The sequence below is a fragment of the Podarcis filfolensis genome, assembly GCF_964270895.1.
Source record: "Podarcis filfolensis genome assembly, chromosome: 8".
Classification (NCBI taxonomy): Eukaryota; Metazoa; Chordata; class Lepidosauria; order Squamata; family Lacertidae; genus Podarcis; species Podarcis filfolensis.
Window position 1 is genome coordinate 24,573,934 of NC_139611.1, and position 70,544 is coordinate 24,644,477.

The window sequence follows — 70,544 nt, forward strand, 5'->3', positions numbered from 1 at the left end:
AAATGATGCTCAAGCTGCAGAAGTATCACTTAGAGGTGACTTGCACAGCAGGGGGGGAAATTGCTCACTGCAGGGGGGCCACTAGGTGGCGCATCGGAAGATGGCTGACAATAACATCTCTCCGACCCACACGAGGTAATTTGGAGGCTATGATGGGGGTAATTAGCCTCCTTAACCCCCCCAGGATTGTGGGGGGGACGGCCCTTGCCTGCTGTGCCCTATACCACCCCCAAATTTGTGGGGGTGGGGGCACTGGGCACAAAGCCCTCCTGTGGGATTTCGGCACTCCTGGACGCCGTCCCTGATTCGCGCCGCTAGTTGCAAGCATCTTCAAAAGAAACAATTTGGACGAGATAAATTGCACATGCTTCAAGGAAAAAGGGGAGTAAAGACTGCTGATAACAAGACAATAATAAAATGTGAGAAGATACGTCAAGATACGGTACGACAAATGACTGAGGGGGGAAAAAACCTGCTTTCCTTTTTCTTATGTGATTTAACAAGAATCCCTTCCCCTAATGAGTCAGAAATTAAGGACTTAAGCTGTGGATTTAAGGCTGTGTGGAGATAAACTTTCGAACCAAAGCAATGTTTCAAGATGAAGCTGGAAAGCGAAGAGTTTTGGAATGACGCAGTTAAAAATGCCGTCGCCATTTTGGGAGGCATTGTTGGAGCTCTTGGGTCTGGGAGGAGAAAGAGAGAACATTAACATTAACGCAGTAATAAGAAGATGATCTGAATCCCCCTTTGGATCTTGAAGTATGGGTTCCCCCAACAAAATTTAAAAATTTGGCTTTGTAATTTGGAATTTATGTGATGTGATTTAATTTGATGTGATTGGCCAGTTAATAAAAATTATTTAAAAAAAAAAAAAGAAAATTGCTCACTGCAGGCGTACTTCCAAGAGAAGAAGAAGAGTTTGGATTTGATATCCCGCTTTATCACTACCCGAAGGAGTTTCAAAGCGGCTAACATTCTCCTTTCCCTTCCTCCCCCACAGCAAACACTCTGTGAGGTGAGTGAGGCTGAGAGAATTCAGAGAAGAGTGACTAGCCCAAGGTCACCCAGCAGCTGTATGTGTAGGAGCAGGGAAGCGAACCCGGTTCACCACATTATGTGTCCACTGCTCTTAACCACTACACCACACTGGCTGAGGTACGGTCACCCAGCCTACCATACGGCAGTGATGAAATTCAGAGAAGAGTGACTAGCCCAAGGTCACCCAGCAGCTGCATGTGGAGGAGCGGAGACGCAAACCCGGTTCCCCAGATTACGAGACTACCACTCTTAACCACTACACCGCACTGGCTGTGCCTTCCACTGAACTAGTAGAAAACAAGAGGCAGGAATGGGAGCTCATGTAGATATGTTTATTGCTTCCCTTCCTGTGGCAAATGAAAAATTATAACAACTCAATGAGGAAACCGATAAAGACCCATCACTGTAGATCCGGAAACGTGTGTGATTTGAGATTCCTCAAATTGCGGCCATGAACTTACAGTGATAGATGACATTGTCTTCAATCGAAACTAAGTGGTGATAACTAGTAGCCTCTGTAAAGAAATGTTACAACTAATCCGTGAGAGTCATTGTGGCATTAGGAGGTGCACGAGAGGTGATGTATTAGACTAGGATTAAGAAGGAAATAGCAGCCATCGTAGGAGGTTGTTCCACCTGCTTAAAGTGCAACTCACAGCAACAAGCAGAGATAGATGATGAATTGGGGCCTACTAGAAAATAGGAACTGACTTATTCTCATGGTATTCCAAGGACTACCTGATAGTCACAGATCTCTCCAGAAATATGCACACTGCAAAGTACCAGCACTTAATCAGTGATTGCCAGCCAACCAGATGCATGCCCTCCGACATTTCTCCAAAGAAAATAGGAATGTCCTATTCCATAATAATTCCACTCTGGGTGACTTCCAACATATATAAAAACATAATAAAACATTAAACTTTTTTTTAAAAAAACTTCCCTATACAGGGCTGCTTTCAGATGGCTTCTAAATGTTGTATAGTTATTTATCTCCATGACTCGGGGGTCACATAACTTCATACCCTCCAGTGAAAATAGGGACGTCCTACCATACCCGCCACCATTTCTCTGATGAAAATAAGGATGTCCTAAGGCAAAGAGGAACATTCCCGTATCAAATAAGAAGCCAGGACAGCTTTTGTAAATCCAAGAGTGACCCTGGAAAATAAGGACACTTGGAGGGTCTGCAGTTGCCTTCTTGACAGCATGAAAGCAAGACATCAGCTCTATGCGCAATATAAGCTCTGTGCTTCTGTAGTGGGGAAGGAGAACAGGAAAAAACGCACATCTGGCAACCAATGCGCCCCTTTGGTTTCCAATAGTACATGGGTACCAATGTTTACGTGATTCTGACCAAACTAAACCCCCTAGAGCACAATATATAGCAGGAGGCTTAGTCTGGTCAGAACTGAGTACAGTGGTTCCTTGGTTGTCAAACGGTTTGGCTCCCGAACAAACTGGCTCCTGAACGTCGCAAACCCGGAAGTGAGTGTTCCAGTTTGCGATCGTTTTTTGGAAGCCAAACATCCGACGCAGCTTCCATGGCTTCCGACTGAGTGTAGGAAGCTCCTGCAGCCAATCAGAAGCTGCACCTTGGTTTTTGAACAGTTCCGGGAGTCAAACGGATTAAGTTTGACAACCAAAGTTCCACTGTATACTTTTAGAGTTAACACTAAATACATTACTTCTAGTAAATGAACCTCCATTGCTGCTAGAGGGCTGTGAACATTTGTGCCCTGGGCTTCTTAGACTCGTCTATCCATGTACCATTTGAAACCAAAGGGGCACATTGATTGCCAGATGTGAAATATGCAGTATACTGCCTCTGATAGTAAAAGTAGTACCCTTGTCCAGTAGGTGGCAGTCATTGTCGCTACTAGCCACTCATCCTATCACTTATTTCCCCTTTATCTTTCCTTTTCTCCCCATCAGCCCATTGCTTTAATTTTTGTATGACTGTATTTTTTTCATTGACGGAATAGGCTTGTTTTGTTTTGGTTTGTTTTCAAAGAAAATCTGTGGATCCTTATTATTAACAGGCTGTTGAAGGATGATTGCTCAAACTATACAGATATAGAAGGAAAGGTTTGATAAGAGAATATACGGATACTGAAGACTGGAGGAGGATCCCAGAGGATCAACTGTAGGGGGAGCTCTTTGTGCTGCACCAAGGTCCAACTTGGACCCTGAAGTCCAAGGCTCAGATGGTGTGGGCCTCCCAGATGCATCAGGTAGGACACTGTGGGAAGCAGGGTGACTATGTAGTTTGGTCTTTGATGTTATTAAGCAGGGTAGCTCTTGGACTCATAAATCATCTGCACTAAGCCTTTGAGAAAATGCCCTTAGGTGGCTCCTTGAACAGTTGCATAATTGGAAGCTAAACCTGCTGGGGCTCATTTGGAGGTGAGTGATGGCGGATGTGCATTGTATTCTTCCAGTCACTCCCAACATCCCTGCAATGTCACTGAAATGCAAGTATATTCCCGCATCACAAAGATTATAAACACTAATATTAATTATTACAATTTTATGAATGCAGGAATCATGTTTCAGATAAGTCCCGAGGCAACCTGCAAGCATGCAATAAAAACAACTTAAATAAGTTTAAGAATAGTATGAACAAAATCTAAGATTGGCTTTAAAAAACAACACAAAGAAACACTCAAGGCAGAGACCTAATCTCTCTCTCTCTCTCTCTCTCTCTCTCTCTCTCTCTCTCTCTCTCACACACACACACACACACACACACACACACACACACCCCACACTGATGAAAAAGGTAAATGATCTCCATTTGTTTCCAGAAAGATCAGATAGTGGATCTCGAGAAGGATGCTGTTCCATTAGGGTTGTCAGGTCATGATCATCCTGAGAATTCAAGGCCTAAACCTGAAACCTGGGAGTTGCTGTGGGCAACAGAGGCAGCAGAACCTAACTCCTGCTGCCGCTCTTCACATATTCTGCTCACTTCTGCCACCCTGCACTAGATGCACAGTCAGACTCATAACCCCATCCTCCCTTTGAGCCTAGCTCAGTTCTTTTCCTTTCTCTGCACTCCCTCTGAGCCCTAGAGTCAGAGGTTAATTGGGAAAAGGGAGGAGGGCAGACTCCCTGGAGTATCTATGCAATAATTTGCAGAGGCAGAAGTTAATTGGGAAAGAGAGTCTATGCAGTAATCTGCAGTTGACGCCTGCCAGGCTGAAGCTACATGCACAGTCTACTTATTTTTTAAAAAATGGCATTATCATCCACTTGGAGAGTCAAGCCCTCCACCTGTGACCTGGAAAGGGACAGGCTAATTTTGAGACTTCAGCTCAGTCCTGGAGGTCTGGCAACCCTATGTTCCATGAAACAGAGGAATGGGAGTGGTTGTGGCGTGGACATTTTCTATTTAAGGGACTGTGTTACAAGCATATGCTTTTGGGGACCACAGTCCACTTTCTCAGATGCATGGGATGCCATCCTAAATTGGCAATTATATGAATGTGGCCCTCTTGGCTTCTCTGTGTGGCCCTTCGAACTCTCTCCAGACCACACATCTCACCAGCTCTGTTCCAGGTCCTCCATGAGTGACTAAACTATGTCTCTGTACTGTGGAAATTCCTCTTCCATTTGTTTGTTTGTTTGTTTTCTGTCCTTTGCCCTAACATCAGAGGGCGGTTTACAGCATAAAATGTAATATTATCTTCTCAAACAAGGTTGCAAGTCCTTGCCTTTCCCCATAATCTAAATTACCCCTGGAGCTGGTTCTAGCTCGGTTCATGCCAAAAAGGCAGGCATAAACTGCTGTTAGCTCCAAGAGGGTGGAGATTGCAGCAGGGCAGCTCAAACTCTAATTTGGACCCAAAACATGAAAACAAAGAGGGGCATGCTCTGCTGGGTGCTATAAAACTTGAGGGATCTAAAGGAGCCTTCCTCAGAGGCAACCTTAGACACAGATCCCCTACCCACATAAATCCAGGTGGTGGTTGTCTTGCTAGTTACAGAAATTAGGAGAGGGTTCTGCCCCTTTGCACCACTAGCCCCACCCCTCCGCATCCATTTTCGCAATCACCCTTGGCATTGCGATGCCTTTGAAGTGAGTAACCTGGGGACATGCTTGTGTTTAGCAAGGTGTTCCTGAACCACTTCCATTGACAGAGAGGCACTGGAATGTGCTCTTTCCCAAAAGAAAGCAACAGCACATGGATCACAGGACACGTGAGCCGGGATCAAAACAGTCATGTTTTCCTAACCTTCCTCAGTTCCCCATTTCTTCGACAGGGCTTGCACAACCTTAAAAGAACTCTAGCGGCTCGTTGGCCAACTTCTATTTTCAGACGCTCTTGGGCTTCCTGTGTGTTTGCTGCAACTGGAGCCTAAAAAAATCCCAGCCACCCTCAGATACTACTACAGTGTTCCAAACAGTATGCAGCTTATAACATTGGGAAACTGCAGACACCAGAGATAACAAGCATCTGGAACCAGGAGATAACAAACAACTGGAAGTTCCCGACCAACATTGGAGAACATGCTGCTAATCTTCAACTTTTTCGTGATTCTCCTGCAAATACTGATCATTTCCTTTGCCCTGCTGATCACTTGGGCCATTTACTGTGATCTCTCCAAGTCTGAGATTCCTCCTGGCATTGACCAGCCTATGAAGCTTCGCATTCTTAACTGGCTCTTGATCCTTGCATCATTCCTGGTAAGTTTTTCGTGTGTTTTTTAACGATGGAACCTTTTTGTTTTTAAATTGCCTCTGTGATTAGGAATATAGCAAGCTGCCTTAGAATCACAGAATTGTAGAGCTGGAAGGGACCCCAAGGGCCATCTAGTCCACCCCCTGTAATGCAGGAATAGTGAGTCAGACCATTGGACTATTTTGCTCGGTATGCTCCACATTGACTGAAAGGGTCTCTTCCAGGTTTCAGGCAGGAATCTTTCTCCGCCCTACCTGGAAGCGCCAGGGATTGAACTTGGGACTTCCTGCACACAAGGGTGATGCTTTAACACTAAGCTATAGTCTGACTCAAGCTCGCATCCATTAGGATATCAGGGTTGCATGTTATATGGAACAGGAATGGCCCTTTAAAGCCCTAAAAGGCCTCGGTCCAGTATATCTGAAGAAGCGTCTCCACCCCATCGTTCTACCCGGACACTGAGGTCCAGCACTGAGGGCCTTCTGGTGGTTCCCTCACTGCGAGAAGCCAAGTTACAGGGAACCAGGCAGAGGGCCTTCTCGGTACTGGCACCCACCCTGTGGAACGCCCTCCCACCAGATGTCAACTACCAGACTTTTAGAAGACATCTGAAGGCAGCCCTGTTCAGGGAAGCTTTTAATGTTTGATGTATTACAGTATTTTAATATATATTTTTGGAAGCTGACCAGAGTGGCTGGGGAAGCCCAGCCAGATGGGCGGGGTATAAATAATAAATTATTTATTATTATTATTATTATTATTATTATTATTATTATTATTATTATTATGCTGGACTCCAGCTCCCACGAGAGCCAGCGGAGAACATGGGCACTGAAGCCCAACAACAGGTGGAGGTCTCAAGCCCCCCATCCCTAATACACGACAACTCTTTTAACTTCTTGCAAGTCAGTTTGGAAAGAGAGATGGTTTGGTATGAAGCTGTTTCCTATGTCTATAGAATACCCATAGCCCAGTAGCTCAACAACTGCTTTGCATGCAGAAGGTCCCAAGTTCAATCCCAACCATCCCCAGGTTGGACTGGGCTTGGGAATGTCCCCTGCCTGGAGAGCCACCACCAATCAGTGTAGATACTGATGAGCCAGATAGACCAGTGGTCCAACTTAGTATAACAGAGCTTCCTGTTTTCAGATGGAATTAAATATGATAGGAAGGGGAAGTATGTAGGCTGAATGAAATAAATATGTAAATACAGTTGTGCATGCGATCTTCCCTGGCATAATCTTGAAACTCATTGTAGAGTATTTGTGCTGCACAAAGAAGGTCCCAGATTCATACCCCAGCTTCTCCCACGGCCAAAACAGGTGCAGGCAATAGTGAACTAGGTCACAAAAGCAGCATCCCATGTGTCAATAGGAGGTCATAAAAATTGCATGGCGCAGAGAAAGCGGATAGGGGAAAGATTTATCCCCTTCTCTCATAACACTAGAACTCATGGACCTCCAAGAAAGCTGAATGTTAGGAGATTCTGGACAGATAAAGGAAAGCACTTCTTCACGCAGTGTATAGTTAAGCTATGATACTGTCTCCCACAGGAGGCAGTGATGGCTACCAACTTGGATGGCTTTAGAATAAGATTAGACAGATTCATGGAGGATAAGACTGTCACTGGCTACTAGCCACAGTGTCTATGTTCTGCCTCCATGGCCAGAGGCAGTAATGCTTCTGAGTACCAGTTTCTGGAAACCACAGGAGGGGAGGATGCTCTTGAATGCTCCTGTGTGTTCAAGTTTCCTTCAGGTCCACCATGGTGAGGCCAAGGTGCCGGACTAGATGGGCTCTTCTTATGTATGCCTGTTGACGATGTGGCTTTCTGGGCTCCATCAAGGGGGGAAAAGGGTGACATATGAGTTCAAAGAATCCATCCTTCCTGATTATACCCCAGCACAAAAGACCATGGCAGGGACTGTGGAGCAGATGGAAGGTTTGGTTTAGAAAGAAGCTACAGAGGAAACGGCAGCCCTAGCAAGGACTGCAGTGGGCAGTCTTGCTTTCCTAGGTTGATGGTTCCCTTGAACCAGAGGGAAAACTACTGATGAAAGAGGTAGTGGTGGCAGAAAGAGAGCATGGCTGGAGAGCTGGAAGGTTGGAGAGGCTACGGCCGAAGGGGTGCTACAAAGGCCAGCCTTGTTCCATATATAGTGGTACCTCGGGTTACAGACGCTTCAGGTTACAGACTACGCTAACCCGGAAGTAGTACCTCAGGTTAAGAACTTTGCTTCAGGATGAGAACAGAAATCGCGCAGCGGCAGCGGGAGGCCCCATTAGCTAAAGTGGTACCTCAGGTTAAGAAGAGTTTCAGGTTAAGAACGGACCTTCAGAATGAATTAAGTTCTTAACCAGAGGTACCACTGTAGAGAAGCCAACTAGACTCAACGGCCTTGGTCCTGTATACCTGAAGGAGCGTCTCCTCCCCGATCGTTCAACCCGGACACTGATATCCAGCGCCGAGGGCCTTCTGGTGGTTCCCTCATTGCGAGAAGTGAGGTTACAGGGAACCAGACAGAGGGCCTTCTCAGTAGTGGCGCCCGCCCTGTGGAATGCCCTCCCTTCAGATGTGAAGGAAATAAGCAGCTATCTTATCTTTAAAAGATATCTGAAGGCAGCCCTGTTTAGGGAAGTTTTTAATATTTAATGCTGTATTGTTTTTAACACTCAATTGGAAGCCGCCCAGAGTGGCTTGGGAAACTCAGCCAGATGGGCTTGGTATAAATAATAAATAATAATAATAATAATAATAATAATAATAATAATAATAATTATATAACAGGGACAACGTGACAGTGTCCTCCATGGGACTTGGGGGCCACCCCCAAACACAGCACTTTTTGGAGCAATAGTAGATTATGGTTCACATTGTGTTTTTGCGTCTTCCCTGCTTCTTCAGTTGTGTTCTTGTGGGTGCTTTCAGGAACTACAGCCCCAGGAGATATAAGGCTTTCACCAAAGTACTGACCAGCACAAACAGAGCTTCCAGTGCAGCACAGTCTAAACAAACCAAGTTTACACATAGGGAGGCAGTGTGTGTCCACACACCAGAAGTAAGGGAAAGGTCAATATCACAGGGTGCCATGCAAGGTATAACACAGCAGAGCAGAGTGACTAGACTCGGAAACGAGACAGAGACCCGTGTTGCTTCCAGAACCAGGAAGGCATTATATACCCTGGCCTCCTGACAGGATAACAAAAGAAGAGCCTGATGGAACAGGCCAATGGTCTAGCATCCTGTACACCCAGATGCCTGTGGGAAACCAGCAAGTGGCATTCGAGCACAAGAGCCTCTGCCCTTCTTTCGCTTCCCAGCAATTGGTATTCAGAAGCTTTGCTGCCTCCAACTGTGGTGGCCGAGCATAGCCATTGACAGATTTATCCTCCATGAATTTGTCTAATCCTCTTTGAGAGCCACCCATGGCTGCTTGCAGTGCAGAAGTATCAGGTAGGCCTGGGGCCTGGGCGATGTACTGATATATGAAGGGCAGACCATGAAGGCTGCTTCACCCGGTGGTATATTGCAGGCGAAACCGCCTCCGCTCCTGAGTCCCTCTGCTACCAGTGTCACTTTCAACACCGGGCCGCTGGTAGCAGAGGGACTCAGGAGCAGCGGCTGCTTCACCTGAAAGTTATGGCCGGGTGAAGCCACCATCGTTCTGCCCCTCACACCGCAGAGGGAGGAGCAAGCTGTATCGCCAGGCTGATACAGCTTGTTCCTCCCTCCGCTGTTTTAAACTGCTCTCACCTGCCAGCTAAGCAAGCCCTGTGTGGTGTAGTGGTTAAGAGCAGTAGACTCATGGTCTGGTGAACTGGGTTCGCGACTCCGCTCCTTCACATGCAGCTGCTGGGTGACCTTGGGCCAGTCACACTTCTCTGAAGTCTCTCAGCCTCACTCACCTCACAGAGTGTTTGCTGTGGGGGAGGAAGGGAAAGGAGAATGTTAGCCACTTTGAGACTCCTTCAGGTAGTGATAATGTTGGCTATCAAAGCCAAACTCTTCTTCTTCTGATGCCTCGCATGCAAGCTGGAGAGGCATGGGGCATGCTCAGTTGGGGGGCGAAACCAGTTTCATGTTCAGCTGGGGGGCAGGAGCCTTCCCTCCCCCTAGCTGAGCCTCAGAAAGAAGTCCCGAGGTCCCTGCGGGGGACTCGCTTAGCTGGGAGGAGGGAGCCCTCCCACTCCCCAGCTGAACCTCGCAAACAAGTTGCATTGTCCCGGCCCACAAGGCACTGTGGTGAAAAGTGCCTCAGCTCCCATAGTGAGAGCTGTGGCAGTTTCATCTAGCACCTCTTGGGCTGGGGCCAATGCAGCTTGTAGTTTCAGCCTCGCAGTGTATCGCCAGATCACAATGCTTGGCTGATGATACATCATGATGTTGAAAACCTGACATCTCCCAGCCCTAGTGTCTGGGATTGCTTACTTACGAAGAGACACCTCACTCACAAGTAGACTCAGTGTTGGCCTCAGGGGGCCCTGCCTGCTCCTCAGTATCCTCAGACTGTGAGGTGTCTTGTTCATGACACCAAACTGGGAGGGGTGGCTAACACCCCAGAGGACAGGATCACACTTCAAAACGACCTTGACAGATTAGAGAACTGGGCCAAAACAAACAAGATGAATTTTAACAGGGAGAAATGTAAAGTATTGCACTTGGGCAAAAAAAATGAGAGGCACAAATACAAGATGGGTGACACCTGGCTTGAGAGCAGTACATGTGAAAAGGATCTAGGAGTCTTGGTTGACCACAAACTTGACATGAGCCAACAGTGTGACGCGGCAGCTAAAAAAGCCAATGCAATTCTGGGTTGCATCAATAGGAGTATAGCACCTAGATCAAGGGAAGTAATAGTGCCACTGTATTCTGCTCTGGTCAGACCTCACCTGGAGTACTGTGTCCAGTTCTGGGCACCACAGTTCAAGAAGGACACTGACAAACTGGAACATGTCCAGAGGAGGGCAACCAAAATGGTCAAAGGCCTGAAACAATGCCTTATGAGGAACGGCTAAGGGAGCTGGGCATGTTTAGCCTGGAGAAGAGGAGGTTAAGGGGTGATATGATAGCCATGTTCAAATATATAAAAGGATGTCACATAGAGGAGGGAGAAAGGTTGTTTTCTGCTGCTCCAGAGAAGCGGACACGGAGCAATGGATCCAAACTACAAGAAAGAAGATTCCACCTAAACATTAGGAAGAACTTCCTGACAGTAAGAGCTGTTCGACAGTGGAATTTGCTGCCAAGGAGTGTGGTGGAGTCTCCTTCTTTGGAGGTCTTTAAGCAGAGGCTTGACAACCATATGTCAGGAGTGCTCTGATGGTGTTTCCTGCTTGGCAGGGGGTTGGACTCGATGGCCCTTGTGGTCTCTTCCAACTCTATGATTCTATGATTCATCCGCTAAGAACTCAGAATCTGGCACTCTGCTAGGGCTATACATGACAATGACAGAAATAGGGAATATAATCATCATCATAATAAATTTTATTTGTATCCCGCCCTCCCTGGCCAAAGCCAGGCTCAGAGCAGCTAGCATCATATAAAGAAGAAGAAGAAGAGTTTGGATTTCATATCCCGCCTTTCACTCCCTTTAAGGAGTCTCAAAGCGGCTAACCATCTCCTTTTCCCTTCCTCCCCCACAACAAACACTCTGTGAGGTGAGTGGGGCTGAGAGACTTCAAAGAAGTGTGACTGGCCCAAGGTCACCCAGCAGCTGCATGTGGAGGAGCGGAGACGCGAACAAGACAAGACAATATGCATAGTACCATATGCAATATGCAAATAAAACAACATTTATTAAAATAATATAGAATAACATTAAATATTAGCATTTCAAGATTTAACAGAAATCCACTCCTAACAGTTACAATAATGGGAGAATGATAGCAGTTGCTGGAAACCACAGGAGGGGAGAGGGTTCTTGGGCTCAGTTACCTCTTGAGGGCTTCCCAGAAGAGACATCTGGTTGGCCACTATGAGAACAGGATGCTGTGCTAGATGGTGCCGTTGGACTCTTCTTAGGAGAATGGAAACATCCAGCACAGGAGAGAACACGCTCTTTGGAATTCATATCACCTCCTCTCCTCTCACTGTATTTTTCTTCCAAACAGGGGAAGATTCTGGAGAATCTCCACCTGTGCACTGAGATTCACTTCTACCGCTACATCCAAGAAGTAAAGAGAATGGGGGAGGACCCCAAGCTTGACATGAGGGACCTGGTGTTTGAGGACATCCCAGTAAGGGTTTACCAGCCACGGGGCCCAAGAGAAAGAAGAGGAGTCATCTACTTCCATGGAGGATCTTGGATGTTTGGCAGCATCAGTAAGGCATCCTGAAAAGTCAGCCACTTCCACTTGAGGAAGGCATGGAGCAGAGGTGTTGATGGGTGTGGCCTGGGGAAGAGGGTATCTCACCTGAGATGGCCAAGGGTCAAATAGAAAGGACTTGAGGGCTTCATTTTGTCCATGGACCTGAGGATCCAATAACTCCATCTCCCTGAAATGCAACATTATAATAGTTCTCATCCTTATTAGACAGTCTTCATTTATTTCTATTTAGGATGATAGATGATGATGGTAATAATAACTAATTATTTATTTTTATTCATAATTATATTGTAACATGGGGACAATTTTCAAGGCTAGGGAGGAAATGGTTAAACTTCTTTCCCCACATGCTGTGGGATGGAATTTTTTGTATTACTTAAAAAGAAGCTAGTCATGGTTACTAATAATGAAATAAATGTAATACCTAGATCGTCACCAAGATAAATACTGTCTGTAGCATTGAGAAACAACTGAATTTGTCTTGGATCAAATCTGCTTTTCCTATTTGATTTGTTATTCAGGTCAAAATCAGATCTCTGAAATCTGATGCTCTGCCCCCGGCCCCATCAGTAATCTAAAAAAAAAGCTTTTTTTTTTCCTGCAGAAGTGAATGAAAGTTGTAGGCAAATTTGCCCTTATAGACTGAAACTGGATAAACTGCAAGCAAATCCATGCAGATTTTTTATTTTTTATTTTTTTAGCAGTTTTTCCACAAGGAAAGATTTGACCATTTTGGTGTGGGCAGTCAGTCAAAAAAAACGGAGACATGAAGCCAAAGAACAAGGGAGATGGTCCTCCAATGGATGAGAAAAGGAGCAGGTGGAAATAATTTTCAAAAGGGGAAATGGCTCAACAGGAAAGAAGTTACTCCACTGTGTTGGTTGTTGACGTCAAAAAGTAACCTTAGCCAGGGAATCAGTAGTACATACAGTTGGTTCCACATGTCAACAACATCATTGTTTATCAGTACCAGTTTGAACTGCTTGTTTTTTAGCAAATAAGATAGAACCACCTACACAACTGCCCACCTAACAGTTCAAAAGCACGGCAAAGTTCAAGTAGATAAATAGGTACCGCTCCAGCGGGAAGGTAAACGGCATTTCCGTGCACAGCTCTGGTTTGCCAGTAGCGACTTAGTCATGCTGGCCACGTGACCCAGAAGCTGTATGCCGGCTCCCTCGGCCAGTAAAGCGAGATGAGCGCCGCAACCCCAGAGTCGTCTGCGACTGGACCTAACAGTCAGGGGTCCCTTTACCTTTACCTACACAGAACTTTAAAAAACAACAACAACACAACCTCACATTTGACCTTAAGCTTTGAGCTGCAACCTTTTTTTTTTTTTTGATAGTTTCCTTTTTTTATATAAGATATTTTATTAGGATTTTCCATTTTTTACAATCAATAAAAAGAAAAAGTTAAAAATAAAAAAAATAAAAAACACATAATGTTCAAAACTTATTTTTAAGTAACATCTTTCACTGACCTCCTCATACCTCCCCTTCTTGTATTCCAGTTCGAATTGTTTATCCAGCAAATCCTTATCTCCCAACATTACAATTAAACCCCTTATTTTCTAACCATCCTCTTATAATATTATATATTAAGCTCTTAGTTATTTACCAGGAAAAAAGGGACCATTTTTTCATAATCTTATTACTATTACAGCTAGAAACCAATTAATTTCAATCCTGCATCATTCAACATTCATTGATATTGCAATATTTTTGTAGATAGTCCTTGAATTTCTTCCATTCTTCTTCTGCCGACTCTTCTCCCTGGTCACAGATTCTGCCAGTCATTTCTGCCAGTCCCATAAAGTCAATCAACTTCGTTTGCCATTCTTCCAGAGTGGGTAAATCTTGCGTCTTCCAATACTTTGCGATGAGTATTCTTGCTGCTGTTGTGGCATACATAAAGAAAGTTCTGTCCTTTTTCGACACCAATTGGCCGACCATGCCCAGGAGAAAGGCCTCTGGTTTCTTCAGGAAGGTATATTTAAATACCTTTTTCAATTCATTATAAATCATTTCCCAGAAAGCCTTAATCCTAGGGCACGCCCACCAAAGGTGAAAAAATGTACCTTCATTTTCTTTACATTTCCAACATTTATTATCGGGCAAATGATATATTTTTGCAAGCTTGACTGGGGTCATGTACCACCTGTATATCATTTTCATAATATTTTCTCTTAAGGCATTACATGCCGTAAATTTCATACCTGTGGTCCACAACTGTTCCCAGTCAGCAAACATAATGTTATGTCCTACGTCTTGTGCCCATTTAATCATAGCAGATTTCACCGTTTCATCTTGAATATTCCATTTCAACAGCAAGTTATACATCTTTGACATAATCTTAGTTTTGGGTTCTAACAGTTCTGTTTCTAATTTTGATTTTTCCATCTGGAAGCCAATTTTCTTGTCCAAATTAAACGCCTCCATTATCTGAAAGTAATGTAACCAGTCTCGCACTTTATTTTTTAACTTCTCAAAACTCTGAAGTTTCCATCTATCTCCTTCTTGTTCCAAAATCTCCCAATATTTCGGCCATTTGGCCTCCATATTGAGCTTTTTCTGAGCTTTCGCTTCCATTGGTGACAACCACCTTGGGGTTTTATTTTCCAATAGATCTTTGTATCTTACCCAAACATTGAACAATGCTCTCCTGACAATATGGTTTTTAAATGCTTTATGTGCTTTAACCTTGTCATACCACAGATATGCATGCCACCCAAAAACATTGTTAAAACCTTCTAAATCCAAAGTGTCTGTGTTCTCAAGAAGTAGCCAATCTTTCAGCCAGCAAAATGCTGCTGCTTCATAGTAAAGTTTTATGTCTGGCAGGGCAAATCCACCCCTTTCTTTTGCATCAGTTAATATCTTAAATTTTATTCTTGGTTTCTTGCCCTGCCAGACAAATTTAGAAATGTCTCTCTGCCACTTCTTGAAACAGTCCATCTTGTCCACAATTTGCAATGTTTGAAACAAAAATAACATTCTAGGCTTTGAGCTGCAACCTTAAGGGACAAAAATCAAGTCTGGGGCTCTACCTCTGGGACCAACCTCTGATTTGTCTGTGGCAATTTCCTCTGCAGCACTTGAGGGAGGATAGAGCAGTTGGGCTGGATGAAATGAGAAAGATTTTTGTAGTAATTGAGGGATGAATGCTGTTCTGGTTGTGGATTTCTGTCCATCTAACTCAGTGTTGGTACCTGTGATGGTTGGTGCCTATTGGGACTGGTACAGTGGAAAGCAGGGAGGCCAACAGTAGCCAAAGCCAATGACAGGCAGACTCAACTAATTCTAGTTTTGTCTCCATCCTCCTCCTCCTCTTCCTCCTTGCAAGGGAAACAATGAGACCAAGAAGGAGAAAGGTGATAGTCAGCGCCACTGGCTGAGATCAGACTGAGGATGAGTTTCTCATGCTACACACACACACACACACACAGAGAGAGAGAGAGAGAGAGAGAGAGAGAGAGAGAGAGAGAGCTGTCCTTATGGATGATTAGAGGGGGAAAAGTCTTCATGCCTTCAGATCCCAGAAGAGCTACAAGTGTTGTTTGTCTGTTTGTCTGTTTCCCCTTCTTCTTCTTAACTTTATTTTTCAGTTTCTACAAATACATATAACAGATCATCTCCATATACCCCTATGCAACAAGTAACATTCCAGGTGTATATGATGTAAATAATGCAACCAAACATTCAGCTTGCAAATAGTTTAGAACAGATTACATCAGTTGGGTATCTTCCTACTCTCCATCTTAACAGATTGTCCCAGAGTGAGCCGGGAATAGCTGGTGGTGAGGAGCTCACCTTGTCCTTTCAAGTGTACTGAAAAATGCATAACATACAGTTAGGGATGGGGGTGGGGAGCATGGAATGGTCCTTGTGTCTCTGAGCATTCTAAGATGCTTTGTTGGTTTCCTCATAAAGGGCTATAAATGAATAATCTTGAAGTGCTCAGGTGCACAAAGACCAAAGGTGAATCATATTTAGCTCATTTGGCAGATCATTAAATTCTTAACCTTAGAGTTGTGAGCAGGGCCATCTTAAGTATATCTATGGGAAAGATGCCCCTGGTTGAACAAAATGTTGAAGAAAAGATTCCTGCATTGCAGGGCTTGGACTAGACGAGCCTCATGGTGCTTTCTAACTCTACCATTCTATGATTCTACTATTTTGAAACTGTATGGAACATGTTTGTTGCTTTGGTTGTTCTAATTGGAATCATTTGCCTTCATAACACCTGTATTAATCCCAACTTTCTGCTAGGATGAGACGGCCTCCAGAACTCTTCTAACATGGCCCACACATCTTGTCTTTCCAGATTCCTATGACCACCTTTGCCGCTACATTGCCAAAGAAAGTGATTCGGTGGTGCTTTCTGTTGGGTAAGTAAACAGACCCTGGGAACTGACTAATACGTTATACTGCTGAATTTGCTAAACGCTGCAGGGATTCCACCACTGGCACCTGCCTGGTCACACATTCAGTGGACAGAATGTGGAGTTCCCAACTGGCATCACTTAATGGTGGACCCCAGCAGAAGACTATCTCTTCCCAACTGAAACACACCCAGCCCAATGCAAAGTAAATTCAGATTGCAGTGCCTGATGGGAAAATGGCTATGAGTTTGGGGTTGGATCCTATTCAGAGTAGGCCCATTAATGTTAATGACCATGAGTAACTTAGGCTTATTAATTGTAATAGGTCTACTCAGAGCGGAACCTAGCTGGCTGCAACCTTTCATTATGAGCAGGCATAGGTAAACTCAACCCTCCAGGTGTTTTGGGACTACAATTCCCATCATACCTGACCACTGGTCCTGATAGCTAGGGATCATGGGAGTTGTAGTCCCAAAACATCTGGAGGGCCGAGTTTGCCTATGCCTGATTATGAGCCACATATGGTTGAAATCATGTGAGTTAAATGTGTATAAGAAGTGATCCTATCGTGCTGTTATTCTGGTTTGGTTATTCTGGCCAGATTTGTCTTATATACAAATAAATCATATCCCAGGTATCATTTGGCCCCTGAGGAGAAATATCCATCCCAGTATAAGGACTGCCTGACTGCCAGCATACATTTTATGAAAACCGCCAAAGATTATGGAGTCGACCCGGCCTGCATCGTCATCAGCGGAGACAGCGCCGGAGGGAATATTGCCGCCTCTGTCTGCCAGGCATTAGTGACCAGATCTGGTATCCCGAGGCCACTTGCTCAGATTCTGATCTATCCTGGCCTCCAAGCAATAGATTTCAACCTGCCTTCGTACCAGCAAAACCGAGCCGTCCCCATCTTGTACCGGGAAAACGTCATTGGTGCAGCCTTACAGTATCTCAATAAGGACTTGTCAGTGTTAGAAAGTGTTATGCAGGGCTGCCATGTTCCCAGAGACATAAGAATGAGATTTGGGAAGTGGATCAGCTCGGAAAACATCCCCAGTGAGTTTAAGGTCAGAGGCTACAAGCCACCTACGGCCGCTTCCTATGAGGACAACCTCTATGAAGTGGTGAAACAAGCTCTAGAGCCAACTTTCTCTCCGCTCATGGTAGATGACGTTGTGGTCAGCCAACTTCCAAAAACATGCATCGTAACTTGTGAGTATGATGTTCTACGGGACGATGGCATCCTCTACAAGAAAAGACTGGAGGACAATAGGGTACCAGTCACCTGGTACCACATTGAAAATGGATTTCATGGGGTGATAAGTCTATTTGATGGATTTCTATCATTTCCTTCTGGGAAAAAGGGGGTAGACAACATTATAACATTTCTAAAAGACTTATGAGCATTAAAAAAAATCATGATTTGTATCTCTGACTGCTTATGATCAACAGCAACTATCTTATTTATCTTTGAATAGAGATGAAAGGATCTGCTCATTTTGGCTTCTCCCATATTTTTAACTGCACTTCACACCATTTCTGCTTCAGGTGGTGGTTTTAAACAATGGCAGAAGTTATGAGGAACGCAGAGATGCAGGGATACTTTTCTTATTGTAAAACGTGCTCTACAGATATTTAAAAATAAGACAGCTCCTGCTTGCAGGCTTGCAACCTTAAAAATGTGATATAAAAGGATAAAGGAATGAGGAGGGAAGAGGAAAGCAAGCATTGGGAGCAGCTGTCCCTTCACTGCCCAGTGGATGCAAGAAGGGTTGGTTTCTACTTTGCCCTGATGTTTTTCTGGGAAGAAGAGGCTCAGCTGTTCACCTCCAGCCAGAAGAACCTTTTGGACAGCCTTGCTGCCATGGGCATTATGTGAACTTGCCTTTTAATGAACCAAATGAAAGATTTTGAATCATGGGGATGGGGAGGGTGTGTGTATGAATTTGGCAGCACTTGGTTGTTATTTTGTTAATGCGGTTGGCGTTGTTTCATAGATGATGAATGCCACAGTACTTTGTGAATCCTATAATTTGACTTTTTACAATTGCGCTGTTTAGCTTATTTTTGTTGTTGTTTCGTCGATGGTGTTCTATGGGAGGCAATTGCTTTACTCATGCCGTTAATTGTGCTGTATTTGTGTTGTTATTGTTATTTATTGTTTGTAAGCTGCTTTGTGATTCATTGGAATGAGAAGCATATAACAAACAAATAAAGAAAAGAAATCAGTGCCCCTGGGTCACCAGGCTGTTGGTACCAGGGCCCAGAATATGTCTCCCTGAATTTCAGCAGCCCTGGGGAACTCTTATGCTATGATAAGACTTTTTGAGAGAACTTATGGAGCGGTTTACTAAACACACATATAGGGGGCAGGACTGTGCCCACTAGTCTCCCCCTCCTTCAACACACATTTGTGCCAGTGGCGGACTTTGTTCTTTAACATTTCAGCAGCACCTTGTGCAAAGCTAAAATTCAGCACCCCGATGCCTCTCGTCTTCTGTTCTGCTCCATTCACTGCATTATAGTTGTGAAGCCCTGCAGCGCCCTCTAGTGTTGGCTCCCAGTACAGCAGAGCCAGCCGCACCAAAACCTGCTTCTGTTTGTGCATACGGTACCTTCTTAAAAAACCCCTACACACATTCTGAAAGTACTGAGGGCTTGACCAGTGACTGTGATCCTGTCTTCCTACACACACACACACACACACACAGAGAGAGGGAGAGAGAGAGAGAGAGAGAGAGAGAGAGAGTGTTTAGTTTCAGAAAATGATTGTGTAGCATCTACATGGTTCTTGGTTCAAAACCCACCCACAACTCCAAATTTGTTGCATGTGTTTTTGTACATTTCAAGCATTCCAAAAAGTTGATGAGATGAACTTTGGAGAAGCTGTACCAGTTCTTCTACTACAACAAGGCATCCTTTATGACAGGGGTGGGCAACCTGGACTCCAACTCCCATCAGCCCCAGCAAGAGGGCTTTATTTAGCAGGGGTCAAAGACCCAGTTTGGCACCCGACCCCATGCACATTTACGCGCACGCGCGCACACAAACACAGGTTGGGAGCGTCAATGGCGCCCCTCTGGAGCCTTCATCCGGGACAAAAAATCTGGGTAACCCTTCCCCCCCCCTCGCCCCGGCCCACCCCGCAGGTACGGCTCCGCCAGCAAGTATGGCCAACCGTCAGGGATGGTGGGAGTTGTGGTCCAATTGCACTTGGAGAGCCACAGGTTTTCCACCTCCGCTGGAGCTGTGTGGAGACTCCTAGATTTAATCACTCTCTCCACCCAATGAGGTGCAACAGAGACGAAATACTTGGCCCGGCCAGCTCCTGAGCCTAAGTTAGTTTCACTTCGCCGTGCCTTCTGCAGTGCTTCCTGTTCGGGTGTCTCAATAGTCTGTTAACCTGTTCAGCAACCTTGAGGACGCGAAAACCTTTCGCTGGTTCTTTCTTGCTCGGCTTGCATGGGAAAGGGGAGGGGGCGTTTGAATTTCTAGGGGTGGCAATCGAATCCTGCGAGGCTTCGGTCAGTCTCTGCTGCTCTGAAGGAACCCGGGCTCGCCTTTCGTTCCCTCCCGCGCGTGGGAGGGGATTAGGGACGCTCCTTCCAGCTGCCTGCAACCTGAGTATCGCAGCCACGGGAGAAAGCAGGAAATAAGCTACAGCCCAAGCCAAGTTCGGTGAGAAGGAAAATCCAAGGGCGAAAGCAGGCGCTCTTCCCAGCCGCAGCGACATGGGCTTCCTGCACGCGTTTCTGGTGCTCCTGGTGGCTGCCCTCTTGGCAGCGTTCCTCCTGCTGGTTCTGGGAAGCATTTATTTCGATTACGCCAACTCGGAGATCCCTCCTGGAGTCGAGCACCCGGCCAAGTTGCGAATCATTCACGCCACGCTGATTGGGGCGTCTGTCCTGGTGAGTGGATCGCAGCGCCCCATCCAAAGGCGAGGTTGTGACTTGCGGGAAACCCACGAACTTAAACGCCTCCCCATTTGCCACGCGCCATTGCGCTCTCCTCCTGATTTTAACCTGTTTCTATCCGACATCGCGAATGGTAAAGTGGGCGCCCCCATGTCGGAGAGGGAGAGATCTAACGAGAGACGAATTACTGGGCAGGAGGAGGGAAAAGGAAAGGAACAAGCTTGGCAGTGTTTAAAAACGCAACCCAGAAAAGTTTTGGTCTGGTGCTGAATGACTGGGCAGGATTAATCCTCCAGGTTCAGCGTAGCTGCTTGGCGCTAGCATTTCACTGAACTTTCTGTAGTGACTTGAGTGAGACTCTGGTCACATCCACGCTGCACGTGACTTTCCCCCAAAGTATCCTGAGAAGAAGGGATGGGGTGGCGCTGTGGGTTAAACCACAGAGCCTAGGACCTGCTGATCAGAAGGTCCGCGGTTCGAATCCCCGCGACGGGGTGAGGTCCCGTTGCTCGTTCCCTGCTCCTGCCAACCTAGCAGTTCGAAAGCACCTCAAAGTGCAAGTAGATAAATAGGTACCACTCTGGTGGGAAGGTAAACGGCATTTCTGTGCGCTGCTCTGGTTCGCCAGAAGCGGCTTAGTCATGCTGGCCACATGACCCAGAAGCTGTATGCCTGCTCCCTCGGCCAATAAAGCGAGATGAGCATCGCAACCCTAGAGTCGGCCACGACTGGACCTAATGATCAGGGGTCCCTTTACCTTTATCCTGAGAAGTGCAGTTTGCTGGGACTTGTAGCTCTGTAAGGAGCAAACTACACTTCCCAGGATTCCTTGGGGGAACCCGTGTGCTTTAAACAGTCTGGATGTGACAGCTATCTCTCTCTCTCTCTCTCTCTCTCTGTGTGTGTGTGTGTGTGTGAGAGAGAGAGAGAGAGAGAGAGAGAGAGAGAGAGAGAGAGAAAGTTTTAAAAATTATTAATGGTGTTTGACAGAACCTCTGGAACATTTTCATCCAAAGGCCAATTACTGCCTTCTGTGGGAGCAGTAATGTTTGTAGCAGGCTCACAGGCAGACTTTGAATGAATAAATGAAAGAATGAGAAAGAAGAAACTTTGTGAGAAAGAAAGTCAACACAGATTTTTTTAAGAAAAAAAATTACGCAATTACACAAGACCTTTATATCATGCCTGTCTTTCATTTTGGAGCCCAGGGAACCTAAACATTAACAGATGAAACAACTGTGCTAAAGTAAAACGGAAGTTAAACTCTCAAAGTCGGCATGGCTAGAACTGCTGCAATAATATCAATAAAATTGCACTCCAAGGAAATGGTCTATCTCATAGGAGTCCAAAACTCTGGCCTGATAAAATGGTTTAATGTTGCCTCTTAAAACATATCTGAGGTGAGCACAGACTGAAGGGAGCTCCATTGGCAAGGTGCCACCACAGAGAATGGTATGCGGTGAGGTGAAGGAGGCATGTTCAATCTTTTCCCGCTCCCTCTCTTTCCTGCTGAAGCACACCCACTCACACCTGGGCTGCTGTTTGCCCTTGAAAGTGTTGTTTACTACATACTGCCCTTTCAGGAGCAGATGACAGTTAATAGGCAGGCAGATTTCCTCCAGGCAATTAGTGTAGGCCGTGTGCCAGATTTGGAGAGGGATTCTGCACCTCTGTGGTAGCTGCTACCCAGTGTTAAGGTAGAAATCAGAAAGGTGGCACCAGAGCTACTGAGAGGGGGGGAGGGTGTTTAAGAAGGATATTGACAAACTGGAATGTGTGCAGAGGAGGGCAAGCAAGATGATCGAGGGTCTGGAAACCAAGCCCCTGATGAGGAACAGTTGAGGGAGTTGGGGATGTTTAGCCTGGTAAAGAGGAGACTGAGAGGTGATAGGAGAGCTGTCCTCAAAACATCTGAAGAGCTGTGGCATGGAAGATGGAGCAAGCTGGCCTCCTAGTGGCGCAGCAATAAAACTGCTAGCACATTTGCAAAGTTAAGCAGGGTCCGGTATGGTTTCAAATTGGATGGGGGATCGAGGGTTGAGATGCCGGTATTGCAGAGGTGTCTGTGTGTCTGTGTGTTGGACTAGATGACCACCAAGATCCCAGCAGGTTGGTAGGACCCAAACCGGTGGATTCAAATTATAATGAAAGAGTTTCCTACGAACCATTCTGATGATAAGAGCTGTTTGATAGTGGAACTGACTCCCTCGGAGAATGGTGGACTCTCTCTTTCATTGGAGGTCGGATGGCTACCTAGAGGGGGTTTTGTTGAATTTATTTGCATTGCAGGGTGGGACTGGATGACCCTGGGGGGGGGAGGTCCCTTCCAGCTCCACAGTTCTACAATTGTACAGTTCTATGGAGCCAATGAATTCAACTTTTGCTGAGTTCAACAAGGACAACACTGAGATTAGGGTGGTGGTGGCGGAGGAAGTTGATAAGCGGGCAGAACAGGCAGGCAGGCAGGGACTCGCTGAGGTTGGTGGAGCAGGGCCTCATTCCCGCCAGTGGATAAGCCTCCATTGCCACAGTTGCTTTTTCTTCAAAGCAATCAGTTGAAGCATGCCTTCCATAAAGCTAGTTTGTTCATCTAGCCCAGCGGTTCCCCAAAGGGGCAGTGGGATTACCTGGGCGGGGGCCGGGGGGGTTGCTAAGAAGCAAGAGGGATGTAGTGTAGGTGCCAATGACTTTCAAATTCTCGACTGAGTTCATCAATGTTGCTGAATTAATTAAATAGTTTTAATTTGATATTGGATAAATGTGCAATTAGCTGTTACTGTTTTGAATTTTGTTGCGTTGTCACCTTCCTTAGGAGGTTGCACAAACTGCTGTTATGAATAAAGCTTGTTATAGGGTAGGGTTGGGAACCAGTGGTCAAGTTCATTAGGTCTATATGCCATACACATCATAACTAAAACTCCCAATATCAGCCCTAGCACAAATGGCCAGTGGCCAGGGTTGATGGGACGTTTGGCACCAGCTTGGCTGCAGGAGTTGCCGGAAGGAGGCGTACAAGTCACCATCCTAGGGACTGCATTCTGGATTTGTGTAGGGTTTACTGCATGGGTAGGTAAACTAAGGCCCAGGGCCGGATCCGGCCCAATCGCCTTCTAAATCCAGCCTGAGGACGGACCAGGAATCAGTGTGTTTTTACCTAAGTAGAATGTGTCCTTTTATTTAAACTGCATCTCTGGGTTATTTGTGGAGCATAGGAATTCATTCCCCCCCAAAAATATAGTCCAGCCCCCCACAAGATCTGAGGGACAGTGGACTAGCCCCCTGCTGAAAAAGTTTGCTGGCCCCTGGTTTACCCAAATATATCCCAAGCAGCAGAGGTTTAGGATCAGAGATTTGCTTCTCCTAGATGGGCTAGCTTTTTCTTCTTCTTAATATTCTTTATTGAAAAATAGGGGGGAATTATATATATATGTGATGAAAAGAATAACAATTGTTAATACACACCCATGTAAATAAATAAATAAGACAAAAGAAAAGAAAAAAGCATTTACAAGGTTGTTATTGTACTTATCCTAAACGTAACCTAATGTCAGGATAAATTATTTGAATATCTTGAACTGGCAAAAATGACAGAGACAATTAGGAGACAGGCAAACCAAAAATTAAAAAAAGAGTGGGAAACTTATAAAGGATTTTTTTCAAAAAACAAAAACAGTGTCCTCGAGTCAAAAGCTGGACATGCTTTGATTAAGTTTTCGCAAATTACAAGAAATATTGTAAGTATAACATTCAAATAATAAAAGAAATGGGAAAATGGTCAAAGAAGCAGTTTAACAAAAAGATAAGACAGACCCGCTTTGTTGTTTTTTTGTTTTTGTTTTTTTTGCCAATAAATTTGTATTGATATTACATATATATACATATAGACATATACCAAATCCATTACATAGCTTGCACATATTATATCCCTTCCATAAATCATATGTATAATACACAGTTGAATTGGGCTCTGCCGAGCCTCGGACTCCCCTCCACTCCTTTGGTAAGTATCAAATAAGTTTTATGGTCACGTATTTTATCTCTTTTGCATAGTAATCATTTACTGTTCGAGTTATTCCAACCCCGCCAGTGTCATCTGAAATTTAGTTCCAATATACATCAAATATTTGTTCCAATTATCATGAAATTTCTGTTCGTCTTGATCCCTTAATCTTCCTGTTATTCTAGCCAGCTCAGCATAGTTTATCACTTTAACCTGCCAGTCATTTATAGTGGGTATTACCTCCGTTTTCCAGTTTTGTGCTAACATAATTCTTGCGGCTGTTGTGGCGTATAAAAATAATGTTTTATCTTCTTTTTTAATTTCTTTGCCCATCATTCCTAGCAGAAAAGCTTCGGGCTTTTTGAGAAAAGTGTATTTAAAATTTTTTTTAAGCTCGCTATAGATCGATTCCCAAAAGCCTTTCACTTTGCTGCATGACCACCACATATGGTAGAAGTCTCCTTCTACCTCCCCACATTTCCAGCATCTTTTGTTCTTCAATCTATAGATCTTAGCTAGCTTCACTGGTGTATGATACCACCTGTAGATCATTTTCCACAGGTTTTCCCTTAATGCCGTACACGCCGTGAACTTCATATTAACATTCCACAATTCCAGCCATCTCTCAAAGTCAATGTTATAGCCAATGTCTATCGCCCATTTAGTCATGACCTCCTCCCTTTGAGGAAGACGGAAGTCTATTGGGAAGGATAATTGGGAATTAAGAATATGGTGGTGTAAGGGTTTGGGGGGGGTTGTAAGAACTTAGGGATTTATGGATGTAGGTATGTTTTTCCTTTTGTTATTATTTTATTTTGTTAATTTTTGTGTGTGTTTGTTATTTAAGAAAACTAATAAAAAGCATATTAATAAAATGAATCTTCTCTTATATCATTACTCTTCACATCCACCACACAGGGCCAGATTTAGGTTTGATGAGGCCCTAAGCTACTGAAGGTAATGGGGCCCTTTATATGTCCAGCTGTCCTTTGTCAACAAGAAATTGTCACTATTTTTTGTGTTGAATATATGCTATATGGTAATTTATGGACCTCATATGTATCTAAAGCCATTTGCACATGCAGAATGTAGGCACCCAACATATAGAAATGAGCAAACCAGTGATATTTTAGGGAGCAGGCTAGCAGGCGGGGCCCATTACTTACATCATAGGAGCCTACACAACACAAAACACTGTTACTGTGTTTTATTTTATTTGTTTTTTATCTTGTATTTTGGAAATGTACATCCAGGGGTTTTTTCCCTTTATATTTTTGGAGGGCTCCCAAGAGAGTGGGCCCCAAGCTATAGCTTGTTTAGCTTATATCTAAATCCGGCACGTCCACCACGTAACCCATAATGTTATAATTTTGAAATGATTTCCCCTGTCCTCATGCCCCAGCATGTTTCATCCAATCTGGGTAGCACTATGATCCTTAGATTTTGAACATCTAAATAGTTGTTTGGATGATCTTGCCACGAGTTAATTCCTATATGACTTTTGTTTCTTCTCCCTGTCCCCCTCTCAAAAGGGAAGGATCTTGGAAAACCTACATATCTGCACACAAATCCAGTTTGTGCGGATTGTGCGAAACAGCCGGAAACTGGGGAAAGAAAACGCACTCTTCATTAAAGACGCAAAGTTTAAGCATGTGCCTGTCCGGATTTACCAACCGAAGGCTCCCTCTGCTGGCGGAAGGAGGGGGATCGTGTTCTTTCATGGAGGCGGCTGGGTGTTTGGAAGCATCCGTGAGTTATGTCCAAACTTAATCTGCGTCAACATCTGAATGAAGTGGGGTAACGCATACACAGAGAGCATTTGCAGAGGGATCTCCTCTGAATTAAGACCCACTTCATAATAAGGTTTCTCCTCAAAATCATCAGCCATCTAACCACACCAAAGCATCCACAAAAATATCTCAAGCCAAAGGGGGCTTTCTGGAGTCAGGATGTGCCTTAACAATCCTAAGGGCTGCAGCCATCATTTATTGACAAGTTTCAAAGTAGTTGTTGATTCCTGTGCATTGTTGTTGTTCCTGTTGGGATCAAGCCATATCAAAGCCTTTTCAGTCAGAGGAATTTGGCCACTCTCCAGGTGCCCGGCTTGATTCCTTGTTGATCTCCCCCGTCTCGGCTCCCGGCAAGACAAGGCCAGATCTCTATCGGCCGATCCTTCTTCAAACGTGAGAAGAACACAGCCACTCCTCCCCATTCCCTGCCATCCCCAGGGAGGGGAAAGAGACAGACAGAAATGTCTTTACATGCCTTTATTTCTGTCTTCCAGCAGTGCAGAAAAGAACATGTCTGCACTCCTCAGCAGCCACAGCAGAGAGAGAATAACTCCACCCATGTACTTCTGGTACAGGGTCATGTGACACTCTGAGCTAACATCCGGTGCTCAGAGCACATAATAGACTGTTCCTGGTTCCCACGGTACAGTCCCAAAACATCAACATCCTGTTTGGCTTTCCAGCCATCTGGAGCACTCAGCAGCATTGCTCCTTTTTCGTAACAACCTCCCCCAAAAGAATCAAAGCGTGTTGCGGCAAGCAAAGCGTGATCCAGAGAAGAAAACAAACAGTTGTTATACACATAACACTCCCCTGTTGTTTCAGTTCCACCCTTGGAACTCCCCGCCACTGGTTTCCCCAGTGTACCTCTCTGGTTGTCTGGCTTCCAAGGAATGAGTGCATCTGCATTCCCTTGGCTAGCAACTCTCTGTTGTGTCTTTGTCTCTGACTTAGACACAGCTCCAACCTGTCCTCGGTTGTTTACAACAGCAACACATGCAACAGCTAAGTTAGCAAACTCTTCTGAGTACCTTTTGGGTGGTTCACCCTTTGTAACTCTCTCAGACCTGCGCAAGAGGTGCTGATCCTCTCTGCTCACTGGTTCAGTCTCAGGACTCTTAGGAGAACCAGTTCCAACAGTAAACAGTGGTTCATCCTTCACCTGTGAAGGTCTTTCCATTGTGTGAGATTTCCTCTCAATGACTGTGACAACTGAGCTGTCTGAGCTATCACTGTCACTCTCAGTACCACTGTACTCTGTGAAATCATCATCATCAGAATCGTCCTCTGTGGGAAATGTGTGAACTTTCACTCTCTCCTGTTCAGGAGCACTCTCTAGAAATTTTGTGAGAATCACCTGACCAGATTCAGACAAAATTACTCTGTAGAGACCCTTTTCATATCCCACAAAAATGCCTCTGGCATTCTTTACTCCACCTGGAGCTTCTGTCCTCACATGAGACCCAAAAACCTTGAAATGGGCAACAGAAGGTTTTCTCTGGAACAGTTTCTCAAAAGGAGAACTTCCCAACTCTTTTGAAACCTTTCTCACCCACGCATAACTAAACGACATGAGTGACTCCGCCCAGAACTCATGTGGCAGATGTGAACTAAGCAATTGCGCATTCATCCCCTTTTGCAATTCTTTGTTCACCCGTACACAGACACCCCTGTTCCACGCTTCCGCTGAAACAGCAACCTTGTGTCTTATCTCTTTCTTGTGCAGGAACCTCTGGAAATCCTGTAAAAGAAAAATCTGCTTCTCATCTGTCAAAAGACAATCAATGTTAGCATCATGCATATCTTTAACCTTGTCACAAAACTCCTGAAACCTTTCCAAGGCTTCCTGTGGCTTCTTTAACACATAAACCCAGACAAAGTTAGAGAAATGATCCACACACACAAGATAAAATCTTGCTTTGCCTCTAGATGGTTCTAGAGGACCAATCACATCAGCATACACCCGCTGAAACGCTCTGTCGACCCTGGCCACCTTCTTGGCGCTTGTTTTGGTCACACCTGCAAGAGAAATCATGTTAGACTCAGAATTACATTCCATGTAATCACTTTGGTCAAAAGTCAACAAATACAGTCCATCTTTCTGTCTGGCAGAAAGATATAACTCTCCATCTTTGAAGATCTTGCAGCTCTTATCATCATAGGACAGTTTCAGTCCTTTCTTTGCAATCTGCGAAACACTCAGCAGATTGAACTTCAATTCAGGAACCAAGTAAACATTGTGTATAGTCAGGTTCAGACTCCTGAGATACACAGTTCCAACCCCGGTCGCTTCCAGCTTCTGACCGTTGGCTTGTTCCACAGCGAAGCTTTGCTTCTTAAACGTCGAAAAGAGCGCCTTGTGTGGGGACATATGAAAATTACAGCCCGTATCGATCACAAAAGAGTGTCCAACATCTGGTGTGGTTCCTTTCGCCATCAGGGCCTTTGCAGGTTTCACCGAAGACTTGGTATGACCTTTGCCTGCTGCCTCAGGCTTTGCTGAGCGGCCCTTCGCTCCTGTTGGCTGGCGTGGCTTCTTGCAGCTCCGCTGACGATGCCCAGCCTGTCCACAATTGTAAACTCGGACAACGTTCAAAGCTACAGCATTCTCTCCAGTAGCAACATCAGTGGGGGAATTAGAACTCCGTTCTTCCCTCCCCCTGTCCTTGGCATCCATTTTGAATCCAAGTCTCAGCTCTTCACCCTCGAGCTAGTAAAATCCAAAAGCTCTTTTGAGCTGTTTTTCTGCCTCTCTCAGGCAATCTGCAAGCTGTCTCACAGTCCTTGCAAAGAAGCAAATTCAAAACAACTTCTTTCGCTTCCCAGGCTCTCACTGAGCCAGCCCCAGGTGTCAGTAACTTTCCAAGTCGACTGACGGTCGTTGCCTAGCAACTGTGCATACTTTTCATCCTTATCTCACCGCAAGTATGCCTGGTATGCAAGCCTAGGCTCTCAGAGCTGTTTTTTCAAACGCAGCTCTTCCGTGAACCAGAGAATAAATCACTCTGCATTCACACTCTCAGCCCGATATCCAGCATACCTTTTTGGGGCTCTGTTGCTTGGAAAACACCCCCTCTTGGTGTCCAGCCGTCTGTTCAGCTTCTGGCTGCAATGCAGACGTTATCTTCTTTCCTTGGTGCAGAGGATGGCACACGATCCATCAACCTCTCACCTCTCATGCTGACTCCCATGGATCAGATAACCAGCAGCTTTTGCTACCATATGTTGGGATCAAGCCATATCAAAGCCTTTTCAGTCAGAGGAATTTGGCCACTCTCCAGGTGCCCGGCTTGATTCCTTGTTGATCTCCCCCGTCTCGGCTCCCGGCAAGACAAGGCCAGATCTCTATCGGCCGATCCTTCTTCAAACGTGAGAAGAACACAGCCACTCCTCCCCATTCCCTGCCATCCCCAGGGAGGGGAAAGAGACAGACAGAAATGTCTTTACATGCCTTTATTTCTGTCTTCCAGCAGTACAGAAAAGAACATGTCTGCACTCCTCAGCAGCCACAGCAGAGAGAGAATAACTCCACCCATGTACTTCTGGTACAGGGTCATGTGACACTCTGAGCTAACATCCGGTGCTCAGAGCACATAATAGACTGTTCCTGGTTCCCACGGTACAGTCCCAAAACATCAACATCCTGTTTGGCTTTCCAGCCATCTGGAGCACTCAGCAGCATTGCTCCTTTTTCGTAACAGTTCCTGCTGCTGTTTTGTTTTGTTTTGTTTTGTTTTGTTTTGTTTTGTTTTGTTTTGTTTCCCCGCCATCCCTCCAACAAGCTCAAGTTGACCTGCACAATTCTCCCTGCAATTATATCTTCCCAACAACCTTGTGAGATAGGTTAGACCAGTGTTTCTCAAACTTGGGACTCCAGCTATTGTTGGATGCTGGGAGTTGTAGTCCAACAACAGCTGCAGACCCAAGTTTGAGAAACACTGCTTTAGAGCATGGGGTGGGAAACATTTTACTCTCTTGATGTTGCTGAACTCTAACTCCCATCAGCCCCAGCTGGCATTACCAAAGGTGATGAGGGACGATTAAGTCCAGCAACATCTGGAGGACCAAAGGTTCCCCATCCTAGCTTTAGAGAAACAGCATCAACCTTCTAGTCCTCATGGGCTCTAGAGGAAAAACTTTCAAATCTTTTTGAAGAGACTTAAAAATCGGAAGGGGGTAGGTCAAGGCTTTCCAGTATGAGGCTGGAGCTTTGCATCTTGGACCACTTTTCAGTGGGGTTATATTTATTTATTTGTTCCGCTTGTAATTAACCTGCTAATTTAGCCCACCTTAACTCTCTGTTCTTCCTTCAGTCACTGGAAAGTAATGGACAAAAATCTTTTGGGAGACGGGGCAGTGATCTGCATTTTGAAATTAGAAGAAACTGTAGGTTTGGGATTTATATGGTTTACAATAATGCAATTCTGTAATTTTACTGTTCTCCCATCCACTCCCTATTGGCCAAAGGGGATGGAGTCTGACTGGGGCAGGCCCTGATGGGATCTGTGCCTCCTCCCCTCCCTCTCTTCCTTATCATGGTGTAAAACATACTTATTTTCCCTATTTTGTTGAATGAATATATTGCAATAAGATCCCCAGGGAGTTTGTTCTCTGTTAATTTTGTTGGCATATATTTTTGGTGGTGATGAGGTTCTTCTCATTAACTGTTGCACCTGGGAGGTACATAATCAAACCATCACATCTTACTAATGATTAAATACATGGATAACTATGGGAATATTATTGTTTCAGAAAGCCATGAAAATATCTGCCGCTATTTGGCCCGAGAGAGTGAATCCGTGGTTGTGTCTGTGGAGTAAGTCAATGTTTTCCACCCCCCACCCCCCCAGCCCCCTGTGGTTGTGATGGACTCAACCACAGCATGGCAAAATGTTAAGAGCAGCTCACTTGCCAGCTGGAGAAGGAAGTCTAATTGTGTGCTTGCCCCGTGAGCCGCAACTTACCCTGGCTCTCTGACCACTGAGCAAGTTGGGTAACCCACTGTACATACATGAGAGGCTACTTTATACCATGCCAGACTTTTGTCTATCTAGCTCAGCATTGCTCACCTCAGGGACAGAGCACCCTTTGCAGCCCAAAGGGAACATTCCCTTTGTGGACCACCTTCCGGGTCTGCCTGCCCATGGAGCAGTGGCGTAGCGTGGGTTGCCAGCACCCAGGGCCATGCGGAACAATGGAGTGGGAAGGAGGGAAACAGACGGAGCATGCATGGGCATTCAACTGCCTAATAGCATCTGTGTCAATGCCCCTGTGGCCCCCTCCCATGCTATGCCACTGCCATGGAGGGTAAGCCCATGTGCCTAAATGGCATATAGGGGGAAATGGGGCCCTGCACCACCAACCTTGGTCTTGATTCCTCCAAGCCCTGCTGCCTTATTATTTACAATCCAGTGCCATCTTATCAGGAGGTCCATTCCACACAATGTAGGAAGCAGGTTATTGGTATTGTGGCATCTACCTCCTCTTGTTAAATATTACAGGTGCTGTGAAGACATTCCTCCTGCAACAAGCCTTTTCAGAGCCTGCATCTGTATTGCAGCTGCTCTTAGGATGTTTTAATTGCTTTTTTTCATTTGTGTGCTGGCCGCCCTTAGCCTCTTTGAGAGGTAGGGTAGAATATATTTTTATAGATGATCAATAGATGATAGATAGATAGATGATAGATAGATAGATAGATAGATAGATAGATAGATAGATAGAGGTAAAGGGACCCCTGACCATTAGGTCCAGTCGTGACCGACTCTGGGGTTGCGGCGCTCATCTCGCTTTATTGGCCAAGGCAGCCGGCGTACAGCTTCCGGGTCATGTGGCCAGCATGACTAAGCCGCTTCTGGCGAACCAGAGCAGCGCATGGAAACGCTGTTTACCTTCCCGCCTGAGCGGTACCTATTTATCTACTTGCACTGGCGTGCTTTTGAACTGTTAGGTGGGCAGGAGCAGGGACCGAACAACGGGAGCTCACCCCGTCGTGGGGATTCGAACCGCCAACCTTCTGATGTGCAAGCCCTAGGTTCTGTGGTTTAACCCACAGGGCCACCCGCGTCCCTTTTTAGATAGATGATAGATAGATAGATAGATAGATAGATAGATAGATAGTAGGTATGGTTTGTCTGCTTCCTCCTTAATCTCAGCATTGTTCCTGAAGAACTCAGCAGACAGGAGATAAAGGGAAAGAGTAGAATTAGTTGCCTGTCATTGGCTCTGGCTGTCATTGGCTTCACCCTATGGGGACTGGCCGTTATTTGATCATTCAAAAGCAGCAGCATCATACACAATCTCAGATAGAAATGATTTACTGTGGATTGATTTTGCCTTAGGTACCGTCTGGCTCCTGAGCACAAGTATCCAGCCCCGCTCAACGACTGTCTTGCTGCCACCACCCACTTTCTGGAGACTGCAGAAGACTATGGTGTGGACAACACCCGTGTCATCATTGCTGGCGACAGCGCGGGTGGCTGCATGGCTGCCTGTATCTCCCAGAGTTTAGTGAATAGACCAGGCCTTGCAAAAGTGCGTGCACAGATCCTCATTTACCCGGGCCTCCAGGCTGTAGACTTCAACTTGCCTTCATACCAGCAAAACCACGCCGTGCCCATTTTATTCAGGGAACGGGCTGGTTTTTACATATTGCAACACGTGAATGGGGAAGCTTCGCTCCTTGAAGATATTTTGGAAGGCTCTCATGTTCCAGTGGACCTGAGATTGAAGTACAAGAAATGGCTGAGTGCAGAAAACATCCCAAGCGAATTTAAAACCAGAGGCTACAAGCCTGTGGCGACAGTTCCCTGTGATGATGAAGTCTACAACAAAGTGAAGGTCCTAAGTTCTTCAGAGTGTTCGCCCCTTCTTGCCGACAATGCCATTGTCTGCCTGCTTCCCGAGACCTGCATCGTGACCTGTGAATACGACGTCCTGAGGGATGATGGATTACTCTACAAGAAAAGATTGGAGGACAATGGCATAGCAGTGACTTGGTACCACATTGAAAGTGGGTTCCACGGGATTCTAACCTTCTTCGACAGAGACTGGTTGAATTTCCCTTCTGGTAAAAGAGGGCTGGACAAGATAGTCAATTTTATAAAGAGCTTATAAAACCAAAAAGCATCTTTCTAAATCGGGGATCTCCGACCATTTTGGACCGGCGGGAACATCCTGAACTTTGAGAGAGTGCTGGGGCACCAGTCATAAAACAGCTACCATGGTGGGGCTATGATATGACGCTAAATGACTGCTAGGGGGTATGGCATAATGAAAAATGGCTGCTGTGGGGAGCATGGCATAACACAGAGAGAGACAAACACACCCAACCTTATGCTTACAATGGGAATTGAGCTATGTTCTGCTGGAAATCACGCACACACCCTGATGCCATCATGGTCTAATAACCACAGGGAGTTTTTCTCAGTATTGAGAACAATATACCTATTGAGAATGATATACGCTGGCTAAGCTACAAGATCTTGGAGAAGGAGTCTGGTAGGGCAAGAGTTAACATCCCCCTGCCTTAAAGAGAGCTCATATGTACATGTTAAGCAGTTTAATAAATTGTTCTGTGCACACGTGTGTTCATGTGGCAACCCTAATACAGTGGTACCTCGGGTTACATACGCTTCAGGTTACAGACTCCGCTAACCCGGAAATACCCGGGTTAAGAACTTTGCTTCAGGATGACCCGGGTTAAGAACTTTGCTTCAGGATGGGAACAGAAACTGTGCTCCAGCGGCATGACAGCAGCAGGAGGCTCCATTAGCTAAAGTGGTGCTTCAGGTTAAGAACAGTTTCAGGTTAAGAACGGACCTCTAGAACGAATTAAGTTCTTAACCCGAGGTACCACTGTAGTGCCTATGGTCCAAGGTTGTTGAACCCTTTTTAAAAAAAATCTTCATATGGATGATATTCAGGAAAAGAAGCAACCTCAATAAATGTTGCCAATTCAAGGACAAGGTAATTGGGAAACAGATTTGTGTCTTTCGGCTTTTTGTGCCAACCTTTTTTTCTGTAGGGGATCAGTCCTGTGACCATTCTTGGCAAACCATTTCTACAAACCCTCAAATGTTTAGATGGTTTTTTAGAGGAGCAAGACTGGAGTCTGTACCCAGTATCCCTGGGGAGCAACTGGAGTCCCAAATCCCTGGGAGGGTTCTCTACCCCGCCCCCACAATTTAACAAAATTAGAGTGGTGGTCAGAATGTTGGACTAGTCAGGGACATCAGAGTTCACATCCCCATTCCACCATCCACTCAGTCATGAAGATATTACATGATGTTAGACCAAGGAGAAAGGGGATAGAGACCTTGTGTCACTGGGAGGAGGCCAAGCAGGAAGCCCAGTGCGACGTGGCTTCCTATCTCATGCTCAGGTGAAGCCAGCCATTGAACCACACTGTGCTCAGCCTCCTCTGCCTGCTCGTCATCAAGGGGGCCCAGCCCTCTACCAGAAAATATTGGGGGGGAGCAAAGACCCCACTAGGCATTGTCAGGAACTTGTCCTACGCTCGAGTAGGACCCTGGTAGAGACACATGCCCGACTGGCATGTTCTCTCCCTCCTGGTTGTTCATTCGGGAGCTTCAAAAGCTTTCTTCAGCCCAAACATCACAGCAACCGATGCCAACAGACACTGGCACACTTAGGGAGACACTGGCGCACTGCAGAGTGTTCGCAGTGTGCGTAACAGACCTCAGCAACTCAGCATTTTGGCTAATCTACTTTATTTACATATAAACGTACATGGAGCACAGCACTCCCTCTCTCTCTAGCATCAGACAGCAAAGAGAGAGAAAACAAAGGACAATAGTCCCACTTCACGGAACACAGTAACACAAACATCCTGTCTCCGTCACTTCCCACTGTGGAGTCAAAATATACACCGTCACGTGAAAGACAACAATCCCATGACTGCAATCACAGAGCAGGAATTCTAACAGGCGTTGGTGTGCCTGCATTCTGACCACCTTGTCCAAAACAATAGCCAGGTAGACATATCAGATTGTATCCGATGTTAGCACCACTCATAGCAGACCCACAGGAGTTAGCAGATTTGACATACCATAGATCTTTTCATTTCAATGAGCAGGACTTAGTTGGATACAACCCATTTTGTACCAACCGAAGCTTCTGAGACATCTTCAAAGGTAGCCCCACACTAAATGCTTTGCAGTAGTCTACCCTGGCAAGTAACAAATGCATAAATAAAGGAGGCCAAAATCAGACAGTGTAGTTAGAGTTACAGTTGGACTACTAGCCTAAGTTGGGTAGGGGGTGGGGAGAGTGAGCGCCTAGCCACCACTGCAGCTGCCTGGGCTTCCCTAGAGGGCAAGATAGGTTTGCTTTGGCACATTGTGCTATTTGTGGTAGTGCTGTCTGCCACTAGGTAGAGCATGCTAATGGAAAATGAGGGAATCTGGCTCCCTAAATAAATTTCAACAACACGGCCAGATTTTTAATACTGTGTGTAGATCGCAGTCTCTTGGGAGTTGGACATGCCTGCTGTACACATTTAGCTAAGTGTAAGTTCCAGGTTAACCCAATGGGAGTAGTTTCTGAGCAGGCATGCATAGGATGGTGCCCTTTTCTGTGCAAACCCAGACATCTTCACAGGGGTCAGATTGCAATGGTAATCTGCATGTTGATGGATTCCAATTCCACCAGCCCCAGCCTATCATGCCTCTTGATTTGGATTCCTCATCTTTGTGTGGGGTAAGCAGCAAGCATTATCCCCTTATTCTGCGTCCATTCACAAACACGTGTTTTGTTGCCTTCAGTGGAATAGTAGAATTGATTTCACCACGGTAGAATCCCTTGTTGCCTGGAGTGTTACCATGGGGATGGTCAACAATAGGCAACCCGAGACCAAGGAACATCAGAGGTTAAATGTCCTGCTCTGCACATACAGAGATGGGAGTCTAGGACCTTTCGAGTTCACTCTTTGCCAAAGCATGTGAACGGGACCATGTTTACTCAGTGTAGAGATGCACAGGAATGGTACACTCCCGGCTGGAAGGTAGAACCCAAATATTCTACTAAAGTACTTATTGGAAACTGGCTGGAAGAAAGAAAAAAGGTAGGTTTGGGAAGGGAAGAAAGAAAGGGAACTAAATCCCAGGTGGTTGCAGTAGAGAGGGGAGGGAGAAGATGGTAATGAAGCATCACCCCACCCCCAACACCTATAACATGGGATAAAATTGATGGGACACATTAATTTCCTGGTCCATTTCTAGGAACAGATCAAAGAGCTTGCATTCCTATAAAGAATACCTGAAGTATACCTGAAGGAGTGTCTCCACCCCCATCGTTCTGCCAGGACATTGAGGTCCAATGCTGAGGGCCTTCTGGCGGTTCCCTCACTGCGAGAAGCCAAGTTACAGAGAACCAGGCAGAGGGCCTTCTCTGTAGTGGCACCCGCCCAGTGGAACGCCCTCCCCTCAGATGTCAAAGGAAAAAACAACTACCAGACTTTTAGAAGACATCTGAAGGCAGCCCTGTTTAGGGAAGCTTTTGATGTTTAATAGACTATTGTATTTTAATATTCTGTTGGAAGCTGCCCAGCGTGGCTGGGGAAACCCAGCCAGATGGGCAGTGTGTAAATAAATTATTATTATTATTATTATCATCATCATCATCATCATCATCATTATTAAGCTCTGTGTGGTTTAGGAACCAAGTACTGCAGCTTGACGCAGGCAGAAAGTCCCAGGTTCAATCACTGGTCTCTCCAGGTAGGGCTTAGGAGATAACTTTCTCTGAAACCCTGGGAAGCCACTGCTGGTCAGTGTAGACAATACTGCGGTAGATGGACCCATGGTCTGACTCAGGATGAGTTGGTAGAGCAGATGCTTGGCATGAAGGAGGCGTTCCTAGCATCTCCAGGCAAAACTGGGAATGTCCCCCATCTGAAACCACAGAGAGCTGCTTCCAGTCAGTGTGTACTCTGCCTATCTGACTCAATTGCCCCAGCCCACTCTGGGTGGCTTCCAGGAGAATATACAAAAACACAGCAGAACAACACGAATTAAAAGCATCCCAATAAAGGGCTGCCTTCAGATGTCTACAGATGGTTGTATGATTATGTACACAATTCTGAACTACATGGACCAATGGGGTGAATTAGTCCAAAACAACTTCCTGCATGACTGTATAAATTTCTCGGGGACCATTATGTTAGAGGTGAGGTGGGTGTGACTACTGGCAGGGTCTTCTCAATGGAGACCCCTGTATCTGACAGTTCTCTTCCCAGAGGGGCAACCAGGGCTTGTTGGCACCACATGAAAACCCTTTTGAAAATGCCAGTCATTTTGGATCTCTGGTAATTTTGAAAGCCAGGTTTTATCTGATTGTGTTATTTTGTTTTTGCGAGAATTTGTGTATAACTTTACTTGGATTATCTTGGACTTTCTGTTGGGAGTTGCTCTGAAAATTGGGCTTTCCAGCTTATATCGTGGGGTGGTAATATGATAGAGGTGTATAAACATTTGCATGGTGTTTATGCATCGGATTATGCACAATACCAGAACTTGGAGACACCCAGCGAATTTGTGAATGTCGGAGATCAAGGACAATAGGAAGCACTTCTTCAGAGCTAAATGATGGAATTCACTCGCAGAAGATGAGTGGCTTTAAGAAAGGATTAGACCAGGGTTTCCCAACCTTGGGTCTCCAGCTGTTTTTGGACTACAACTCCCATCATCCCTAGCTAGCAGGACCAATGGTCAGGGATGATGGGAGTTGTAGTCCAAAACAGCTGGAGACCTGAGGTTGGGGAGCACAGGATTAGACAGACTTCAGAAGTTGATGAACTACAACTTCCACTATCTCTTTGCTGACTGGGGTTTATGGAGCTTGGAGTCTTATTACATCTAGAGAGTCACATGCTAGCCCCCACGCTAGTCCAAGAAGATATGGAGGCCCATTTGTTCCTTACCCCTGCTGTGGAATCTGAGAGGGTCAGAATTTTGCTCCAGGACTCCAAGGTGCTTAATAAACCATGCTTGCTTCCCAAAGAGTGACTGCCACTTGTCTGCATTTTCATAGTTCATACGTGACCATGAGGGAACCGGCGAAAGCACCTACGACCGAGATTACGTTCGTTACCCAGCTCAGATTCCAGACCGAATGGTGATGAAAAGAATTATGAAGCAGCTGGATGTAAGTAATAGGGAGGGTGGGAAGACAGATCCAGGTCTGGGGCTGCATGTCTCCAAAAGCAGGATGGATTCTTGTGCTAACGCTCAGCATGTGTTATACTTTAGGGCCTGCCAAAGAAGTACATATTGACCCACCACGAAGAACCGAGACACCATCACTTGGTATCGCAATATGACGATCAATATAATAGACACGGCTACAACCCTTTGCTGCCTCCACTTCGCAAATGGAATAGACACAAAATGGCTTGGATCCCAGAGAAGACAGACTACCCGCTTGTTGGTATGTGGTAGCATCTCAAGAAAAGGAAAAAGAGACAAGGCAACCTTGAAGGTTGACAATAGGGGAGGTTGCTCTCATCATGCATACCGACCCATCATTTATTATATGGTCCTGTTAACCTATTAACATCCCATTGACCCATTAACATCCCAAGTATCTATTCCATGGGGATCCTGTGTGAATACTGTAGGAACAGAATCCAGATGTTGATGGCCTCCAACTCTGATAATGGTCAATAGTCAGAGATGAAGGGAGCTGTAGTTCAGCAACATCTGAACTATGTTCACACAGCTTCCCCATCCCTGAATTAAAAGAATATTGTAACTAGCAAACCTGTGGCCCTCCAGATGTCATTGGACGACAGTCCCAGCCAGCATGACCAATGGGCAGGGATGTTGGCATCTGTAGTCTAGCAACATTCCGAGAGTTACAGGTTCCCCATCTCTTCTACATGCTGTTTGGATTGCCCATCCCTTCCTCTCATTAAGGCCTTTGGTTTATTCCATCATCATCATAATGCCGAGAAAGTCATCCAAACACACAGATTTTTATTTTTATTTTTGCCCTATGCATCACAATGCTTGCAATATTCTCCTCACTTGTGTTTCTGCCCGGATAATTCATTGGTTAGATACTTTGTTTGGAAAGATTTATATGCTGCTTAAGCAAAGCAAACCAAAGCATGAAGCAGTTTACATTAGTGGGGTAGGAGAGCTGAAAATAATGTCAATATATTTCACATCTGGCAAACAATGTGTCCTTTTGGTTTCAGATGGTACCTGGGTAGGCAAGGCTAAAAAGCCCAGGACACAAATGTTCACAGCCCTCTAGCATCTATGGTGGTTCATTTACCAGAAGTAATGCATTTAGCATTATCTCTGGAAGTGATTCTGACCAAATGAAGCCTCCTAGAGCATAATACAGCGGTACCTCGGGTTAAGTACTTAATTCGTTCCGGAGGTCTGTTTTTAACCTGAAACTGTTCTTAACCTGAAGCACCACTTTAGTTAATGGAGCCTCCTGCTGCTGCCGTACCACAGGAGCACAATTTCTGTTCTCATCCTGAAGCAAAGTTCTTATTTCTGGGTTAGCAGAGTCTGTAACCTGAAGTGTCTGTAACCTGAAGCGTATGTAACCCAAGGTACCACTGTATGCATCAGGGGCTTAATATCAACAGTCTGGGAGTCCCAAAGAGTTGGTGCTGCCAGACTGAAGCACTGATTCATTACAAGTGCAGAACGGACATTATGTGACACTTGTAAATGTGCCAGTTGTGCAGATGGAAGTGGTTGAGTGGGCAGATATAGGGTAAGGAGATAATTCAAGTAAACCTCTCCCAAGCTGCCGAGGGCTTGAATTTCATATTTTGAATGGCTAGGTCTTGTTTCTGAATTGCTAAATCAGTAAATCACATCAGGGGGAAAAAATGTCGCACAAATCACATCGAAGTTGTTTCTAGCATTTCACCTAACCTAAGGCCCAGGGGCTAAGCCCAGAAATAAATAAACTGCAAACTTTCTGCAAGACCATCATCCCAGGAAGCTCAGTAACAAAACAGAAGAAGGATAAGCCAATGAAAACAGGTGGGTCTCTAAGGCCACCTGGTATGAATTCTAAAGTTGTGGGCTACTGCAAAGATAGCCCTGTCCTGAATGCCTGTCATGAGTAGCAGGCAAATGAGAAGAGCCTCTGTCACTGATCTTAACATGCAGGCAAGCTGCTCTGGGTGCAGGGGACCTTTCAAATAAGTACCTCCAGCCCTAGAGCAAGGGTGGAGAAACTCAGGTCCAAGGTCCTCTCTACCTGGCCTTCATGACTCTCTCCAGGTCACACCTCCTCCTTAGTCACCCCGCTTTCCCCAGACCACACCCTCTCACCTGCCTTGCTTTGCATCCTCCTGGAGCATTTTTGCCCGGCCGTAATGTGGTCCTTAAATTCTGATGATGATTTGCCTGTGCAGAAGATCCAGAGGAATGGATGACTGTGTGTAGAAACTAGTACAGTTTCTCTGCCCACTTTTGCCTTTGTCCTCATTCAGAACCACCTACCAACTATGGGCTTTTCGAGCACATTGTGAAAAAATGGGGCCAGAACATGCCTGGAGTGATGAACAGCGTCTACATGGTCTCCTACGTCAAGCCGCCTAGTACAGCCTATAGCGCTCGCCGGCGGCCTGTCGCATTTCACACCCTTGAGGCCAGTGTTCCACAGTGGCTACCACGAAGTTCTGTTTAGTCTCTCTGAAAGGGTCAGACCATCCATGTTTCGGCGCAGAGGTGAATTAAATGTTGTATCTTTACCCAACCAGCTGCAACAATCAGTGCTTTGTGTCAAGTTGTAAGGGTTTGGATAGAATCATGGAACTGCAGAGTTGGGTCAACTAGTCCAATTTCCTGCAATGCAGGAATCTCAACTAAAGCATTCATGACAGGTGGCCGTCCAAACTATGCTTAAAAACCTCCAAGGAATACCAAGTCATCTGCAAAGGCTTTCACTTTATATTCCTTCCAACCAACTGAAATTCCTTTTATTTTTTCATTTTTCCTTATAGTCCTTAGAAAGACTTCCAGTACCGATATGAATAATAATGGTGATAGTGGACACCCTTGTCTTGTACCTTTCGTAATTTCAATATTTTCTGTTATTATTTACTATCAATTTTGCTTTTTGATCAGAATATATTGCTTTTATTCCTTTTATAAATGATTGTCCAATGCCCATTAATTCCAAATATTTTAATCATAAATTCCCAAGATATATTATCAAAGGCCTTTTCTTCATCCACAAAAACTAATATCGCTTGCTTTTCATTCCTGGGCATCAAATATTCAATTATATTCACGACATTCCTTATATTATCTTTCATCTGTTGGCCAGGAAGAAAGCCTGCTTGGTCCTTGTACTGTCAGAACATTCTTCCTAATATTTAGTCAGAATCTCCTTTCTTGTCACTTGATTCCATTGGTTCAGGTCCTAGCCTCCAGAGCAGGAGAAAACAATGTTGGTGGCAGTCATTTAGCTAATTGAAGATGGATATTGTATCTACTCTCGGTCTCCTCTTTTCCAGGCTAAACATGCCTCTTATTTGCAACAGGCCCCAGATCTTCTGCTGCTTTCCCTGCTTTTTTTTTTCTCCTCATCTGCATTTGCAGATTGTATGCAAATTTGGGCCATGAGCCTGGGCCACTGAGCCCTTGAAGTAACTATCAGTTCCCTGGTGGACATGCTTATGACAGCTTCATTGCCAAAGCAAGGGTCAAGGAGTTAGAGCACACCCACCCCACCATCACATGTATGTCCATGGCCAAGTAAGCCCTACTCAGAGTAGACCCACTGGCCCAAAGAGAGGTGCCTCCTATAGGCACCATTCGCCTGGGGAGCTTGTAGCCAGGGCTGCTGCAACAAACAGCTGTGTAAGCCTTTGGGAGGCAGAGACGCGAGAGGCCATCAGAGGAGGGAGGGAAGGAAAGAGGGACAGAGGCCAGTGTTGTCCATGGCACTCCTGACCATCATGCAAGGCACCCCAGGGTGCCACGGCACACTGGTTGAAAACCACTGCTTGAGGCAGAGTGTGCCGATGCAGTTAAGCTAGCACTTGCAACTTGACTGATCTCAAGGTCTCCCAGGATGCAGTAACCACGACACCCCCCTGGCTCTTAGGTTTATTCAGCAAGCCCTAAACTACCTGGGCCCAATGTACCTTAATTATTTGCTATTCTACATGCTGCACTTTGATCACTGACATCTTCTGGTGGGGCACTTTCATTGGTCATCCCATGGCCCTGAGATTTGGCAGGCCTCCACCAGGAACCAAGCCTTTGGAGTGCCAGACTGCCCCCTGCAGAACATCCCACCAGTAGAAATCCTGCCAGAATTAGTCCTGCTTTCTTTGAGATATCTTTACAAACCTGTACCTGTTCAGATAGGCCCTTTGGGAGGCTTTTGTTGTTGTTACACAAACCATTCTTAACTGATGATTTGGCAGTATTACATCTTTACGTTTTACGCCACCTTGGTTTTGCATATTCTTTATTTAAATGAATACAAAAATAACTCTTTAGGCTGGACTCGAACCAGACGACCTTCTTCAAGCAGAGAGACGGTCCTCTCTAAAGGCAGAACACAGGGCCACCCTAATGCAAATAAGATATGCATTCAAGGTGAATGAAAGTCACCGCGTTCCTGCCAATTCTCTGGCTCTCAGTGCAACTTGCAAACAAACCTTTCTGTGCCCTTGGCTTCAGCAGACCTTTATACACCCTTGGCTTTGAAGGTGTGTACATCGCCCAGCGCTCTGGGAAGCACATTACGTACACAAAAGCAGTTGGAGATGCACTGAGCCAGCAGGTTTTGCCTTTGCTTTGTAGAAAATGAGGACACAACCTTCAAGTTAAGGCTGCCAGCCACCTGGTGGTGTGTGTGTTTGTGCGTGTGAGAGAAATTACCTGGCCTTTACCTTTAAGTGCTGATGGAGCTGCAAAAACCTACAGCTGACGTGTTTCATGGGATGCAGATAAAGCTTGCCGTTTGCTAACATTTGTAGGTCAAGCCACGGTTGAAAAGCACAGAGGCCTGCCACCAAGTTCTCTAAGGAAACCTTGCTGTTTTGTTCATTTGCAACAAAGGAAGCTGCCTTATACCGAATCAGCTCCACCTAGTTCAGTATTTGTCTCCACTGGCTGGCAGGGGTGTCTCCTGGCCCTACCTGGGGATGCCAAAATTGAACATGGGAACTTCTGCCTGAAAAGCGGGTGCTGTGCCCTGATTTGCTAGTACAACAGCCATAGCACAGCGCATCCCCTAGCAGGGGTCCTGAACCTCTTACCATGCTGAAGTCTTACAGGTACAGTTCCAGTGACAGGTAGGTAGCCATGTTGGTCTGCCGTAGTCAAAACAAAATAAAAATAAAAATTCCTTCCAGTAACACCTTAAGTAAAGGACCCCTGTCCATTAGGTCCAGTCGTGACCGACTCTGGGGTTGCGGCGCTCATCTCACTTTATTGGCCGAGGGAGCCGACGTACAGCTTCTCGATCATGTGGCCAGCATGACTAAGCCACTTCTGGCGAACCAGAGCAGTGCACGGAAATGCCATTTACCTTCCCACCAGAGCGGTACCTGTTTATCTACTTGCACTTTGACGTGCTTTCGAACTGCTAGGTTGGCAGGAGCAGGGACCGAGCAACGGGAGCTCACCCCGTTGCGGGGATTCGAACTGCCGACCTTCTGATCGGCAAGTCCTAGGCTCTGTGGTTTAACCCACAGCGCCACCCGCATCCCGTAGTAGCACCTTAGAGACCAACTAAGTTTGTTATTGGTATGAGCTTTCGTGTGCATGCACACTTCTTCAGATACAGTTTCACTCGTCCAATGGGAAAAGAGAGTTAGTCTTTCTTTTTCTTTTTTTGTTCCTTGTACAGAAGTTAAGTCACAAGACGGTCCTGCCCAGGGTGGGAGGAGTGGAGACAGAATAAAGCAACTGACAACACTGAATATTCCTACTTAAATTATAAATAACATAGGTGAACTTTGTGCAATTCTCTGGTTCTCGTTGTTGGTGAAGTGTTCGTGTCCACTCGAAACAGAATCCCCAGCCCCAGATGTGCTACTCATAGTCCTGTTAACTTAGGAAAGTCAGGATCTGCCTTATACCAATTCAGACCATTGCTTATCCAACTCAGTATTTTCTACACTGCAACCAGCGTGGTGTAGTGGTTAAGAGCGGTAGACCCGTAATCTGGTGAACCGGGTTCGTGTCTCCGCTCCTCCACATGCAGCTGCTGGATGACCTTGGGCTAGTCACACTTCCCTGAAGTCTCTCAGCCCCACTCACCTCACAGAGTGTTTGTTGTGGGGCAGGAAGGGAAAGGAGAATGTTTGCCGCTTTGAGACTCCTTCGGGTAGTGATAAAGCGGGATATCAAATCCAGCCCTGTATGATTTCAGAGTAGCATCTGTCCCAGCCCTGCCGGGAGATGCTGGGATTGAACCTGGGAGTGCCTGTGTGCAAAGGCAGCTGCCTACATTTCTGAGGACTAAGCGATTGATTAAATAACTGGTTTTCCTACTCCCAAAGTGCAGCTTTCCCCATCACTGACATTGAGTTAACGGGAAACTGCACCATTTGAACTTTGGCCTGCAACCAGCTGTCAACAGGAAGCGCAGCCAGGAGATGGAGCAGCCATGTCCTTAATGAAGCACGGTGTACCTTTTACACTAATTAGCAAGCTTCTTTTTCTGGGATCTGGATACTTCGCACAGGCTGGCTCGACAGTTTTTATTTATAGGAGAAGTGTCACCGAGCCACCTCTCCCAAACAGCATGTCCTATCGTCTCGTTGCTGCAGGCAGCATGATGCTCCACTTAGAACCCAACAAGATGGTGCTTTGATGATGCTCTTTGTTCTATTTCCCCTCACCTGACTCTGTCACAGCTGCTAAGAAGCCCGAGCTGCGTTTCCCACCAAAGCTGTTATCGCCTGGAAGGTGTTAAAAAAGAAAGACTAAGATTAAAACAAACACTGAAATAGCTCGCCAGCTACATGGGAAAATGTCTTTTCTTCTTTTTTTTTAAAAAAGAGGATTAGACAATTCCATAGAGGGTAGTGCTAGTAGTGGCTACTAGCCACAGAGTGTTATGGACCATCTGGACGACGAGGAATGGTGGGAGGCTGCAGCCAGAAAGCCCTTCAGGGAAGTCTCAGGAGAGGAAGAGGAAGAGCCAGGGGAGTGGTGGTGGGATAAGGAAGATAGGTCAGAGGATGAAGTGAGGGCAGAATGGATGGATGCTGAAAAAGCAACAGGCTAGAGTGAGAGAGAGGAAGAAGAGGCAGAGAGCACTGCAGACACAGGACAGGCAGCTGAGGAGGAGGTGGGGACTGAGATTCACAGGAGCCTGCCAGTCCTACTGTATTCAGCTCCCCTCCTCCCTTGTCTCCAAGGGCACAGAGAGCTTTGCAGAGCAAAGAGCACAGGGCCCCCCTCCCCGATGGAGTTCAAGACTGCTGGGAAAGCAGCCGGACATGAAGGAGACTTAGAGGGAAGAGGGAGGCACAGACTGTCAGTTCTGGCTGTAGGTTTCTCTGTATTCTGTTTCCTTGAATAAAGAGTCAACTTTTATTGCTCGTCTCTGAGTCGCTATGCTGACCAGCAGCTGAACCAGTCCTGACCCAGACAGGGGCTGTGTTCTACCTCCACTTTCTGAAGCAGCACATGCCCCTGAATATCAGCTGGTGGGCATCACAAACAGAGAGAGGAGTGGTCCAGATATTGGGGAGGGGTGCGTTATCCCCATTGCCTGTTTTTAAGTGGTTGAAATATACTCAGAGTCGCAAAGTGATTTCATGCTCTTTATTCAGCTCATAGTGGTGAGGAGGAATGAATGAAAGTCCCCTCAAGGTATCTGCTTTATATACATTATTTACACAATGGGCTGCACATGATTGGCTAATTCCGGAATTCTACTGTAAGCCAATCAGGTTGTGGATTCACTTCTATCTGGAGCATGATTGGGTGGTTCCTGCCAACCAATCATACTGCTGCATTGTTCTAGGACCAATCAGACTGCTGCATTCTGAATCCTATTGTTCTAGGACCAATCAGACTGCTGCCTTTTGGATCCTATTGTTCTAGGACCAATCAGACTGCTGCAGTTTGGATCCTATTCAACTCAGTACATAACAGTGGTGGTTCTTGCTTTTAATCAATCAGCATATACGTTTTGAAGGGGGGAGGATTGTCATGGTCAGACCACTTCCTGGTGAAACTTGGACTTTGGGGAGTCCTGATCCCTGAAGTCATTGTCTTGAACTCCACAGGAGATGTGCATTGTGGGCCATTTCTGGCTGAGATCAGACAGGCCCTGTCCCTGTTGAACTTTTGGTGTGTGGTGAAGACTTTATTTATTTCAGCAGGCATTTTAAGAAAGCTTTTCTAACTTTATTATTAACTTCAACTGAATTATCTCATTCATATACCCTCCAACAGTTCTTCAATGAAAATAGGGATGTCCTAAGGGAAAGCAGGATATTCTGGGGTCTAATCAGAAACAGGGGTGGCTTCTTTAAAACTAGGACTGTCCCTGGAAAATAGGGAAACTTGGAGGATATCTCTCCACAATCATTGTATGCCACTTAGAAGCTGTAGTGTTAACCAGTATAAAATTTGTTGAAATGATATAACTGTGGCCAGAATGATTATAGCAAAAAATTGGAAGGGAGAAAAAACTCCTTCAATAAGAGAATGGGAAATAAGATTTTGTGAATATATAGAATCAGCAAGACTTACAGCAGGGGTAAGAGGCCAATCAAAAATAAAAAACTGATAGAGGAGTGGACGTGCGTGAAGGAATACATCAAAAAACATTGTCCTGGTATTAATATATCAATATCAATATATCAATATGCAATGAATGAAACTTATAGAGTAAAAAATTGAGAAGAAATGGGTATAAGATGAGATAGTCAAAATTAAGATTGATAACACAGCAAAAAGAAGAAATCAAACAAAGGAAGCCACATATACAGAAGTCAAAATTTATGTCTGTATTTTTAGTTTGTATGTTGTTGTTTTTTTTGTAATCTAAGTTGAGAGGTGTATGTAAAGGCAAGGGTAAAGGGACCCCTGACCATTAGGTCCAGTCGTGGCCGACTCTGGGGTTCCGGCGCTCATCTTGCTTTATTGGCCAAGGGAGCCGGCGTACAGCTTCCAGGTCATGTGGCCAGCATGAGGTGTATGTATCTATGCATAATAAGTTTGTTTAGTGTTCTGGTTTGTGTTTGTAAGTATTGCATTTATCAATAAAAGTTTTTTTTTATTTTTTGTTTTAAAAAAGAAATGATATAACTTAAGGGTTGTGTCCAATGTTAGTCCTACTCAGAGCAGGCTTATTAAAAATAATTTCAGGGGGTCTTCTCCAGGTAAGACTTAGTTGGACACAACCCTAAATAACTAAATAACTGCATTTAATTAAAGAGAGGGGGGGAGAGAGTTCCTTTTTTTGGAAAAAGAAAGACATGCTTCTTTTTTGTAGATGGATGGGGCAGATGTTAAACAATCCATGCAGGTGCCTGGTCATGTTTGGTTGCATTACAAATCCTGCACTAACCTGATCTAATGTGCAGCTGTTTCTCCGTGTCTGCCCGATTAACCTATTAAGAATGGAATTTAGCCACAGGCATCATTTCTGCATAGCTGCTGGTTAATTTATTGACAAATTAAACACACTGTCCTTTCTCTCCAACCAGCCCACAGCAGGGTGTGCGCTCATGTTACAGCAACAATCGCCTTGAAATGTAACTCCAGGACTTTCTGCAGAAATGATTCATATATGAGCTCACCACTGAGGTGTCCCTCAGAGTGACATGGGATGGTTGTAACAGAGAAGGTTGTCATGGAGATGCCTTCAAGCCTGTCTTTGAATTCCCCAGCAACTGAAAGCCTGGCCAGTTCTGATGCACACTTCAGGCAAGCGATGAAGAAGCCCTGTGGCCCTCCAGATGTTGTTGGAAGTAACCAATGCATGAACCAGTAATAGCTCAGTCGGTAGACCATCAGACTCTTAATCTCAAGGTCGTGGGTTCGAGCCCCATGTTGGGCTAAAAGCTTCATGCATTGCAGGGGGTTGGACCAGACCACCCTTGTTGCCCCTTCCAACTCTACAATTCTATGATTCTGCAAAACCAATTGCAGCTGGTAGAAGGCTTGTCTAGCTACTGAGTCTCCAGTGACATGGCTGGATCCCAAAGCACTCCCAAAGAAGTCAACCTGCTCCTTCATATGACATTTAAATGTATTTGTAATCTTTGTTGGAAGCTGCCCAGAGTGGCTGAGGAAGCTCAGCCAGATGGGCGGGGTACAGATTATTATTATTATTATTATTATTATTATTATTATTATTATTATTTATACCCCGCCCTCCCCAGCCAAGGCGGGGCTCAGGGTGGCTAACAAGCAATAATAAAAACAAGTTGAATGAATACAACTTAAAAACAATATTAAAATACAACATTAAAATATTGAAACATTAAAATATTAAAATGCAGCCTCATCAAAGGAGGAGAAAGGAAAAAGAAAAAAGAAAGAGGGGGAGGGAATCAAATTGGCTCCAAGCCAAAGGCCAGGAGGAACAACTCTGTCTTACAGGCCCTGCAGAAAGAAATCAGATCCTGCAGGGCCCTGGTCTCATGAGGCAGAGCGTTCCACCAGGCCGGAGCCAGAGTTGAAAAGGCCCTGGCTCTGGTTGAAGCCAATCTAACTTCCTTAGGGCCCGGGACCACTAGGGTGTTGCTATTTATGGACCTTGAGGCTCTAATTAATTATTAATTTATCATCATCATCATCATCCACTGTAGGCAATGGACCAATTTCTTAGACACAGGAACTACTCACCCACAGTGTTTCTGTCATTCCAGGATTCAAGCTGAGATTGGTTTTCCTCCATCTCACCACTGCATCCCTGGTTTAGGACTTTAATGGCTAAAGCAGTGTTTCCCAAACTTGGTTTGCCAGCTGCTTTTGGACTACAACTCCCATCATCCCTAGCTAGCAAGACCAGTGGTCAGGGATGATAGGAATTGTAGTCCCAAAACAGCTGGAGACCCGAGTTTGGGAAACACTGGGCTAAAGCCAGCACCTTGAATTGCACCCAGACACAAACAAAATTTTGATAAATTCACCAAGTTAAACTGGAAGCGCAGGGGAGATTGAATCAGAAGAATGTAAGAATCCACCTTAAACAAAAGCGGATTGGCTCAGTACTGACTGCGATGGCTGGCAGTGGCTTTCTGGGGGTTCCCACAGGAGTCTCTCCCAGCACTACCTGGAAATGCCAGGGACTGAACCTTGGAACTTCTGCATGCATGCAAAGCAGAGAGCCAGTGTGGTGTAGTAGTTAGGAGCAATAGACTCGTAATCTGGTGAACCGGGTTCGCGTCTCCACTCCTCCACATGCAGCTGCTGGGTGACCTTGGGCTAGTCACACTTCTCTGAAGTCTCTCAGCCCCACTCACCTCACAGAGTGTTTGTTGTGGGGGAGGAAGGGAAAGGAGATTGTTAGCTGCTTTGAGACTCCTTCAGGTAGTGATAAAGCGGGATATCAAATCCAAACTCTTCTTATTCTTATTCTCTGCCACCGAGCTGTGAACGAGGAATTTGGTGGGGGAATTCCAATATCCCTGTGAGGCAGTCTGTCTTTTATACAGCAGCCACAGTGACCAAGGGTATTCAGAGGCAGGAAATGCAATCTCTCCTCGTTCTGCACATAGGCAGGTTACCACCCTGAAAGCCTCAACCCTGCTTCCATTTGAAGCTTCTTCATTCATATATATAATACGCATTTGGGAGTCTGATGCAGCAGGGGGAAGAAACAAATTGAATCAGCTCCCTAAAGCTGCTCATCAAGGAGATTACATGGAGCAAAACAATTACTTTCTGCCTTTAATTTTAATCCAAGGATCAGTAGCCTGGGGAGGGAAGTCGCTCTCCCCCGCCCCCCTCGCCTGCTCCACAGTCTATTCCATGAGTCATAGAGTTGGACAATCCTTTTGTCTGACCCATCCTCTGCAGAGATTAAGAATATGATCTGGGAGGCTCAAATGCATGGTACCACCCGATATCATCTGCCTCCACTAAGGAGGGAGAGAAATTCAACTCGCCTTTGCATTTAGATGCTCACTCGACTAATTCACTCTTTCCAAAATGATATGCAAACTGAGACTCAACTATTTTTTTACTTCTCAGAATTTTGCAGGGCAGTTCTCCAGCGCCGGCCCATCCCCCCACACACACACTGGATAACCCTGATGCTCCCTAGGTCCCTGGCTGGGGACTGGGGAGGGAGAACGCCCAATGCCTGAGCCAAGGTCTACCCACACTTGAAATTTAATAAAGTTGTGGCCAATTTAATCCCATAGCACATTGTCTTGAGTCGTTATTCCACATGACGGGGGGGACCTCTCGGGATCTGGGGACTCCGCCTGTCCACGCAATGTGTCTATTGGGCAAGAATGCATACACAAATTTTGCACTAAAGGGCTGGCAAATTTTCATAACGACTTGGAACACTCTGGTCTGAAGCAAACGGAGCGTTCTGGTCGGGAACAAACGAGGCTCAAAGCTGCTTGCATACTGAGATCCACATGGAGACTGGGATAACAAAAGCCTTGGTGACCCTCATGGACCAAATGAGAAGGCCTGAAGGACCATAGGATAGGCTGGAGGTCCCCACTCCCCGGATTTAGGAGGTTTGGAGGAACAAGAAGGCACTGTTTGGGCTGGGGGGAACCACAGATGGGTCCTGCTCCAATTTTTAAAATTGAATTTTAATAACAGCTAGCGAGTCACAGAAAGAAAGGAATGAAAGAAAAAACAGCTTTTCAAAAAAGGACAAGTTGTTGCAATTGCTAGTAAAGAAGTATAGGGTACAGCTATGTAGTTTACTGAGTCAATAATAAAAATACCAAGAGGAAAAGGATGTGTGACCTCTCATTACAAAGAGTCACATGGTCAGAATTAAAGCAATTGTATTTTTTTCAATTCAAAAAAGAATATTAAAAAATAACCATGGACTGTACTGAATCCAGGCACTCACATAGAGCTGTGGCAGCTGACACACCTGAGGCACAGTATCTGTGTATAAATTAGACAAAATGGCAAAGAAGCAATTTGACCCCCCAGACACTTTTAGCTTAGGTGAGGTTTTTAATTTTTAAAAAACAGTGATTTGCCAGTCTTGGACTGCCAAGTCACAGGTGTTTGAGGGAGAAAGCGTTTGTACCCATATGTGCTCTCAATGACATCATCAGGAGCATAGCGTAATCTGAAAAATCTGAGCTATTCTCTGATTTAAAAAAAAATAAAAATTAAGGAAAATGCAATGGAGGAAACAATTCTCATTCCTTGAGAAAGCCCTACACAACAGCTGCTGAATTCTTTCACACATAGCTGATACCAGCACTTAGCAAAGCCAGGCCACTTCCTGCTGCTTAGAGATGGATGCAAGGCTCTATGAAAGGAAGAAAGGTCAATGAAAAAATACAGCAGACCAGGCTCTTAAGAGATCAGGGAGCATTGCAGACTCGACCACTGAGTTTCCCCTCTCTGTGTGCTGGAATCAGTGCTGATTTCCTGAACAAATCTCTGCACGAGAACCCCTTTCTAGTCTAGTTCTGATATGTGAAGGTCGAAGGGGTTATTCAAGGAGATGGAGACATAGCCCTGGGCCTTTTCACAGCTATATTCTAGCTCTGCACTCACAAAACTGTATCTAGGTCATGCTCATTGTTTTGTGTCCCCCCCTCCTTGCAGCAGGTACAACATTTGCTCGTTTCAGGGAGACAGCATGAGAGAAGTGAAAACGCTTGCTCAGTACCCCAAAGAATTTGCAGAGACGCGGGTGGCGCTGTGGGTTAAACCACAGAGCCTAGGACTTGCCAATCAGAAGGTCGGCAGTTCAAATCCCCGCAACGGGGTGAGCTCCCGTTGCTTGGTCCCTGCTCCTGCCAACCTAGCAATTCGAAAGCACGTCAAAGTGCAAGTAGATAAATAGGTACCACTCTGGCGGGAAGGAAAACAGCATTTCTGTGCACTGCTCTGGTTCGCCAGAAGCGGCTTAGTCATGCTGGCCACATGACCCAGAAGCTGTACGCTGGCTCCCTCAGCCAATAAAGCGAGATGAGCGCCGCAACCCCAGAGTCGGCCACGATTGGACCTAATGGTCAGGGGTCCCTTTACCTTTACATTGGCCGTACTTTGCTCAGATTCATTGTGAGATGTCTGGACATATGCTTGGGGATGCGTCTGTGCAGGGCTATCTTAAGCATAGGCGGCACCGGGGTGCAAAGATCCACCCGGCGTGCCCCCCCCAGATTGCCCAGTCCCAGGCACACAGAAGGGCAGAGCCTGCCAACTGCCTCAGTGTCTCACTGGCTGGCTCGCCCCCAAACTCGTGGTACAGAGCCACCCGCAGCAGAAAAGCCTGCCATGGTGCTCCGACTGACGGGCGGGCTCTTCCCTGGACTCAACTCTCGGGCCCCGGACTCTCGGCCTGGCATCCATGAGAGCCTGGCGCCCGGGTGTCCCGCTCCCCTAGCACCTATGGGTAAGACAGCCCTGGGTCTGTGGCTCACCGGTAAAGCACCTGCTTTGCATGCAGAAGGTCTCTGGTCTGATCATTGTTTGGTCTGGGAGGTCGAGCATAGGGTTGCTGCCGCCAGATGGAGAGAGAGTGGCTGTTGAAGCTTTTCTCCCTCCCCGATAATTCGGGAACTCAGTTATGTTTCCTATTTAGAAACTGCATGCCATTGAATATCAGGTGATGAGGAGCAGGAGCAATGAATGGTTGTTGCTTCCATATCCTGGTTTAGAGCTTCTCAGATGTAGCTGGTCGTCACACAGGATCCTGGACTAGATAGATCTGTTGTCTGATCCAGCAGGGCTCTTCTTTAGGATTGGAGCTAGGATCAGATAAAACTGAGATGGTGTTTAGTAACTAGTGTGCTGCCAAAAATTTCTGTGGTTGTTACTGGGCAGGAGAGGTTAGTGTATCTGTGTGTTGTAAGTAGCTTAGGGACCTCTGGGTATCAAGCAGCTGTCAAATCTAATAAATAATAAGAATGTTGAAACTTGCAATTTGCACACACGGCATAGTCTTAATAATAATAATAATAATAATAATAATAATAATAATAATAATAATAATGTGTATTAAAGCTGCTTTTACTTACCTTCCACCTGTTACCTGTAGGGCCAGTTAATCCTGGAGATCTGGCAACCTTAGGTGGGAATGCCTCAAAATCTTTTTTAGCGGGTGAAGTACTTAAGGAATTTGGGTTGATCACAAACAAAAGAGGTTCCCCCTCCCCACAAGGTATAAATTATTATTATTATTATTATTATTATTATTATTATTATTATTATTGATGTTACTGAGCCTATTTGGGGAAGAGGGCAAAGATTTGCTACATTAAAAATGGGTCATTCACTTTCCCCCCCGAAGATTTCCAAATGAATGACCTTGAATAGCAGTATCACAAGGTGTGGTTCATTACCTCATTAGAGAAACTTATGAACAGAAAGTGAACATTTCCAGGGGACAAAGGACACAGGAAAAGTTTGCAGCTGTGTGACATTGCTTTATTTTTTTATTAACAACTTTTTATTGGGTTTTATAAATAAGGATCATAGGAATAATAAATCATACAAATAAATAGACCGAGTCTTCTCATGTCACAAAAATAGCATAATAAATTTGTAGTAATATCTACAATAGATGGTGCATTATTAGTAATCAGTGTATAGGTTCTTGGTTTGTGAATTAGTTTAACGAAAAACAAAGGAGCAACAGAATAGAACAGAATTATCAGATAACATTCAACATCGCATAGCTAAACGCCCAGTCAAGAGCCCTTGTGGTTGTGCTTGGATTAAGTATCAGTAATATTCATTTTTCCTCCTATGCTCCCAATGAAACAGTATAAAATGTTGGTATATTGATGAACAAGGGAGGAAGGGGTTCAAAGTGAAGGTAATATTTATGTTTAAATTTAGATTTAGATCAACCAGATTTAACCAAATGCTGATGGGAGGGATTGTTCATTTTCTGGCTTACTTGTGTATGTTATGAAATTAAACCAGGCTGGGATAAGAATGTCTTTCTTGATCTGTCCTCTTATCAACTGCAGTTTATTTGCTAATCTCTCAAGGAGGGCTGCTTCCCAAACTGTTTTGTACCAATTGTCTATCTCTGTGCCATAAAGGTATTTCCAGTGTTCTTTGGTTATTTTGCGACTCACCACTTGTAATAAAATGTAAATCCAGATTGTTGTCTTGAAATATATCTAATAATAAAGAGAATTTTAGATCGGCTTCCAATTGTTATTTCATTGTTTCATTAATTCCTTGGAATATCGAATTCCAAGAAGGCTGGATTTTTGCACATTCCCATGACATGTGGCAATATGTACCCTGTGTGGGGCAGCCCCTTCAGCAACATAGTGAGGTGCCAGGATGGAGCATTTCCAGCTTCATAGGGGTTAGGTGGGGACGCGGGTAGTGCTGTGGGTTAAACCACAGAGCCTAGGACTTGCAGATCAGAAGGTAGGCAGTTCGAATCCCTGCGACAGGGTGAGCTCCCGTTGCTGGGTCCCTGCTCCTGCCAACCTAGCAGTTCGAAAGCACGTCAAAGTGCAAGTAGATAAATAGGTACCACTCCGGCGGGAAGGTAAATGGCATTTCTGTACACTGCTCTGGTTCGCCAGAAGTGGCTTAGTCATGCTGGCCACATGACCCGGAAGCTGTATGCCGGCTCCCTCGGCCAATAAAGCGAGATGAGCGCCGCAACCCCAGAGTCAGTCACGACTGGACCTAATTGTCAGGGGTTCCTTTATCTTTGCTATTAGGGGTTATGTATCACCTACATATGAGTTTAAAGGTTAATTCTCTATTGCTCAGTGAAAAGAAAAACTTAAAAGCCTATTCCATTTCCACTAGGTCAAGTTCATAGCTGAAATCGCCTTCCCATTGATGTTTAATAGGGTCAAGTGAACTCACCAATGCGCTAAGTAGAATTTTATAGATTGTGGGTGTTATACATAGGCCTAATCTGGCACCTGCAAGGAATACGCTTCTTAATTCTTAACGCTCAACCATCTATATTGTCTGCTCGGTTCTTCCAGTTGATTACATCAACAGTAGATCATTCATTTGTAACCATCCTTGACCCCGAAATTTGTTTTGCACCAAGTGAGATGGTTTGCTTTCATTTACTCCCACCCCACCTGCAGAATTAATAAAAGTTATTATTGTATTTATTTTAAAAAACACTCAAGAACAACATGGCTTGGGAAAGCTCTGGGAGAGATGAGACCTTCAAAGCTGTCAGAGCCCTTGACTGAGATTTGTACTGATGTCCCTACAAGGCACGCACAGAGAGCATATCATCTGGTTCAAGAGAGCCGTGAATGAATCAACAGCTCCCAGTCCCTAGTCCAGGGGTTTCTGACCCCCAGTTTAAAGGACAGATCCATCCCATCCCCCCCATGAAATAAAAAACAACCCACCCCTCCAAGACCCCACTGGTTTGGGTGGCTGCAAAATAAATGAATCAGAAGGAACGTTGCAGTGCTGGAGAAGGCTGAGCCCAGTGACCTGTTGTGGATGTAAATCAACCCTACCTGGCCATCTGATCAATCACTAGGTGAACAGAGAGTGGGTGACAAACCCCCTCTTCAGCTGATGTGCATGGAATAGCTGAGGAGAGCGGACTGTCCCTCTGTGTGTCCTGGGTCCAACTGTCCATGCAAATGTCCATGCAAGAATGTAGGGTGGATGCCATCTCTCTTGGTCATGGCCATCACTGGCATGTGAGTAATGGAGAGTTGGCCAAGGATGAATGAAGATATATGGCCTAGTCCCACCCACCAACTTATCCCATCGCACTGGTTTAATGATAGAACAATTATATTACACTCATGCATGCATATTCATGCGCACCTAGACCATGCGTGGAGGTGCCCGCCAACATTTCTCAGGTGAAAATAGGGACATCCTTAGGAGAGGGTGGTGGTGGTACAGGAGCAAGCGTATTCTGCAATGTCCTTTCAAAATATGCAGAAACAAGGACCTGGTCCTTTCCTGCATCGTGCAAAACTCACAGAGTATGTATATGTTTTGTACTTGGTTGCCTAGTACTGCATATGTAACATAAAAAGTAGTCTGCTCCAGCACCCCCAGACATTTTGGCAAATTCAAAAAATCTGCCTGGACATATACTTTACCCCTGAAAAAGAGGACATGTCCTGGAAAAAGAGGATGTATGGCAATCCTATAATTCAACAATAACAACAACAACAATAACAACTTTATTATTTATACCCCGTCCATCTGACTGGGTTGTCCCAGCCACTCTGTGCAGTTTCCAACATATATAAAACCATAACAAAACATTAAATATTTTAAAACTTCTCTATACCAGGCTGCCTGCAGATGTCTTCTAAAGGTTGTATAGTTACCTATCTCCTCGGTTCAGGGGTTGCATAACTCCATACCCACAAACATTTCTCCGATGGAAATAGGGATGTTCTAAGGAAAAGTGGGACATTCCGGGATCAAATCAGAAACTGGGATGGCTTCTGTAAATCTGGGACTGCCCCTGGAAAATAGGGACACTTGGAGGGTCTGCCTGGATAATGAGAACACCCTAAAACAGGGGTGAGGAGCTTTTCTTAGCTCAAGGGCCAGATGAACATCTGGGCAACCTTCTGGGAGCCAAGTGGGAGTTAAGGGGCAAGGCCAGAGGCTAAGGTGAGCAGAGCATCAAATGTTAATTCCACCTTTGTACAGTTAGGCTAGTTTCTACCCTCACTCATATGCCCCTCTCTAACCAGACAAGCAAGAGGCATTTATCAAGGATACATTCCTGCCAGGCAAAAACACTCAAGGATTGGTGAGGCTGCAGTATATAGAGGATCCTAAGAGCCAGATGAAGAAGCTTGAGGGCCACATTAGGCCTATTCTCTCCACTGCTCTATAATGATAACAGTTTTTCTGGGTGATGGTGGTGTGGAGAATGGACTTAACAATAAATGCACACTGGGAGGTTAGTTGCACAATCCTTTGCAGGTTTACTCATAAGTAAGCCCTGCAAAGTTCAATGGGGCAAATTCCTAGGTCAGTGTGCAAGGGGCTGCTGGCCAATTTGCTCCATCCAGGTTTGCATTTTCGGTGCCAGTCCTCTTGTCTGCAATACGAGAACAAATAACACTGAAGACAGTAGAACTGAGCATATAGAAAGTGCTCATCATAGTTTGGAAGGCAAGACTTCCAGTCCACATGAAGTGGCTTCCATTTCCAAAGAAGCCTTCAGCCCCCAAACAAAATTAAACGTAAAGAAATAAGAGATGTATCATGTTGATAACAGATGGCCAAATTTATCATGATCACAATCATAACACACCAGAGAGTCCATAAATAAAGGAAAAATAGTAAAGCAAAAATTAAAAAGAGAGAGATTTGGCTTTCCAACTCTTCTCTGATTGCCCACCCACCCCCTGTTTTGCAATATATTCTTTTAAGCTACAGATATATAGCATTTTCTAAATTACTAAAATAATTTCTCCTTTAAAAAAGTGTCCTTGCTGCAGTATTTAAAAAAAAAAAACACAAGCAAACAATTACAACTTAATGAAACATAACTTGTAATAAAATCTGTTTCAAAGTATTTCTTCTGTGAACAGAGACATAGATCTCCTGCATGGATGACGCACAGTTGAAATTTGTCTCTCTGTATGTGTACCGAGTTTTACTTTATTTATTTTCTGTCGTCATCATCCTAGCTTCATTTCTACCTCACTTTTCTTCCAAAGAGCTCAAGGTGACATACACAATTTTCCTCCCTCCGGTGGGATCCTCAGAACAACCCTTTGCAATCAGACTAAGAGGCAGTGAAACCGCCCAGTGGGCTTCATGGTCAAATAAGGATTTGAACCCTGGTCTCCCTGGTCCTGGGGCAACACTCTAACCGCTGCATCTTGAGACCTGCTCTCTTTTGTTGGGTGGTTAGTTTGAGATGCTGGACGGCTTCTGCATTTCCTGACAGTGTGACTACTTCGCAACACCAGTTGTTGTGATGATAAAGTGGGTCAGGGGAGAATGGTGCGCCCCATCTTGAGCTCCTGGGAGGAAAGGTGGGGGCATGAATGCAATCAATCAACAACGTTACAAGGAAGAGCAGGATGGAAACGTTCTAAATAAATATAATAAATTTTCATTTTGAAGTGTTGGAGTATCTCATGGAGTTAAGGATTCCTTTACTTGCTTTGCCCTCCTTTCCTCCCCTCCCGAACTCTCATTTAGCTAGGAGAATTCCCTGTTTATGAAACTGAACCATGCACAGTTCTCTTCAGCTTTATACATTACTTATTCACAATGCTGTCCAGGGTTGTAAAGACTGCAGAGAAAATAATTGGGTGCACTCTTCCCACCTTAGATCAAATCTATGCTGCCAGGTGCCATAAGAAAGCGGCAGAGATAGCGCAGGATAATACGCACCCCGGAAATCATCTCTTTCAGCTTCTGCCTTCTGGAAGAAGGTATAGGGTTATAAAGGCCAGGACTAGCCACCTGAGAAACAGTTCCTACGCAAATGTAATTCTGGTTATAAATGCAGCATAAGGGGTCTCTATAGTATAGTGTATTTTAAAATGGGGTTTCAGAGTCTTTAGGAGTTTTTAAATTTTTTATGTAGTTTTTCAATTTCATTGTTCTGCATGGGGCAATGACAAATAAAGATATCGTATTGTATTGTATCGTGTGCATTGACCATATTTTTTTTTAAAAATGCTAGTCCCTCCCCCCACAAGAAACTATGTTGATGTGACCGTGACCCTTCTCATGTGGCATTTTACTGAGGCAGACATGCAAACGGATCTCATTGGTGCTGAATGTACAATCATATCAGGGATGCTTTTTCTTTGCTGTGTTTTATCATTAATGATACGCAGGGTATGAAGGATCAGAATACTACGGCAAATGGCACCTGCACAGTGCTATGACTATGATTCAGAAAGAGGAGTTTTTTTAAAAAAGCAGAGCCACAGAGGCTCTCGGTGTATTCAGGCCACATTCACGTTAAGCTATTATAGCTCCCTCCAAAGAATTCTGGGAGCTGTAGTTCATTAACTGTGCTGAGGGTCATTAGGGGAACCCTGTTCTCCTCCCAGAGCTACAATTTCCAGAGTTCCCTGTGAAGAGGGATTGATTTAGTGGGCTTATTCCACACTTCCTCTTCCTCTTGTCCCACTGCTTCCCCCTGGGGGGAACAACTCTTTAGTGCTCAATCGGAGCAAACAGCAATTCAGGTTTTCTCTGGATTGACATTTGCTCCGATTGAGCAGTAAAGAGCAGGCTTTCCCTTGGAAAGGAATGGGGAGAGAGGAAAACCACTCAGACCCATGCCTAGAAAGTGTGGTTCAAGCAGAAAAGTACTCGGACCCATGCTTTCTAGGTACAGGACAAGCAGAAGTGTGGACGAGCCCCAAGCCCAGCAAGACTTTCTGTTGTTTGTCCAAATGCATCCCAAATGTGATCTTGTTGCAAACGAGAGGTCGGGTGCCCCAAAGCCAAGAAAACATGCTTTTCCTTTCTGTGGTTCTGCAGGGTCAGCAGAGCTTAATGTTTCTTCAGACACCAAGGGATGAAACACTTTGATACACATGTAAATTTTGAAACAGGTGGAGGAAATAAACTTCATGAGAACAATGATGCAGGTATCCATAAGAAGGCTTCCTTCCATACCAGGAACACACTGTGATTTACAGTGCAGCTGGGCTAATAATGTTTTATTTCTCTTCCTTGCTGCTCATCTGTTAATCGAAATAACTCTGCTATCTGAAATTGCATCTCACATAATCATAGAATGATAGAAACTCAGAGCTAGAGGATCCTTTGAAGGTCATCAGGGCTAACTGTTTGATGCAGGAAATCCAGAACTGGAACATCTCCAACAGATGGCTGTCTTTATTCCTTTAAAAACATTGTGAAAAAATTCTAAAATAAAGACTATTAAAAAATAAAACCCAGAGAGAGAGAGAGAGAGAGAGAGAGAGAGAGAGAGAGAGAGGCCAGAACGAAATCCTAGCCTTCTCCAATATTGGCGATCTCTGAACTTCTTTATTTTCTTCCCTCCTAGTGAATCTATTTTAAGATTAATTTTAAACTCTGGATTGGATCAAGAGACCTAACCAGGAAAGGTTCCATAAAACTTAAAGCATTTCCCAGGGTTATATAAATGGGGAAACACCACTGAGACTTTGATAGGAGTACTGAGCCCTTAGACATTTGTTTAGTGGCGATGCACTTTTAAATGGTTGTTGTCTCTTCCTACCCTGGTCTTTGGACTTATTCCATGACATGCCAAGAGAAGGGGGTTCAGTCATCATCATCTTCATCTTCATCATCATCCTTACTGGGTGCACATCTTTGGAAGCAGTTCACAATCAGCGCCAAAACGAAGCTTGACACGATAGCAGCGATGGAGACGGCGACGCCAGAGAAGATTATGATTATAAGGTCTGTGAGTGACAAACTAAATTTGCAGTCCCTGAAACTGGCCTCTGATAATTCACTGAGAAAGACGGTGATGTCTTCCACCGGGACAGTACACTGGATTTCATCGAGACCTGCATGGAGAGAGAGAGAGAGGGAAGAAGGAGAATTTCCCCCCCCCCCCAAAAAAGTAGCAATATTATTATTTATCCAATTATAAATGCGACTCTTCCATACAAAATGAAGCATGGCAGCTCACTCAAGGAAGGCAAAGATTTTTGATGGTAAGATGAAAACATCCATCTAGCAATATGGATATATAACTTTCGTAAGAATACCCAATCCATTTAGCATGTTTGTAAATTGGGTTTTATTTTATTTTGGTTTTTTGGTTTTGGTTTTTTTCAGTTCAGTGTGAAGGCCAAATAAAGAGGCAAATCAAGTTGATCTGGGAGACTTCCGTACCCCCACCCCTTGAGATGAAGTGCCATGACAATACCCCTGCAATTGGATCAGTCCCCACCCAAACCTCTAGAATCATAGAGTTGGAAGGGACCTTGACGATCATCTAGTCCAGCCCCATGCAATGCAGGAATAGGCAGCTTTCCCATACAGGGATCAAACCTGCAACCTCGGCATAATTGGTACATCGCTCTAGCCAACTGAGCTATGCAACCTCTAAACCTCCTGCCACTCTTCCACTCTCATTTTCCCCCCTGTAAAGAACAACTCTATAATTTACTCAATATATATATGTTTCTCTAGGACAGTCATGTCCAAACTTTTTCCAAAGAGGGCCAGATGAAGTGAAGGGCTGTGGGGGCCAACCAAAGTTGTTGAGCTTCTTTTAGGATTGAAGTTGTTGAAGTTCTTTTAGGATTTTACCCCAGGAAACAAACTGCCACAGAGGCTGGATTAAACCAATCAACAGGCCAGATTAGGCCCCCGAAACGGACTTTGTATATGCCTGCTCTAGGAGCTCATACACACTTCTGCTTCTCCTATTACTTTCTCCTGAGAAGACCTGTTGTTTCCCACTGAATTGAAACAAACGCCAATCCGTTTTTTAGTTTCCAGGCACAGAAGTGGAAGTGTGGACGATCGCTTAACCCATGGGCTTTGCAAGAAGTGAGGCTGTCCAAAGTGTTGCCTGTGGAGCACTGAACAACTCTGGATTTTTTTTTATTTTTAAGGAACAGCAGTAGAGGATTGTGTTGTTGTTGTTAAAGCCTTCGGAGCCCATAGAATATGTTGGATCTCTGATCTTCTTCCCTGCCACCACAAGCTACATATGTCCCAGGGTTTTATTTCTTTTAAGAAGAAGCTGTGGGCTTTAAATACGCTTTCAATTTATGGTTTCGGAAGTGACATTAGGGCTCACCTAGACTTCCGCATGTCCTGCCCCTTTCTCCTGGGAAAACCTGATCTTTGCTACTGAATCGGAGCAAAAGTCAATAGAGTTTTACACGGATTGGTGCCTATAAAGTGTGCGACAAGCAGAAAACTGCTCAGACTCATGCTTTCTAGGCACAGGAGAAACGGGAGAGTGGGTGAGCCCAAGTAAGTGTGCCTAGGATCACAGACTAAAGCAACCCTTGTGTTTAAAAAGACTAGGAGGCACACACAGAGAGAGAGAGAGAGAGCGAAAGAGAGAGATGAGCATTTAATTAGAGATTTAACCAGAAGTGAATCATTGCAGCATATTGCAGATTAAAATGAACAGGAAGACCGGAGTTACAGCAGAGAGGAGACGGATCACTCTGAGATTAATCGAAGAACAGGAGACAGGAGGCCTGGAAAAAATCCAGTTCCCTGCGGAGAGGGCAGAAATTCACCCAGATCAGGGAGTGGCATGCAATCCCCAGGGTCAATGCTCAATCCATGTGCAAGCCTCTCCCCTTGCGAGTGAAGAGACAGATTGGGGGCAAGAGCTACTTTGCAATATGAAATTGCCCAGCTGGTGATGCTCAGCCTTATCCCAAACCCAGTGCTATCCTTCCCCTCTCTGGGTTCTTCTTTAGCATCCATTGCAGCCAAAACCAAAGAAGGACTCCTTGAACCCATCCTGCCCACTTTTCTAGCAGAGGTAGGGTGGTCGTGTGTCATTCTACTATATATTTTGGGAAATGGTTTGTATGTTCTCTCTGTTTGTCTGCCTCTAGAGATATCGCCACCCAACTTGGCATGAGGATTCCCAAGGTGGGGCAGTGGTCTTTGTTGGTGTTTGGACTCTGGGCACTATTTTCAATCAAGACAGTTGGTACTGGGTCTGTCTGCCATTTTCAATGCCCATAATGGGCAGTGAATCACAACAGAATAGCAGTTAGACTCCCAAATTGCAGTTGTGCTCCCCTGACAATGAAGGAGAAAAACCGCTTGATAAGAACACTTTGCTTAGGGACCATTCAAACCCTGATGATGATTATGATTACTACTATTATTATGGAGAGCCAGTGTGGTACAGAGGTTAGAGTGTTTCGCTAGGACCTTGGAGACCAGAAGTCCAAATCTCTTCTCAGCCATGAAGCTTGGGGTCCAGTCACTGCCTCTCAGCCTAACCAATCTCACAGACGGGGAGAACCATGGGTACAACCTTGAGCAAATGGGTGGAAAAGTTGGACAGAACGAAATGCATAAAATAGTTATTCCACTTGATGACTAAATAGGATGGTGAGCAGTTTAGAAAGTATAAAATATCAGTTACTCAAACATTAAAATATAAGCACTCACAACTGAAAGAAAATGAAAACTTTAATGAAAATGAAAATTTAATGTTTTTATATATGTTGGAAGCTGCCCAGAGTGGTGAGGGCGACCTAGTCAGATGGGCAGGGTATAAATAATAAAATTGTTGTTGCTGTTGTTGAAGAATAGGACATCCCTATTTTCATCAGAGAAATGTTGGAGTAATATTAGTTGGTAATATTAGCTAGAAAAACCAAGGATTGAATGAGGGATCTTTTGCCTATAGAGCATCTCCTCTGCCACTGATCGCCTTTCCTGGTTGCGCAGAGCATCCTTTGGTAGCAGGAGTGGCGTCAGACCTCATGCTCTTGCCCGATCCCAAGGACAACCAGAGGGATCAGAGGAACATAAGGCAGATGCTGCCTCAGCTTAGCCGCCTGCTTTGCTGACAGATGCTGCTGGAGTTTATTGGGGTTTCAGCTTCGCTCTTCCTATCTGCAGAAATAATCAAACTGGCACATTGCCCCTGCCATTGACGGGAAGCTAGGGAAAGAGCTTCCTATTGGGTGCATTCCCAGCAGAGGAGCTGACTTGCCCCCTTTATTGAGGGGGCCCAAGTCGTGTGACTTGCTGACGTGGCGTACATGACATTACCACTCAATATGCTCTCCTTACAATGGGGGGTGGGGCAAATAGTCTCAGCCCCCCTAGCTGGCATGCCTACTTCCTGACACACCTTGGGAGTAACAGAATGTGAAGTAATCTGGCCTCCATTCCAAGTAGTGATGATGCTGGGAGATTTGGTTCAGCTTGCACTTAAAGCCAAACTTACCTAATTCACACTTTCTGATACAATACAAGAACCACAGCCATCCTTTGAAATTCACACTTCTCCAAATTTTGTAATGCAGTTCTCCAGTCAAATAATGAATACACTAGGGCAGAGGCGGAGCTAGGTGCTCTGTGAACCCAGAGGCGGGGCGAGCATCCCAGGGGGCGGGGAAAGCATCCCAGGGGGGTGCCACCCGCAGTGAGCATCCCAGGGGGTGAGACGCCCATGGGGGGTGGAGCCAGCAGCCCATGGCAGGCTGCTTCCTGGGTGGAGTGGGGTGAGCCACACTGCTTAGCCAGCAGCTTTCCTCCCTTCCCTCTTCCTTTTGACAGCTCTGGGGAGGCTTCCCCCCCCAGGAAGCAGCCCGGAAGCAGGGGGCAATGGCGTGCTGCCCACCTGCGACTCCCAAGACTACCCCGAGCTGTCAAAATGAAGGGGGAAGGGGGGAAGGCCGCCAGCCAGGCGGCGCAGCTCCGCCCCTTCCCCCGGCAGATCAGGGTAGGCTTGGGAGTCGCGGGCGGGCAGTGCGCCGAATGTCACCCCCCTCAGTGAGGGCACCTGGGGCAGACCGCCCCCACCACCGTCCCCCCTTCCTCCCCTCCTGCACTAGGGTAAAGCATGCACATGTTTGTGAAAATATAGAAGTCCTCTCCCCCCCCCCCAAAAAAAAACCCCTATGGCTTTAGAGTGGCCCTGATGCAACCCATATCTAGGCCCCAAACCAATTTGGGAGCCTTGCACAGTGTTTAATTAGTGCTTAATACCCATTTAAAGGTATTAAAGGTATTTTAAGTCCCTTCAACATACCGTATTTTTTGCACCATAACACTCACTTTTTTCCTCCTAAAAAGTAAGGGGAAATGTCTGTGCGTGTTATGGAGGGAATGCCTACGGGTGGCATGCCTACGGATTTTCCTCCTCTAAAAACTACGTGCGTGTTATGGTCGAGTGCGTGTTATAGAGCAAAAAATACGGTACATTTAAAGCACATGATTTATTCCAATGAGTGCTGGGATCAGTAGCTTTCCCCCTCACAGAATTACAATTCCCAGCACCCTTAACAGACTACAGATCACAGGATTCTAAGGGGTAAGTCATGTGCTTTAAATATGCATCAAATGGGCTTTAATTGCATTGTGTGGATCTTCCCTCTCTAGTTAAACATATGGTTTGGAAGGGGCCTGTCTCTCTCTCCCCTTGCCCTCTTGCCTTGCCATCAGACACCCACTCATGGGTGTGTGTGTGGGTGTAAAATGAATACTTTTTCAGTACATTGGTTCAGCTTAAGAAAGAAGCCCAGTTACTCCAAAATCCAGGGGGAGATTCAGCCGAGCATTTCAGAACCATTCCTGGTGGTGGAGGTCACATACTTCTTTCAATTTTTTTTCCAATTAGCTGCATGCATTTGAGTGTCCTACCTCCCGGAATTTTGGCATCACCCCCAGTCCCAGCCTCAAATTTCAAACAGTTGCAGTTTGTATTGCAACTCTAGCAAAGGTCCTGAAAATCTAATAACGGTACAAGGAATTTTGGTGCTGGCTAAGTAAAGCATCTGGGACATGACGTTTCAGCCACTGCAGAGACGCTGGGATTTGGGAGACCCTTTGAAGTGAAGCCACACTATCCTGGAGTTAATAATGTCATTTCCTGGCTGGACAGATTCGTGAAACATTACATGGGACAGAATGTCGCCCGCTTTCCAAATTGATGGGGGCCGGTTCTCCAAGGGCAGAAGCAAAGACTTCCTCTTTCCTTTAGAGCCAACACAAGGGCATAAAGCTAAGGATGGAAACCGCAGGAGGGGAAAGTTTGCCAGGCATCTGCTTGGCCACTGTGAGAACAGGATGCTGGACCAGATGGGCCTGATCCGGCAGGCTCGTCTTACATTGTTAAGGATGCTTCATTTTCCTCCTCCAAACTGCTATCAGGATTTTAGAGTTGCAAACGCACCAGGATGGTTTCTGAAGTGATTACATTGTTCTGCTTTTCTTTTCTTTTTATTTATTTCTCCAGAGACCCCCAAAATACATTATGAAAACCTGTATTCCCCATAGATGCACCACAAGTTAGTATAAAACTTTGAAACAGGTCTTAAGAATTTGTAAACGAAACGAAGTGCCTGCAGAAACAAAGTCCAGTCTGGAGAGATTCACATATCAATCCCTTTACTAAAGTACAGTGGTACCTTGGGTTACATACGCTTCAGGTTACAGACTCCGCTAACCCAGAAATAGTGCCTCAGGTTAAGAACTTTGCTTCAGGATAAGAACAGAAATCGTGCTCAGGCAGCGTGGCAGCAGCAGGAGGCCCCATTAGCTAAAGTGGTGCTTCAGGTTAAGAACAGTTTCAGGTTAAGAACGGACCTCTGGAACAAATTAAGTACTTAACCCAAGGTACCACTGTATTACCTTAAAAAGGGGGGGGAGCAGTACAGCGAAAGTTGCAGTCAACGATGTCCTACTCAAAGTAAACTCATTGAATTAACAAACCATATGTCAGGGCTTCTTTAGCTGTGATTCCTGTATAGCAGGGGATTTGATGAACTGCATAATTCTATGATTCTGTCTTTGTGCTTTGTGGGAGAAAGAGGAGGCACAGAGCTGCCCTCTTTCCTCACTCCCTGACCACATGCTCAGCCATGCTTAAACCCAGATTAAACATATGGTACTGGGGTGGGCAGGTCTCACCTCTTTCTCCCTTTCCCCAACAACATGAGCGTGCGAACAATCAGTTATGCTGTTTCCTGCTGCTCCGGGGGGGGGACCCGAACAAATGGATTCAAATTACGAGAAAGAAGATTGCGAATAATTTTCTGATAGTTAAGAGCTATTGGATAGTGGAACATACTACAGTGTTACCCTTGGTTCTCAAACTTAATCCATTCCGGAAGTCTGTTCCAAAACCAAAGTGTAGCAAAACCAAGGTGTGCTTTCCCATAGGAGGTTATGCAAAACAGATTAATCTGTTCCAGACTTTTAAAAACAATCACCAAAACAGCAATTTAACATGAATTTTACTCTCTAACGAGACCATTGATCCATAAAATGAAAGCAATAATCAATGTACTGTACTATAAAATAAATAAGACAGTATTGTAGATGATAAAAGATTTTTTTTAAAAAAATTCTTATTTGCACTGATGATAGTCATTGTTTGGATGCGGGGGGGCTTTTATCCATTTCCACAGTCACACAATCAATCAATCAGTAGCTGAACTGGGTTCCACACAGACACAAAAACAAATTAACCGAAAAAGCCTCAAAAACAAAAACGCAAAATAAATAGCAAAAACAAAAGCGTCAAATACAGTGGTACCTTGGTTCTCAAACTTAATGCATTCCAGAAGTCTGTTTGACTTCCAAAATGTTTGGAAACCAAGGCGCAGCTTCTGATTGGTACCCTGGAAACAATAGCCGACAGCCGCATCGGACGTTCGGCTTCCGAAAAACGTTCGAAAACCGGAACACCTACTTCCAGGTTTTCGGTGTTTGAGAACCAAGGTACCACTGTACCTCAGAAGGTGATGGACTCTCTATCAATGGTTTTCAAACAACAGATGGATTGCCACCTGCCAGGGATTCTCTAGCTGCAATTCTTGCATTGCATGGGGTTGGACTAGACGACCGTTGGCGGCCCCTTCCAACTCTACAATTCTGTGATTCTATCAATTCAGTGCTCTTATCTAGGTCAGCCCCGGAGTTTGAGGGCCACTCTAGATTGGGGGTACCCATGAACAGTCCTACCAATGGCCCCAACTGCAGGGAGCCCTGGGGGCCCGGGCACCCACAATCTTTGGTCGCTCCAATTTGCCACTGCTGCCATGTATTCCCACCACCCCTGCCACATGCCATCCTACTGCTACCCTGCTGCTGATACCCCCCCCCTCGCTTTCCACCTCACCATGAAATAGCATCTGCCTTGGGGCCTCTGAGGCCCTGCGGTGGAAGCACAGGTCCCAGAAGCGCAGGCCCAGACCAGTTTTTTTAAAAATGGCACTTGCACTCCCACACGCAGCGCAATGTCATGGCATCATGTCATCCACAGTCAAGAGTCCAAGTTGGTGCCCCTGAGTCCTACAGCAACCCCTTGTTTTGCCTCAAGCACACCTTTAACTGGCCCATCCAAAATGGCTCCACAAACCAAATGGAGAGGCCTAGTGGATCTCATTAGGTCTCCTGTGCCACTAAACACTTTGCAAACAAAATAAATACTGGAGGTGGGGATTTTTGTTTTTTGACTATGTTATATAACTTTGTGTTTTCGTATTGTGAACGGCCCTGTGGTTCTTGGATGAAGAGCGGTATAGAAATTTAATCTAAAAATACGTGCACAAATAAAAATAAACAGCTTGCAGGTCTGTCAGCTCACTTGCACCCACAAACTCCGCATCACACATTGTGCACATCGGTGAAAAAAAGCGCAGGAAAAGCAACCTTCATTTATTTCTCTCTCTTTTTTTAAAAAAATGTGAGGGATATATAATCCGCTTTTTGAGGAAGCCCTCTACAAAGAGGCTTTGCGACACATGTTACAAATCCCAGTCCAGCTCACTTAGAAATGCAGCCAACGGTAATGATAAAATCCAAAGCATACAAGAGCGATCGTATTTCACTGCAATAAGCCTCACAAGCAGGGAAACTTTCTTTAGTTCAAGGGCCACATTCCTTTTTGGAAACACCTCCAAGGGCCACATGCCAGTGGTGGGGTTAGGCCAAAGGCCAAAGTGGGTGGGGTGGAGTGATGCCAACTCGCAGCCTCTTCTCTACCCTCTGTTCAGGCAAGGAAGAGGCCTGCTGAGAGTTCAAGGATGCATTCCACCTATGTAGAAATACTCAACAAGGACGTAAAGCAGGGCCAGTGAGGAGGCAGAGCCTGGGAAGAGAGGGCGGGGCTCCAGAGAGGGCGGTGCCTGGGGACAGTCCCAATGGCCAGAGAGTGAGGCCTGGAGAACAGCATTTGACACTGGAAAGTACTAGAATCTCCTTCATTGGAGGTCTTTAAACAGAAGTTGCATCGCCTCCAACATTTCTCTGGTGAAAATAGGGATGTCCTATTACCACCCCCTCCATTTCTCAGGTGAAAATTGTTGTTGTTGTTTAGTCGTTTAGTCGTGTCCGACTCTTCGTGACCCCATGGACCAGAGCACGCCAGGCACTCCTGTCTTCCACTGCCTCCCGCAGTTTGGTCAGACTCATGTTTATAGCTTCGAGAACAGTGTCCAACCATCTCGTCCTCTGTCTTCCCCTTCTCCTTGTGCCCTCAATCCCCTCCAATGAAAATAGGGACACCTTATTCTATCCCCTCCAACATTTCTCCAGCGAAAAGGAGGATGTCCTATTTCATACCCTCCAACATTTCTTCAGTAGAAATAGGGGCATCCAAAAGCGGGAGCTTCCAGAATCAAATCAGAAACCAAGATGGCTTCTGTGATTCTGGGACTGTCCCTAGGAATCAGAACACTTGGGGAGGGGGTCTGAAGTTGGATGGCCATCTGTCAGGGATTCTTCAGCTGTGATTCCTGCATCCAACTCTACAGTTCTATGATTCTATGACATTAGGAGAATGCATAAATAACACTTCTAAATAGGGCTGGAACAGCTGACTATATGGACCGTGATAGCAGGGTCATGTGTGGCCTCACAGAGATGGAAACAATTGACCGCCATCTTGTCCCAGGGCCTCACCAAAGCTTCTACTAGCTCTGCGAGCCATAGAACCACAGCCTTCCAAAAGGTAGTTCTGGAAGCTACACATAGCCCTGCCAACATTGGGTGGGCGATACGGTGTTCAGTGTCCTTCAAACAAGGCCACAAAACAAAAGTGAGGGGAGGAGATTTGCACAGCACAAGCATGTGACTGTGCCCTCTGGGCTGAAATCATTAGATAATGTGCAACCCAGGACCAAAATAACAGAAGTGACCTATCTGTAATGCTCTCACCACTTGTGTGTTCGTTTACAGGAGGGTTTCCTGCACCAAAAAGGCAGTGCCTCAGAAAACCTGGAGGGCACCGACTCAGCTTGAACTTTAATTGGCAACAGCTAAGATTGGAAGTGCAAATTCCTGTCCTATAAAGAACAGGGTTTCTTTAGAAGAAGGAAAAGGGAGAAGGGGCATGGGCAAAGTGCACTTTCTTCACATTCCTGAATTGCCTTTCTAGTGAAACTGAAATTTGTGTGGAATGGAAACACAGCAAGTAAAAGGAAGGATAAGCATGGAACTGGTGGTGGTGGTGGGAAAGACCATTCATCTCTACTTCTGTGTAAGGGGCAGGAATTGTGTGTGATCTGCTCGCTGAATCTGGCTGAGCCTTCCACAAACTGCTGCCTCCACGAAAACGCCACATTGACGCCTCCTGCATTTCTGCTAAAAACGTTGGAGCCCAGGGAACTGAGAAACATGGGGA

The 70,544-nt window shown here is 45.3% G+C and overlaps 4 protein-coding genes and 3 long non-coding RNA genes across 7 annotated transcripts in view; 4 read left to right on the top strand and 3 right to left on the bottom strand.

Annotated features, from left to right (window-relative positions):
- Positions 1-5,211: 5,211 nt before the first annotated feature.
- LOC310769462 (arylacetamide deacetylase-like 4) lies at positions 5,212-18,662 on the top strand. The gene is made up of 4 exons (XM_083628861.1): positions 5,212-5,728; positions 11,835-12,045; positions 16,377-16,440; positions 17,069-18,662. Exons 1-4 carry the CDS (start codon positions 5,552-5,554, stop codon positions 17,838-17,840), a joined length of 1,224 nt encoding a protein of 407 aa, XP_083484987.1. The 5' UTR covers positions 5,212-5,551; the 3' UTR covers positions 17,841-18,662.
- LOC310769647 lies at positions 17,993-19,882 on the bottom strand. The gene is made up of 2 exons (XR_014551776.1): positions 18,814-19,882; positions 17,993-18,739 (listed from the first exon to the last, which is right to left on the bottom strand). It is a non-coding gene; the product is annotated as an uncharacterized lncRNA (long non-coding RNA).
- Positions 19,883-19,895: 13 nt separating this feature from the next.
- LOC310769454 (arylacetamide deacetylase-like 4) lies at positions 19,896-33,722 on the top strand. The gene is made up of 4 exons (XM_083628849.1): positions 19,896-20,345; positions 25,884-26,100; positions 30,894-30,957; positions 32,480-33,722. The coding sequence occupies exons 1-4, from the start codon at positions 20,169-20,171 to the stop codon at positions 33,252-33,254; spliced, it is 1,233 nt and encodes a 410-aa protein (XP_083484975.1). The 5' UTR covers positions 19,896-20,168; the 3' UTR covers positions 33,255-33,722.
- A 2,265-nt stretch (positions 33,723-35,987) lies between these two features.
- CFAP107 (cilia and flagella associated protein 107) lies at positions 35,988-40,889 on the top strand. Its single transcript, XM_083625783.1, has 4 exons — positions 35,988-36,222; positions 38,190-38,303; positions 38,408-38,585; positions 40,624-40,889. The coding sequence occupies exons 1-4, from the start codon at positions 36,112-36,114 to the stop codon at positions 40,818-40,820; spliced, it is 600 nt and encodes a 199-aa protein (XP_083481909.1). The 5' UTR covers positions 35,988-36,111; the 3' UTR covers positions 40,821-40,889.
- A 3,953-nt stretch (positions 40,890-44,842) lies between these two features.
- On the bottom strand, positions 44,843-47,846 carry LOC310769605. Its single transcript, XR_014551731.1, has 2 exons — positions 47,688-47,846; positions 44,843-45,060 (listed from the first exon to the last, which is right to left on the bottom strand). It is a non-coding gene; the product is annotated as an uncharacterized lncRNA (long non-coding RNA).
- On the top strand, positions 47,107-47,402 carry LOC310768027. Its single transcript, XR_014551164.1, has 2 exons — positions 47,107-47,175; positions 47,311-47,402. It is a non-coding gene; the product is annotated as an uncharacterized lncRNA (long non-coding RNA).
- An 11,037-nt stretch (positions 47,847-58,883) lies between the features above and the next one.
- LRRC38 (leucine rich repeat containing 38) overlaps positions 58,884-70,544 on the bottom strand; it is a 24,586-nt gene continuing 12,925 nt past the window's right edge. Inside the window, exon 2 of the mRNA XM_083628955.1 lies at positions 58,884-60,756. Within this exon, the coding sequence (XP_083485081.1) occupies positions 60,506-60,756 (251 nt within the window). The 3' untranslated portion in view covers positions 58,884-60,505. The remainder of the gene's footprint in view (positions 60,757-70,544) is intronic.

Excerpts from the sequence above, each read along its gene's own strand:
- LOC310769462 (XM_083628861.1), top strand. The coding sequence starts at position 5,552 with ATGCTGCTAATCTTCAACTTTTTCGTGATTCTCCTGCAAATACTGATC. Across the intron at positions 12,046-16,376 it reads TTGGATGTTTGGCAGCATCA|ATTCCTATGACCACCTTTGC; the intron begins GTAAGGCATCCT and ends TTGTCTTTCCAG. Across the intron at positions 16,441-17,068 it reads TCGGTGGTGCTTTCTGTTGG|GTATCATTTGGCCCCTGAGG; the intron begins GTAAGTAAACAG and ends ATCATATCCCAG.
- LOC310769454 (XM_083628849.1), top strand. The coding sequence starts at position 20,169 with ATGGGCTTCCTGCACGCGTTTCTGGTGCTCCTGGTGGCTGCCCTCTTG. Across the intron at positions 20,346-25,883 it reads TGATTGGGGCGTCTGTCCTG|GGAAGGATCTTGGAAAACCT; the intron begins GTGAGTGGATCG and ends CCCTCTCAAAAG. Across the intron at positions 30,958-32,479 it reads TCCGTGGTTGTGTCTGTGGA|GTACCGTCTGGCTCCTGAGC; the intron begins GTAAGTCAATGT and ends ATTTTGCCTTAG.
- CFAP107 (XM_083625783.1), top strand. The coding sequence starts at position 36,112 with ATGTTTACTCAGTGTAGAGATGCACAGGAATGGTACACTCCCGGCTGG. Across the intron at positions 36,223-38,189 it reads GGCTGGAAGAAAGAAAAAAG|TTCATACGTGACCATGAGGG; the intron begins GTAGGTTTGGGA and ends GCATTTTCATAG. Across the intron at positions 38,304-38,407 it reads GAATTATGAAGCAGCTGGAT|GGCCTGCCAAAGAAGTACAT; the intron begins GTAAGTAATAGG and ends GTTATACTTTAG.